We start from the raw sequence: 72,089 nt of genomic DNA, 5'->3' as shown, positions 1-72,089 counted from the left end.
ATTCCCCCTACATCCTTCTATTTCTGATTCTTTGCTTCTCTCAGCAGGATAGTTTCCTTATAGATGTGAGCTGCTGAGAAGTTTCCCAAAATATTAGAGGAAAAGAGAAGAGGGATTAAAAAATGTCCCTCACTGACCCGCCTTCATTACCTTCCCTCTTTCATCCTTTCATGCTACCTGATTTCCATTCTCTGTGCTTGCCAGCGTTCTGAAAGGAGAGGGGTTGCCTAAGGGGCGGCATATTCAGTGCTAAATAGCTTTGCAAATTTTAAGAACTCCTTTATGAAGATATTGAGATACGGATTGTTTCCACCCCACACACACTGACGCATGCTCCAAAGACATCATTTTTTAAAAAGCACTTTTTCAAACAGAATTAGGGTTTTGCCAAGCCAGGTGTTGAGGGAATTAAAAAGGTATTTTAAAGTTTTCAGACTTCACTGGACTTAAAAAAACAAAACAAAACAAAATCTCTGTTCTGCACAGTTTGCATTTACTTGGTCCCTATTTATCAGTACTACCACGGATTTTTTTTAAAGGAAAACTTAGAAGTAGGTAGATGGACTTTGAAACAATCTTTTAAAGAACTTTTACATCTAATGTAGCCATTTACATAAAAGTAAAAAATAAAAATGGAATTGAATCGTAAAGTTATTTAAGTACTGAAGTTAATTTTTTTTCTGTGATGTTATTAGTAAGAAATACCCAAGAAATAGGCAAGACACAAGATAAAGGCACGGAGGGCAATTCAACTGATTACAGTTGTTTCCTATATTGATAAGCAATGGAGCCAAAAAATTCATCTCCCTTCCAGAAAACTTACAACCTATTTAAAATTTATTCCATTTGTGGTTTAGAATGCATATGACTCGTAACCTAAATTCATTGCCCTGGCTGCCCCACCTGGAGATGAAGACCTGACAAGCACGAAGTCAACAGAATAGCTCCAAAATCAACTGGTGAAAATCAAATCCGATAACGAAACCTCACAAGAAGGCAAAAAAAGAAAAAAAAAAAAGAAAAAAAAAGTTATTTGGTGAGATGAGTCACTCCCTCGCCGTCCTCTTTTTACTAAGCTTGTTAATTTAGTGACACCAATCTCAAAATGTAAGCTTCAATATGAATTTCCATTTAAGCTATCCACCCCACCCCAAGCCTGAAAAGGGAGATTACGCTCCTAGAATTAGAATTGTATTCTCTCTGATAAGTTGGAAGGAGTGACCTGATATGTTCTACCTGTTGTATCATTGATTTGGGGCTCACCGTCAAAGCAAGCAAAGCTTAAAACTATGGAACGCAATGGCTTAACTGAGGTGTTCTTACCTGCATCTTAGCGCTTACGTACCGAATTGTACAATCCAAGCCTGGTTCCCTTCTTAGCACGTCTCTACTCATATATCTGGTGTTTAAGATACCAGAATGGTTCGGAATGGTGGTCCTTCAACACGGCAGCAGTCAGAGGACATTTTTCACCACCCTTTCCTTGTTCCTTTTTTTTTTTTTTTTGGTCAGGGGGTAGTGGGGAAAAGCAGTAGGTTCCTCGGAGAGACTATGTTACAACCTGTCATCCCCCAAGTAATCAAGTAATGTAATAAAAGCAAAAGAGTCCTCTGCTCAGTGGGAAGAGTTATATACCTTAAAGCCATCATGGAGATCACACATCATTTAAAACACAAGGTGAGTTACACAAAAGGCTCTTCCCTAGGAAGTTGAGTTTAAAAATGCTTATTTGAGAAGGATGTTAGAGAGAGAAATTTATAAATCCAAATATGGGAAAAGAAATGTTATAGCAGAGATTATCCCTAAACTGTAGAAAGCTGTTCTGGTCCACTTGAAACATTCTGGTTTTTGAAATTTCTTTTTCAATATCAGAGATAAGTATATTATCTTATAAAAATTCGGTGTGATTAGCTTCATGGATGGAATATTTCAAATCTCTAATTTTTTTCTTTTCTTATTTTCCCTTAACTGTCTCTAAATTTTAATGATAGAACAATATTTTAAAGTTCAGATAACTACATTACAGGCAGAGCAAACCTGGTGATCTAGCTAATTTCTCTGCTCTTCCTGGGATCTGGAAATTTCTAAATGAAGGTGAGGTTATTTCCTCTGCTAGAATGATATAATACTCCTCTCAATTGGTTTAGTGGGCATTTACCTCAACGGAAAAGATAAACATCTTAGGATGGAATCTTAAATATGTCTGCCCTGCGGTTTCATATAATCGGGATCTATTTAATATTGTTTCCAAATTGGGTGCTTCAAAACAACTCACCTTTTCAAGAGAAGAAGTCTTTTTTTATTTTTATTTTTATTTTTTTTTTAAAGATTTTATTTATTTATTCGACAGAGATAGAGACAGCCAGCGAGAGAGGGAACACAAGCAGGGGGAGTGGGAGAGGAAGAAGCAGGCTCATAGCGGAGGAGCCTGATGTGGGGCTCGATCCCATAACGCCGGGATCACGCCCTGAGCCGAAGGCAGACGCTTAACGACTGAGCCACCCAGGCGCCCCAAGAAGTCTTTTTTAAAAAAAAAATGATTCACAATATATTTCAGTTGGAATTTCAGTTGGTATTTCTCTTACCAACACATCGCAATATCCATGCCAAATTGCTCCGCTAAATTATACTAGGTCATTATTTCTAGCAGTTTGTAAACACTGGCAGCCCAAACAGGAGGGACTTATCCCATCTTTACGCTAAAATACTTAAAATACTATAACTAAATAAGAACATTTTTTTTTCTTAAAGCTATTTTGGGGGCGCCCGGCTGGCTCAGTAGGTTTTGAGTTCAAGCCGCATGTTGGGTGTAGAGATTACTAAAGAATAAAATCTTAAAAAGAAAAAAAAGCTATTTTGAAAGATAATTCTTATTCAAACTCTAATACTAGAAGTGCACCTCAAGAAAACTTGATATATGAAAAATGCATATATTAAAAGATAAAATTAGGGAGGGACTTTAAGAGTTTGCAGTAATTTCTCCAATGGCATTTAAAATAGTATTTGATTGGGGCCCCTGGGTGGCTCAGTTGGTTGAGTGTCCAACTGTTGATTTCGGCTCAGGTCCTGATCTCCAGGTCGGAAGATGGAGCCCCCGCATCAAGTCCCGCGCACAGCGGGGAGTGCGCTTGGGATTCTCTCCCTCTGCCCCTCCCCGACTCACACACCGCTCTCTAATAAATCTTAAAAATAAAATGGGATTTGATTTACAAACATTTTTCCAGGTACATTGTGTTGGGCATATCAGTGAGGTACTCAAGCTCTGGATTATGGTTCATTGAATTTCATAAATGGTATTTCTTTCCCTTCCTTTTCCCCTTCTTCCACATTACCTACAGCTAAAATTAAGTAAATTCCTTCTTGTATTTACTCTGTCAACAGTGGTAAAACGAAATTTCTCACTGTTATTTTTTACATGAAACAATTATTTTTAAGCTTTAGTGGCAGAACCAAGTTTTATTTGTATAAAAGTAGAATCCCCTCTTTGAAATGCGTAGCATGCCTGTGTATTCATCTATGCAGTTTAGTCATAAATGGTCCAAGTTAGATGAGAGATCTCAGCAAATGCCTTATGTTGTGAACTGTCAACTGTAATAACTTTTTTAAATTTTATAATAATTTTTTATTGTTATGTTAGTCACCATACAGTATATCCTTAGTTTTTGATGTAGTGTTCCATGATTCATTGCTTGTGTATAACACCCAGTGCTCCATGCAATACGTGCCCTCCTTACTACCCATCACCGGTCTATCCCATTCCCTCACCCCCTCCCCTCTGAAGCCCTCAGTTTGTTTCCCAGAGTCCATAGTCTCTCGTGGTTCATTCCCCCTTCTGTTTACCCCCCCTTCATTCTTCCCTTCCTTCTCCTACCGATCTTCCTATTTCTTATGTTCCATAAATGAGTGAAACCATATGATAATTGTCTTTCTCTGCTTGACTTATTTCACTTAGCATTATCTCCTCCAGTCCCGTCCATGTCACTGCAAATGTTGTGAAATCGTTCTTTTTGATGGCTGAGTAATATTCCATTGTATATATGGACCACATCTTCTTAATCCAGTCATCTGTTGAAGGGCATCTCGGTTCCTTCCACAATTTAGCTATTGTGGACAATGCTGCTATGAATTTTTGCCATTCTAATTGGCGTAAGGTGGTATCTCAATGCGGTTTTGATTTGAATTTCCCTGACGGCTAATGATTTTGAACATTTTTTCATGTGTCTGTTAGCCATTTGTAGCTCTTCATTGGAAAAGTGTCTGTTCATATCTTCTGCCCATTTTTTGATTTGATTATTTGTTTCTCGTGTATTGAGTTTGAGAAGTTCTTTGTAGATCTTGGATACCAGTCTTATATGTCGTGTCATTTGCAAATATCTTCTCCCATTCCATGGGCTGCCCCTTAGTTTTTTTGACTGTTTCCTTGGCTATGCAGAAGATTTTTATCTTGATTAAGTCCCACAAGTTCATTTTATCTTTTCTTTCTCTTGCCTTTGGAGATGTGTCATGAAAAAAGTTGCTGTGGCTGATGTCGTAGAGGTTGCTGCCTATGTTCTCCTCTAGGATTTTGATGGATTCCTGTCTCCCATCGAGGTCTTTCATCCATTTGGAGTTTATCTTTGTGTATGGTGTGAGAGAGTGGTCATTCTTTTGTATATAGCTGTCCAATTTTCCCAGCACCATTTATTGAAGAGACTGTAATAACTCTTAAATCATGATATATAGATTTGTTCTGTCTCACAATAAAAACAAACTTCCAAACTCTTAGGGTTAAGATAAAAATCTTAGCTGTACATTATCCAAACATTTACACAATTCCCAAACACTGCATGTCATTTGCAAATACTTATTATCAAAACTATGTAGAATTAGAAATATTAAATTTCTGTAAAGCTAAATTACTACAATTCTTTGCAATTTGTGCCAAACTTTAGTTTCCAATGTGTTTTCTCATATATCATCTCATGTGATCATCAGAGCTCTGGGTGACAACAGTTATTTCCCTAGTGTTGCCGATGAGGAGGCTGAGGCTCAAAGAAGCCAATTAATTTGCCCAAGTTCACAGCTGAAAAGTTCCAGGACAGGACCTGTGCCTTGGGTTTTTTTTTTTCCTTTTTTTATTAAAGATTTTATTTATTTGACAGAGAGAGAGACAGGGAGAGAGGGAACACAAGCGGGGGAGTGGGAAAGGGAGAAGCAGGCTCTCCGCTGAGCGGGGAGCCCGATGTAGGGCTCGATCCCAGGATCCTGGGATCATGACCTGAGCCAAAGGCAGACGCTTAATGACTGAGCCATCCAGGTGTCCCTATGCCTTGGTTTTCTTTCTTTTTTTTTTTTTTTAAAGATTTTATTTATTTATTCGACAGAGATAGAGACAGCCAGCGAGAGAGGGAACACAAGCAGGGGGAGTGGGAGAGGAAGAAGCAGGCTCATAGCGGAGGAGCCTGATGTGGGGCTCGATCCCATAACGCCAGGATCACGCCCTGAGCCGAAGGCAGACGCTTAACCGCTGTGCCACCCAGGCGCCCCGTATGCCTTGGTTTTCTGATTCAAGGCCAAAGGTTATTTGCGTGCTATCTTTAAAATCACCATCCATAGAAGCCTAAATACACACACAGATCCTAAATTCAAAAATGAGAATCATGAGGGCTGTATTTTCAACAAATAAGGACATTCTCCTTCATAATCAACTGTCAAAATCAGGAAAGTGACGTTGATACGTCACTGCCATTTAATCTCAGACCCCATTCAATGACGTCCTTTTAGCAAAAGGATCCAGTCCAGAATCACACGTTGCATTTAGTTTCATGTGGCTTTTGTCTCCTTCAGGCCAGAACAGATTCCCAGTCTTCCCTTGGCTTTCATGACCTCGATACTTTTGAGGGTTACAGGTCGGGGATTTGGCGGAATGTCCCTCAGTTTGATTTGTTTGATGATAGATCCCTCACGATTAGATCCAGGCTAAGGATTCTTGGCAAATATCGTGGGAATGATGCCATGTTCCTCTGTCTGGTGGAGCACAATTTGATTTGTCCCATATTGATGTTAACTTCAATCACCCAAATAAGGTGGTGTCTGCCAGGCTTTCTGCTGTCAAGTTTTTCTTTTTTGTAATTAATTAGTATTTTGTAGGGAGTGTTCTTCTCCTTCTTCTTCTCCTCCTCCTCCTCCTCCTTCTTCTTAAGATTTTATTTATTTATTTGACAGAGAGAGAGACAGTGAGTGAGGGAACACAGGCAGGGGGAGTGGGAGAGGGAGAAGCAGTCTCCTCACTGAGCAGGGAGCCCGATGCGGGGCTTGATCCCAGGACTCCGGGATCATGACCTGAGCCGAAGACAGACACTTAACGACTGAGCCACCCAGGCACCCTGGGAGTGTTCTTCTTCGATTGTGCAACTATCCCCTTCCTCCTCTAAGTTTTACTCATTTATTTTTTATGGATTCCTATTTTGTTCAGTGGACTGTAATCATTAATTCTGATGCTCAAATCACCCCATATTTAGCCAGTGAGAGTCCTGGTAAGCTGTCCCTTTGACATGTCCCCATCATTTAGAACACTTCCTTACTTTCTGGACTAAAATGTTCCAGGATCATCTTGTACTTTCCCTGACACAGCCTTTCCTCCAAGAAGCCCTGGTTCCTTTTAGTGAAGAATGTATTTAGAAACCAAGATTGAGGGGTATGATCATTGCTATTGAGCTGTCACTGATCCCAAGTCCTCTCATTGGGCAGAACAAAAGTGTGTGTGTGCATGTGTGTATTCATGCACACACATACACACACACACACACACCCATAATTGTCGATCTCTACTGTGAAAACTGAGTTCACACCGTTATCTCCAATTCTAACCCAACACTGCAAAGTTCTCTCTAGTTTTCTCCCTTTATAACTCCTTCTAGGACAGTGAGAAACCTGGCTCCCATTATCCTGAATCAGTGTCCCTGAATGTCAGCAATGTTCTATGGCTGCTGCTCTCCTTATCCCACTCAGGTTCTGACCCCTCATGCTGAGATTGTCCCCTGAACGAGTGCCCTTCTCACCTGCTCAGGCTGATGACCCATGTTGGGCAGTCGCCACTACCACTTACGGAGTCCTTCTCGAACATACCTGGGCTCAACCTCTTGCATGGGCCTCCTCTCTGCACGAATACCCCCCACCCGCATTTGGGCTGACACAGAGTGTAGGCTGCTCCTACATAATTCTTTTCTTCACTGTGTATTAGTGACACCCAGCCCTGGGCCATGACAGCTTTTACCCTGCACAGCACCACTTAATGGACTGGGATGATCAAAAGGGGAGAATCATCGAACTTCACATCAAAAACCAGGGATATACTGTATGGTAACTAACATAATATAGTAAAAAATATTATTAAAAAAAAGGGGGAGAGGATCAGTTTACATTCATAGTTATAATTATAGCCTTAAAAAGCCATCATATTTTCTTAAGGGACCATTAACGAGGAAGGAGGTTAGTAGTATAATGGGGTGGGCAGAGCTTGGACAAAGAAAGCATCTTTCAGGGGAGAAACTTAAGGATATTTCTAAACTCCTTTTTCCAACCCACAACCTTTCCTGCTAACTATTCCTTATTTCTTCTTTTAGGCTTTGTCTTAACACAACGAACAAGAATCTAACACATCTGGCACATAGCCCTCAATTTGCTAAATGCTTGAGAATATATCATATTTCATGTCATTCGTCTGGCCTAGTTTCCTTCCATCATAAGTATGACTGATCACGTATTTTCCAAAAGCAAAAAACTTCCCTGCACCAATGCAAAGAACAACCAGACAGGATTGAGAAGACAAGCCCTCAAGTCCTTTCTCAGCAACTACCAAACTAAGTAATCTTACTTAAGTCACTCAGCTTCACTGGCCCTTTCTCCTCATGGGTGTAATACTATAACTGAAGACAAATACTGATCTTCACGGGGTGCTTACTAATGTCAGGCACAGCATTGCATGCCTTATTTTAAGCAATTCTTACATCGATCTTATGGAAGACACACTTTTTTTTTTCTTAAGATTTTATTTTTTTAAGTAATCTCTATACCCCACGCGGGGCTCAAACTCACCTCCCTGAGATCAAGAGCCGCATGCTCCGCTGACTGAGCCAGCCAGGCACCCAAAAGACACACTTTCATGATCCCCGTTTTACAAATGAGACTGCAGCCTAGAGAACTTAATTTGTCCAAGGTTATGCAGCTAGTAAATAGTAGACCCTAGACCTCCACGCCTCAGCTTTTAAACATGATGTCATAATGCATTGAAAACATTTTAAATGGGAGGGGTTACATTAGATAATCTCTAAGGTCATTCCAGTTTAAAAATTCTGATTTTAAGAAATGCTTAAGGGATATTAAAAGAAACAACAACTTTGCATTATAGTAGGCAATGGGCATATAAAGTTGAGATTGGATCTTTGCACAGAAGGCAAAGGAAACAGAGGTGCTGCTGAAAAAGGGGGTATTCAGAGAGGCTTTATGGAGGCAATACCACTTTAGTTCAGTTTTAAAAATAAGAGGTTAGGTAGAAATATGGGTGGCATTGTAGGCAAAGCAACCACCATGTGAGAAGGCAGAGTTGTCAGGAAACAGCACTATGTACTGATATGACTGCAGTGAGAGTCAACAAGGGGAGGGAGAAGGAAAATGACAACATTTTGAGTTATTTATGTATTGTTGAAAATTGAGTCGGAAGAAGAGCGGTTTATCGATTCATAAGATTTCTTTTAAGTACATTATTTTGGACCTTGTTTACTTATTTTTAAAAAGATATATTTATTTGTGAGAGAGAGGGAGAGAGATAGAGGGAGAGACAGAGAGAGGAGAGAACCCCCAAGCCGACTCCCCGTTGAGCGTGGAGCCTGAGATGGGGCTCAATCCCACCACTCAGGAGATCATGACCTGAGCTGAAACCAAGAGTTGGACGCTTAACTGACTGAGCCACCCAGGTGCCCCATGGACCTCATATCCATTTAAAAGACACACATCTAGGGGCACCTGGGTGGTTCAGTGGGTTAAGCATCTGCCTTCGGCTCAGGTTATGATCCGGGGTCCTGGGATCGAGCCCCACATCAGGCTCCCTGCTCAGTGGGGAGTCTGTTATCTCTCCCTCTCTCTCTCAAGTAAACAAAATCTTTTCTTTTAAAGATTTTATTTATTTATTTGAGAGAGAGTGCATAAGCAGGGGGAGGGGCAGAGGCAGAGGGAGAAGCAGACTCCTTGTTGAGCAGGGAGCCAGATGTGGGTATTGATCCCAGGACCCCGGGATCATGACCTGAGCCAAAGGCAGCCGCTTAACTGACTGAGCCACCCAGGGGCCCCAATAAACAAAATCTTAAAACAAAAAGAACACACATCTAGCAATAAAGTTAATGAATTTCTTATTCATACTAGCCCAAATCATACATTATCAAATAACTGCCACCCTGTGGATAAGCCATTCTATTTTTTTTTTAAAGATTTTATTTATTTATTTGACAGAGATTGAGACAGCCAGCGAGAGAGGGAACACAAGCAGGGGGAGTGGGAGAGGAAGAAGCAGGCTTCCTAGCAGAGGAGCCTGATGTGGGGCTCCAATCCCATAACGCCGGGATCACCCCCTGAGCCAAAGGCAGACGCTTAACCGCTGTGCCACCCAGGTGCCCCGGATAAGCCATTCTATTAATCAACATCTCTATAGATTCTTCCTGTAGAAATGACTAAGATTAACCAGGATGGCCAACAGTTCCTCTGACTCATATTTAGAAATTTTAAGATTATGCATACAGAATATATAAAACATATTTACAACGAAAAGAACAGCCAAGTAACTACCATCCAAGAAGTGGAATATTGCTGGCATCTAGAAGTCCTGTGTGTACCTCTCCTGTATCATGAATCATTTCCTTGCTTTTTCTTAGTTTCATTACCTACCCACGTGTCTCTATATGGTATCATTTTGCTTCTTTTAAAAATAACAATGCAAATTACTTTTTGTTTCTTACGATACTGTGAAATTCATCCCAACTGTGTATAAGTCTAGTGTTTTCACTATATTGTGTATCTATAGATACCAGATTCATTTGCTACTGATAGACATTCTAGGTTGTTTCCGGTTTGATGAAAAACACTATTATGGAAATTCCTGGGACAACTGTGGAAAAAACACAAGTTACAGAAAATGTGCATCACCACACTGCTTTCAAAAAAGGTTCTACGAATTCATTTGCCACTGGTAGCATATATGACCTACTACCGCCCCATGTGCTCAGCTACACTGGGTATTATATCTACACATTTTTGCCATTCTCAGTGGATGTTCAGGGGTATTCCTTGTGGTTTTAATTTGAACAGATTTTCACTCACCGATGAGTCTATTTGATGCCCAGATGGAAAAAAGTAAATCTTAATCCCCATATTACACTACATAAAAAATTCTTTCCAGGTGCATGGTAAATCTGATTAGAAAAGTAGACATTATTGTAGACGTTATGCTTCTAGAAGAGTGTGTCCGGAACTTTCTGCAATGGTAGAAATGTTCTGTAATTCTGCACTTTCCTATATGGTAGCCAATAGATAACAGCAGGCTGTTGAGCTCTTCAAATGTCTAGTGCGACTGAGGAAGTGAACTTTACATTTTATTTAACTTTTGATTAAGTTGAACTTTATGACAATTAGATTTCTGTTCATTAATAGATACCATTATGAGAGTGAAAAGGCAAGCAAGGGGGAGAAGTTCTTGCAAACAACTCCTACCCAGAATATATAAAGAACTGGAGGCCTGGGTGGCTCAGCTGGTTAACTGATACTCTTGATTTTGGCTTGGGTTATGATCTCGGGGTTGTGAGATTGAGCCCTGTGTCAGGCTCTGCACGGGGTGTGGAGCCTCCTTGGGATTCTTTCTCCCTCTGCCCCTTCTCTCTCTCCCACTCTAAAAAAAAAAAAAAATCATGTAGGTCATGAAAAAAAGGAGGGCAATAGCCCCAGTTCCTCTAAGATAGGCAAAAGAAACACACTCTTCAAAAGGGAGATATTCAAATGCTAATAAATATATGGCAGCCATAAGGGAACCACAAAACCATGAGATATCATTACACCCAACAGAAGGACAAAACTCGAGACAAAAGGTAAACAATTACCAAGTGTAAGCAAGCACGTGGAGCAACATGAGAATACACTGATGAAGTGTATTTTGGATAACTGATTGACGGTACCTGCTAAAGCTGAACATGCCTCAGCAATTCCATCCCTAGGAAACACCCAACCAAAACATATAAATGTATATGCAAGAAGACAAGGACCAGAACGCTCCTGGAAGTGTATTCATCATAACCCCGAACAGGAAATAACTCAATGTTGACTACAGTAGAATGCATTAAGAACTATAAAATCTAGAGCACAAGAAAAATTAATCTATGGTGTTAAAAGTCAAAGGTGTGTGTGTGGCTCAGTTGGTTAAGTGTTCAGCTCTTGGTTTTGGCTCAGGTCATGATCTCATGGATCATGGGATTGAGCCCCACATCGGCCTCTGTGCTCAGTGCAGTCTGCTTGTCCCTCTCCTTTTGCTCCTCCCCGACTCATGCTCTCTCAAATAAAGTGAAAGGGGAAGGGGTAATAAGGAGGACAGGAAGGGGTGTGAAGAGAGCTTCTGTGGGTCGGGTGATGTTCTTTTTGCACTGGATGTGTTCATTCCGTGTAAACCATTTAAAACACATACTGTGTACTTTTTTAAAAAATGCATGTTATGCTACAATTTTTAGAAGTTTATTAAGAGTGTTCCAATAATTTCCGGCATCCACTTATCACAGGCAGAATCTTGTATCAAAATAGGGCCTTTGTGGCTATAGTGGCAGAAACCCAACTGAAACGTGCTTAAGAAAAAACAGGGAAAGTATCGGTTTAAAATATCTAAAGAAATGTGCGCCCACTAGAGACAGAAAGTCGAAAGCAATCCTCAGGTGTTTGTCCTTCTCCCCCTTCATACCTGCTCTTTTTTGCGGGCTGTATCCTGTCAGGCAGGGAGGCACTCATTCTCCGAGAGGACTCTGGACTTACCTCATCTTTAAAGTCGGCAATGGTAGTGGAAAACATCTAAGTCTGACTTGGCCTCGCCTAAGTCACATGCCTTTCCTGGAGCCTTTTCAACCCCACTGGATTAAGTAGCGAAGGGGTACTTTCTTAAGGGAAAACCAAGGGACTGTTCTCAGAAAAGGGAGAGAATGCCAGAGAGGCAAAGTCATCTATGTATCTGGAGATCAAAGAAAACCCTTAATTTGGAGTTCGTCCCTGAGTTATGTCAAATTTTGTTAATAAAAATAATATATAGCTTTTCCTATCCAAAGCATCCAAGCTGCTTTGTGAAAGTCTCTGAACTATGGGCGGAAAGAAATCGAGTTTTTTTTTTTTTTTTAAGATTTTATTTATTTATTTGACAGAGATAGAGACAGCCAGCGAGAGAGGGAACACAAGCAGGGGGAGTGGGAGAGGAAGAAGCAGGCTCATAGTGGAGGAGCCTGACGTGGGGCTCGATCCCGTAACGCCGGGATCACGCCCTGAGCCGAAGGCAGACGCTTAACTGCTGTGCCACCCAGGCGCCCCAGAAATCGAGTTTCTTATCAGATCTGACTCCTGTCTCTCCCTCCTTGACTGTATCTTACACACTATGGTTAAATTAATCTTTCTAATATATGGCTCTATGTATAACAACTCCAACAAAGGAACCATATTCCCTAGAGGTTGATGATTTTTAGCCTGTCACTCATGCTCTTCCATCATCTCACCTGAACTTCTTCATAGTTACGTTATATGACTCCTCCTGTGCACATGTATTCAGTGCTTTTTAAGTCTTTGTCACGGATCTATTTTATTTTTAAAGATTTTATTTATTTATTTGAGAGAGAGAGCGAGCGTGCACAGAGAGGCAGAGAAAGAAGCAGATTCCCCGCTGAGCACAGAGCCTGACGACGGGGCTTAATCCCAGGACCCTGAGATCATGACCAAGCTGAAGGCAGATACTTAACCGACTGAGCCACCCAGGTGCCCCATCACTTATCTATTTTAAATTATTAGAATACAACTGGTATTTAATGTGTCAGTCAAGAGATAGGGGCATTAGATTTCCTGTTACTTTCCCTTTTTGGCTTTAAAGGTATAATAAAATGATTTATGAATGCTAAATTTGATCCTTAATTTCATGTCTTTTCTAAAAGTCAATATTCTTTTTTTTTTTTAAGAGACAGAACAGGGCAAGGGGCAGAGGAGAGGGAGACTCTTAAGTAGGCTCCACGCCCAGCACAGGAGCCGGACACGGGGCTCGATCTCATGAGCCTGAGATCATAACCTGAGCCGAAATCAAGTCAGACACTTAACCGACTAACACAACTAGCTGCCCCCAAATGTTAAGTTTCTTAAGTATATAAAATAAGACAGGCTCTGAACTAGGCTACCTGAATCTTTAGCTAACTTCACTTAGACTAAATGTCTCTATCTTTTCACTCTTACCTAAACCTGAGTGATATAACCAATTTACTAACTTGATAGGGTTTCAGAATTAAAGTGATTTTCAAAAATTAAAAAATAAAAGAGGAAATGTACGAACACATCACTAATTTTATTTGCATTTAAACCAAATGTGCTGAGCTAGAAAGTTAGACAAGATGTATGATCCATATTTTATACATTAACACAAATTTCAGAACGTAAAGTATAACAGTAGTCTCTATTGTTCAGGTCCACATATTTTTATCTGAATATGGTATTTATAAAATTAACACCTCCTGCAACAAAACCAACATTATTAGGGGAGTTGTTTGAATTATTTTTTAATGGCCATAGTGGAGCCCATTTTCCTCATTAAGTAACTATAGGGATTTAACATTTCTTTAAGTTGCTTGAATACAACCAAGAATGTGGTATTGATAATTAAATATGTATCAATTCACTCAAACATTCAGAATAAAAGGACTTATTTTTTACTTACCCCAAAAAAGAATTTTGAAAATATATTAAAAAATACCCTCCCAACCACTGTTAACACACTCCTGTACGCCTTCACACAGCATGGTCCAGGAGTTACAGTTTTTGTGCTCCCACAGGTCTTTCTATTTGGGCAGTTATCAATCGTCTTCTTTCTCAATGTATGTCTTTGCATGAACGCGGGCCATCTGCCTGGCCAGGTACCTGTCTCTAGCCGACATTACAGTCTCTTCATTGCTTCGCTTTGCAAACTTGTTCCCCACCTCATGCGGACTCTCTTGTTCTTTGCCCATCTCTTGACGAACCTCTGTGAGTCTGTGTTTTGCTCCCAGGGATGTTTCAGAACTGGAGGCTTTCTCTGGGTTTCTTTCTCTGTCCTTTCCCATATTTCTCATTTTACTGGATCTTTCCCGGTCAAGAAACCTATCCTTTGCCCTAGAATTTGGGCTGCTTTCTTTTTTGTCTCGGATTCTTTCGGAAGATTGAACACTTATTTCTCGTTGTTCTCTATCTCTGTACTTCCCACTGTTTTCATGTCTTTCTTTCCTTGCTTTCATGTGCTCTTCCTTCTCTCCTCCTTTCTCACTGTGTCGGTCATGATCATTTCGTTGTCTATCTCTTTCTTGTTCTCTTGGGGAGTATTTTTCCCTGTCTTTCTCCCTTTTCCAATCTCTGTCATTTCTTTCTCTTTGGTCTCTTCCCCTCAGTTTATCTTCGTGTTCATGCCTCTTCCAGTGAGAATCCCTGTGACTGGCCTCTCTGTGCCTATAGGAATCCTTCTTTTCTTTTCGGTAATCACGGTCAGCATAACAGTTCTCCCGATCCCTGGCTTGCCTCTCTTGGTGCCGATCTTCCCTTTTCTCACGAACTCCTGACTTGGACCTTTTTGTGTGGCATTCGGTACCATGCTCTCTTTCTTCGCTAGAAGACCGTGAGTGCGCTTCATTTCTCTGATGCTTGGAGTCACTCTCGGAGGTCTCTGGGACCGTTCTCCTTCTGCAGTTCACTTTATGATCTTCTTCCATTTCATCATCCTCACTGTTAGCATCAAAGTCACTGTCTGCATCTGGGTTTTCCTCTGTTTTCACAACAGTTTGGAGACTGCATTTCTCACGTGGTATTCTGTTCTCTGAACTTACTTCATCAGAATAACCCCTTGATTTCTCTTCTTTTATTGCAGACCTTAAACAAATAATATAACACAAAATGCCACATTATCATCTTAGTAAGCACATGAAGTGTTCATATCATTTTTCTCAATACTTAAACCAATACAACTACTAAATGCAAAAAGCAGCTATTTACCTTGTAAACACCTGTAAACTAGTATTTTCTAACCATTCAGAATATTTTCAGAAAAAGAAGGTAGAAGTGAAATAAAGAAAATTAGCCTTTCTGTATTGGGCCACTAGAACCTTCAGGCACAAGCCTGTGTAAGGTCTTCATTTTTGTTAAGCATGACAAAGAACAATTGGGAGAAGTAAGATACACTCTGGATCTAAGTGTTATTTTCACAACAAGAAGTTCAAGTTGCAGCTCTTTGTTGGGATTCTTATTCTTTTTTTTTTTTTTAATTCAAGAATAGTTCTGGAAATAGCTGAAGATATTTTCACAGCAAAACGGTAGTAAAATCTAATTCTAAATATCACTAAATAATCTCCAATGACTAAAAAGGCACGAGCGTCTTGATATAACTCCTGGCACCTGTCACAACAAGAGAGGAATATGTGAATCCATCTGTTACAATCGATAGCACTGAAAACTGTTTGCATCACCTACATTTTCCCGACTGGTAAGTGTGGCTGATTTACTTACATTAGCTACACATTCATTCTTACCGATCTCATAGTAATCATAACAACAGAACAACTGTGGTTTTCTGGGAACTGCTGGCAGAACTGTCGTGGCTAACGGATTATCTAATAGCTAGGAATTCTATTATTAGACTCTGAGAGAAGTACAACTACTAAATGACATTATGGAGTCTCATGGCTGGCCTCACAACTATTCCAGATGAAATGCTAACAGAAATTCTAATTTACCACTCAAAAATCTCTCTTCAAATATCCTTTCCTAGACTCATAATTTTCCTCAATTTTGTAATCAAACCCAGCATTTGCTGGGAGGGAGGGAAGGTGGAGTATAAATCTAATTCTGTCTCTTCAGCCTTAATTCTACTCTCTCCTTTTCCCTGCAACACGGACTTACATGCTCTCATCTGAATATTCCTGTTCCAAAAAACCATTTACGCAGACACAAGCTTGGGACAAATTCTCCCTTTTACCTTCAGCTATATACTTATGACAGCCATTTCACCATTCCTACAATACCTTACAATTTTATCAAAAAACCCCTCCAATCCTTACCTTCTGTGCCAGTGCTAAGGGACGTACCTACAGAAACGGTAACGTTTGTATCTGTGCCACCTAATACGGTAGCCACCAGCCAAGTGTGGCAACTGAGCACTTGTGATGTGGCTACATATTAGGGAGTGCATTTCTAGCCCCTGATATGTGAATCTTCTGTTTTATAGAGGCCATGTCCTATTTACGAAAATAAACCACTTCTCTTACATACTATTTGAACACACATGTAGGATTACTGCAGAATAGAAATAAGTAACCTGTAGGTTTTTAATCAAGAAAGTGTAAAGCCCTAGCAATTCAATTAGGTCAGGTTTGGCTGACAACACAATATGCAATGCTACAAACCTCTATCTTTCAGAGGGTTAAAATGACCCCACAACCACAGATCACGAACAGAATCTTTCTTCTAATATTCTATACGTCGCGTCTCACCTGGCTTCACGAAAGCTGCATGTAGGTACTTCCTCTTCACCAACTGCTTGATTTAACAGGTGTCTATAAAATCCACTGAGATCTTTCTGCTTGGTTACATCCAAACGTGCTAAGAGAGGGCAAGCAGAAGTGAGAGGAACATATCCAACAGGGCACAACACAGTTCAGTTTTACAGGTGTAGAGAACGTTCACATACACAGTGTATAAACCATTCTCTAGATCTAGCTGGCCAACTACAGCCTGCAAGCCAAATGGGGCCTTCTGTTCTGTAAATAAATTTTTACTGGAACGTAGCCTTGTTCATTTATTATTTAAGGCTGCTTTTGCATTAGAAAGGCAGAACTGAGTAGCTCCAGCAGAGAACATACGGTACACAAAGCCTAAAATATTTACTTTCCTGGTCCTTCACAGAACATTTGCCAACGGGTATTCTATATAAACACACAGTACATGCTTAGAATATTATAGAGCGAGCATTTGCCAATGAAGCTACTTATAAGTATACAATATACTTAGATCTTGAGAAATGACCACTGGTAGGAAGTACTGAGGTAAAGACTAAGACATTCTGTGGCTCCCGCGCATCTTTGTTCTTTCTTGAATTAACGTCATTCTTTTTCTAAATGCCCATCCAGTTCCTTGAGTGATGTTACTCTAGTTTTCTAAACCCAGAAAATATAACAAGGATTTAAATCTTAGTTTAAATTGCTTCTGACAAATATTGTGGTGTTATGACTTGTAATAAAGGTTTTACATTTGAAATTATTTTCTAAGGCAATGACTTGTAATGGCCATAGTTTTAAGCAACAAAATGAGAGATGTGAAAAGTCCAGTAGAAGTAATAGTTACCAGAAGTACAGCTATGTTTTTAGTCATCATCTTTTCTCTGTTTTATAGTATTACAGAATATCGTATGTACACCTCGAATGCATATACATAAATGAGGACCACAACATTATAATCTAGAAGTTCAGGGACAGAGCAAATGGCAAGACCACAGGGCAGAATTCTGCCGCCTGTTTCCTTCTGCCCTCCTCCCTCTCCCAGTTCACCTTCAAGTGCAGCAGCCCTTTTTTCTCTCTCTTCCTCTTCAGCTCTCTCTTGCAGTTTTTTCTTATAGGCAGAAGTCACAAATGCCTCCTTATCATCAAACTCTCCCTTCTCCATTTCTCGTTCTCTCTGTATTTTCTTTTCCATTCTCTTTTCCTGTTCCTTTTTTCTGATCTCAACTGCTTTTAGTAAGTTGTGAATATATTTCGGCTAGAGGAAAAAATAAGATTATTTAGGGAAGAATCAAAGATAAAAATTAAGAATATTGTTTTTATCATGAATTTATTAAGATAAAAAAAGCTAGTCCAAATAGGGGATTGTCGTCCTCTCAAAATTAAATATAAATTTACTAGCAAGCCTGAAACTAAAAATCTTTTCAACAAAAATTTAAGTGTAAAGATTGAAATTATTCAAAATGCTACTTTTTAAAAATTTCAAACTAAGTAATTTTTCCACTGTGTTTTTGCCCTTTTTACAGATATTGTCTCAATACATCAACAGATAAGTGAATCAGAAAGGTTCTCACTAGTTTTTCACATTAGTTGAAATACGATTATTTAAAAGAATAGATGGAGGTGCCTGAGTGGCTCAGTCAGTTAAGTGTCCGACTCTTGATCTCAGCTCAGGTCTTGATCTCGGGGTCGTGAGTTCAAGCCCTGCACTGGGCTCCACATGGAGCTTATTTAAAAAAAAAAATAGCTGTGGGGCGCCTGGGTGGCACAGCGGTTGAGCGCCTGCCTTCGGCTCAGGGCGTGATCCCGGCGTTCTGGGATCAGGCCCCACATCAGGCTCCTCCGCTGTGAGCCTGCTTCTTCCTCTCCCACTCCCCCTGCTTGTGTTCCCTCTCTCACTGGCTGTCTCTATCTCTGTCGAATAAATAAATCTTAAAAAAAAAAAATAGCTGTAATTTTACACCTGTACATACTATAAAATGTAAAGATCTTTAAAAATCAGTCTGTGCTTATGAAAGAAAAAGAATGATAGAAAACCTGAACTTATATCAAGACCCCACTCTCAATTATTTTTTCAAACTAAAAATATGATATGTGCAGACGATTCAGTTACCAGCTTGAAAAGAATAAAGAAATAAGAGGATGATAAAACACAAAAATATGAACAGGAGGAGGAGTTACTAATAAAAAGACTTTCTAAGAAAGAAATTTCAAAAATTTATTTGTGAAGGTGGTAAAACAAAAAATCATAACTTATTGTTTTTATTGTTAGATAGTTCTAAATTAAATCTGTATTACCTGGAACTAGGGGCTCTTCATACTCCAAATACCCTTATAAAAGCTTTTTCTCAGATCACTCCTCATGATGCAGCTCAAAGGGGTACTTGGGTGGCTCATTCAGTTAAGTGTCCAACTCTTGATTTCGGCTAGGGGTTATGATCTCAGGGTAGTGAGGATCAAGCCCCGTGTCAGGCTCCGCACTCAGCGGGGAGTCTGCTTGAGATTCTCTCCCTCTACCCTGCCCCCGCTTGCACATGCACGCTCTCACTCTAAAATAAATAAATAAATCTTTAAAATACAGGCTGAGGTCAGAGAAATTTGAATTTTCAGCTACAAACCTTTCGGTCTTTTCCCAACAGCAATTTGGGATTATTTTCCTCCTTTTTTTTCTGCATTTCATCATAAATACTGTCGTATTCATATACAGTGGCATCTTCTGCAAGGGCCTTCTGGATTTCTAGTTTGGTCTGAAATAAACAAACAAACATGTCTAAAAAATATGAGCCAGCTAAAACATACCATAAAAAGTCTTGGTTAACTTTTTTGAGAGAGGATCATGAATCAGGTTTATATATTACAAAAAATATCAGTCACATTTTAGACTGGAGATATAAACATCGGTCTGGAGCCAGGCTGCCTGGATTTGAATCCTGGCTCTATAACTTATTAGGTACTCTAGGCAAGTTTGTGTAATCTTTCTGTGCCTCGGTTTGCATCTAAAAAAATGAGGATAATAATTGTATCTACCTTCCAAGTTGTATTATCTACTTCATATAGTTCATTCACATACGACTTTTGAAAATAAACAACACACACCTCAAACCAAGATCAGAGTAGAACTTCTGAACTTAGCTTACCAGATATCTACCAAAGAACCTACTGCAAATATTATACCTAACGATGACATTTCACAGCTTTTCCAATGAAACAGGGAGTAAGATAATGTTGCCATCAGCAATTCTGTGCACTTGAAGACCAGATAAAAAGAACAGAAAGAAAAAAAATGTTATCTATTAAAATACCCCATTTCTTAAAAGGAATCTGAATCAGCAAAGTAGTCACACACTCACTCTTCGCAGATGACATGATACTCTACGTGGAAAACCCAAAAGACTGCACCCCAAAACTGTGAGACCTCACACAGGAATTCAGCAAAGTGGCAGGATATGAACTCAATGCAAAGAAATCAGCTGCATTTCTATATTCACTAAAAATGAGACAGAAAAAAGAAAAATTAAGGAATTGATCCCATTTACAACTGCACCAAAAACCATCAGATACCTAGGAATAAATCTAACCAAAGAGGCAAATGATCTGTACTCTGAAAACTATAGAATACTCATGAAAGAAAATGAGGAAGACACAAAGAAATGGAAAAACGTCCCATGCCCATGGACTGGAAGAACAAATGCTGTTAAAATGTCTACACCACCCAAAGCAATCCACACATTCAATGCAACCCCTATCAAAATAACCACCAGCACTTTTCACAGAGCTGGAACACACAATCCTAGAATTTGTATGGAACCAGAAAAGACCCCATATAATAGCCAAAGGAATGTTGAAAAAAGAAAACCAAAGCTGGTGGCATCACAATTCCCGATGCTCTATCACAAAGCTGAAATCATCAAGACAGTATGGTACTGGCACAAAACCAGACACACTGATCAACGGAACACAACAGAGCACCCAGAAACGGACCGTCAGCTCTATGGTTAACTCATCTTCGACAAAGCAGGAAAGAATATCCAATCGAAAAAAAGGCAGTCTCTTCAACAAATGGTGTTGGGAAAACCGGACAGCCACATGCGGAAGAATGAAGCTGGACCATTTCCTTACACCACACACAAAAACAGACACAAAATAAATGAAAGACCTAAATGTGAGACAGGAATCCATCAAAATCCTAGAGGAGAACACAGGCAGCAACCTCTCTGACCTCGGCCACAGCAACTTTTTGCTAGCCACATCTCCAAAGGCAAAAATGAACTACTGGGACTTTATCAAGCTTTTTGCTTTTGCACAGCAAAGGGAACAATCAACAAAACCAACAGGCAACCTACAGAATGGGAGAAGATATTTGCAAATGACATCGCATAAAGGGCTAGTATCCAAAATCTATAAAGAACTTACCAAACTCAACACCCAAATAACAAATAATCCAATCAAGAAATGGGCAGAAGACATGAACAGACATTTCTCCAGAGACAACATACAAATGGCCAACAGACATGAAAAAACGCTCAAGGTCATTCAGCATCAGGGAAATAAAAATCAAATCACAATGAGATACCACCTCACACTGGTCAGAATGGCTAAAATTAACAAGTCAGGAAACGACACGTGTTGGTGAGGATGAGGAGAAAGGGGAAGCCTCTGACCCTGTTGGTGGGAATGCAAGCTGGTGCAGCCACTCTGGAAAACATTACGGGGGTTCCTCAAAAAGCTGAAAATAGAACCAGGCAATTGCACTAGTGGGTATTTACCCCAAAGATACAAATGTAGTGATCCAAAGGGGCACCTGCATCCCAATGTTTATAGCAGCAATGTCCACAATAGCCAAACCATGGAAAGACCCCAGATGTCCACTGACAGATGAATGGATAAAGAAGATAGGGTATATATATACAATGGAGTATTACTTAGCCATCAAAAAAATGAAATCTTGCCATTTGCAACAACATGGATGGAATTAAAGGGTATTATGCTAAGTGAAATAAGTCAATCAGAGAAAGACAATATATGATTTCACTCATATGTGGAATTTAAGAGGCACCTGGGTGGCTCAGTTGGTTAAGCGTCTGCCTTCAGCTCAGGTCATGATCCCAGGGTACTGGGACGGAGCCCCAAGCTGGGCTCCCTGCTCAGCTGGGAGTCTGCTTCTCCCTCTATCCGCCCCCCTCCCACTCGTGCTCTCTCTCTCAACTGATAAAATCTTTTTAAAAATTGTGGAATTTAAGAAACTAAACAGAGAGGCATAGGGGAAGAGAACGAAAATAAAACAAGATGAAATCACAGAGGAAGACAAACCTTAAGAGACCCTTAGTCACAGGAAACAAACAGGGTTGCTGGAGGGGTGGGGAGTGGGGGGAAGGGGTAACAGGATGATGGGCATTAAGGAGGGCGCGTGATGTAATGAGCACTGGGTGTTACATGTAACTGATGAATCAATGAACTCTACCTCTGAAACTAATAACATACTATATGTTAGTTAACTGAATTTAAGTAAAAAAAAAATAATACCTTAAAAAAATAAAATACCCCATGTCTAAGAGTATTGTATCTTAGATTTAGTAAATGCAATCAAGTTAGTATTCTTCATCATAAAAGTTAGTTTTAAAGCAGAAGACAAGAGCTAAATCATTCAAGTGGGGAATAGAGTGAAAAGCAGGAAGTACAGGTGGGAGATCAAAGGGGCAGCAGGCAGGTAAGAGGTACAAGAATAGCTATAGGAGCGGCGCCCGGGTGGCGCAGTCGTTCAGCGTCTGCCTTCGGCTCAGAGCGTGATCCCGGCGCTCTGGGTTCGAGCCCCACATCAGGCTCCTCCACCGGGAGCCTGCTTCTTCCTCTCCCACTCCCCCTGCTTGTGTTCCCTCTCTCACTGGCTGTCTCTCTCTCTGTCAAATAAATAAATATTTATTTAAAAAAAAAGAATAGCTATAGGAGCACTCCTAATATTCAAGCAAACTATGAGAACAAGTCTCACTAATAGAAAAAGTGGTTTTGGACAGCTAGGATTAAGACTAAAACTAGATTTGGGATTTATGCTTTAAAAAGTAGGTAAGAAAAGGCAACACAAAAATGTCAGAAGAACACTAGAAAACAAGATAACTACATGACCTTGGAGAAGTCACCAGATTCTCTGTAACTAATTCTCTCATGGATAATGGTAAAGAAGTTGAATCTTGATGGTCTCTCTAGAATTCTACTGAGCTCTAAAGTTCTAAGCATTTCAGCATTTCTGTTAAAAAAATCATTGTTTAAATTTTTTTGTTTAAATGTTCAATGTTTAAATTTTTGCATTAAATCATTTTGAGACTGTTGAGTTACACGTTATATTCCACTACGAAACAAAGATATTATCTTAACATTACTAAAATACGTAATTCTGTGCCCATTCCCCAGGGTGGCAGTAAACATAGTGGCTAAAAGCATGCACTCTGCAACTATATTGCTTGGGTTGAACTACGAGACTTCATAAAAGTCACATAAATCCTTTTGCCTTCATGTTCTCAACTACAAAGTGAAGACTATAAGAGCATCTACTTATAGAATTAAAGAATTTTTTTTTTAAGATTTTATTTATTTATTTGACAGAGAGAGACAGCCAGCGAGAGAGGGAACACAAGCACGGGGAGTGGGAGAGGAAGAAGCAGGCTCCCGGTGGAGGAGCCTGATGTGGGGCTTGATCCCAGGACCCTGGGATCACGCCCTGAGCCGAAGGCAGACGCTTAACGACTGAGCCACCCAGGCGCCCCTTTAAGAAGTTAATTCTTAAAAAGTGGTTGCCACCTGGGTATTCTATAAGACTGATGAATCACTGACCTCTACCTCCGAAACCAATACTACGTTATATGTTAATTAATTGAATTTAAATAAAAGAAAGTATTTTAAAAAATTAAAAATAAAAATTAGTTTTGTTATGTAGCGTTTCAAATAGAAAAAAGAGCACATACACCCCCCCATGCAATAAAACAGAACTCACACTCAAGAATATGTCACCCAGCTTAAGAACGAGAATATTACAAGTGTCTTCAAAGTTATCTGTGTTCCTCCATGATTCCCTTCGCCTACCACACAGAAGTAAACGATATTCTAAATTTAATGCTTATTTTCTCTTCCTTCCCCCCCCATATATGTATATGGCTCTAAGTAATGTATTCTATGATGTGCTGTTATCAGCTTTATATAAATAGTATCAGCTTCATTTAAAAAAAAGTGGTTGCCAGAGTATCTGGCACATTAGAAAATGTGTAACAAATTTATCCTTATGCAGGATTCCAGGTAGACAGGGGAGAAAGAGATGCCAAAGGTTAAAGAAAACGTGGAGGGGAAAAAATTAAAATAAAGACGAAGGTACTGTGCCATTGTTTAATTTCATGATGTTCTTCAGCAGCTAAATCTAAGATACAATGGTGTAGTAGAAAAATTAGTAAACCTTCAGGCTTAGTTCTGTAATTAGCTGTGTGATCATGAGGGGTAATTTATCCTTTTTAAGTTTCAGATTTCATAATCAAGACTATGGGCAGGTTTGTGAGATTTTTAAAAAGATAATGTATGTACAAAAAAGTGCTTGGAAATATGACCGGGCACTATATAAGGTGCGAGGCAAATCTACTGAAAGTTATCAGATATTCCCCATTCTTAGCAGACAAATTTCAAGTAATTAAAAAATTATGAAACTACTTTGGTGTGAAGAAGACTTTTTTTAAGCAAGTAGGCTCACTAGTAAGAATTATTAAACCATATAATCCACTGTAAGACTACTGTAGAGTCATCTGAAAGCAGAAATGGGTTTAATCTACAACACAGCAAGGAAGAGTTAATTCTTCATTGTGCTTTCTCTTTGAAAATTTATCACAAAAACCTGAAATATATGTAAATCAAGAAACATCTTAAACATTTTCAGAAAAGAAGTGTCAAGATAAAATTATTTCTTTATACACAACTACTCTGCTCAGTCTCAGGACTTAGATACTAGAACTGATACTGAAATACTTCACCACATACATTTAATTCACTCAGCCACCTTACCTGTTTCATTGCCTGCTTCTTAGCAGCTTCCCTCTGGAGGCTTTCACTCACGGAGGTCTATAAAACACAAAAATGCTGTCATTGTTTGCCAATTTAAGATTTCTTTTCCAGTATTCTGGTTGGCAACTAGTTTCTTACTTATACTAAAAACCAGAAAAGTATTATGAAAAAAATATTGTAATTAACATTTTCAAGGTCTTTTACCAAAACCTTAAGAAACAAATGAATTTTACTGTAGATCAAGAGCGTACGTGTAGGAGAAAATAGAAATGGTACAAGAAAAAATGAGGTAACATGGCTTTTTATTCCCAACTTCAGCACTAAGGCACTCAGTCTCTACGGATTTCAATTATTTTGTGTGCACATGTGAATGTGACTGTGTGATACACAATACATGGGTGGGGGAGCACTGGTCCCTTCCAACACATTTAATGACATGACTCCCAGCAACAAAAAGCACATTTAAAAATATTTACTACTGAATATATGGTATATCAAGTTCTTAGTATATGCTTAAGGCTTAGGGGCAGCCAGAACTATCTGGGGTTATAATCTTTCAATAAATATGTACTAAGGCATTGTTCTAGCTCCTGAAGATAGTAGGGAAAATAAGGACAGTCCCTATCCCTCAGAGATAAATGGTCTGAAAGGGAAGATAAGTAACTAAAGAGATCACTGTAATATAGATGTGATAAGCTATATAATAAAGGGATTTAAAAAAAAGGGGGCTGTGGGAGCACAGAATCAAGAAAGCCTTCCTAAAAGAGATACGACATTTGACTTGAATCAAAAAGAATTTAAGAGAAGGCAAGAGGTGTTTAGGAAGTAGTAACTACAAGGGCAAAAGTAAACATTTACAGCTAAGAAAAAAATATATAATTAAACTACTTAAAAAATGTTTTCTCTTAAAAGGTTTTGTAAATATACTAACCAAAACTGAACTGTATATTTTAAAAGGGTGAGTTTTATGTTATGTGAATTTTATCTTAAATTAAGTCTACTGATGCATTTATCTTTTATTGAAAAATATAGTCCTCAGCCCTAGGACTATAGTTCTCTAGCCTATTGACAGGTGCTGCTTTCAGCTGTACAGTATCAGTTGGTGCTTCCTTTGTTTTCCATGGCAACCAACAGAACAAAATAAACCTAATTCTAATTCCCTATGACCACGGAGATAAAGTTAACTCAAAAAGGCCATACAAGTAACAGAACACATACTTAATAAATTAAAAGAAGTGGACAGGCAAAGAACTAAGGACATTTGGTGACAGTAAACTGACTACAACTGGAGGAAAAGATACTAATAACGAAAACAACAATAGCTAACATTTTCGAGCCAGATGCTATGCTAAGTGTATTACTTGTATATTACATTTATTACTCATTTAATACAAATTTCCGTTACGTGATACATCTTTACTCATTAGAATATCAATTTTAAACATTAAAATATAAAATATTCTAATAAGCCTATCTCATGAATTCTTTCCAATCTACTTTTAATGTTTCAGTCTTTCTTTTTTTTTCTTTTTCTTTTTTTTTTTTTTTAAGATTTTATTTATTTATTCGACAGAGAGAGACAGCCAGCGACAGAGGGAACACAAGCAGGGGGAGTGGGAGAGGAAGAAGCAGGCTCCCAGCAGAGGAGCCTGATGTGGGACTCGATCCCGTAACGCCGGGATCACGCCCTGAGCCGAAGGCAGACGATTAACCGCTGTGCCACCCAGGCGCCCCTGTTTCAGTCTTTCTAATCAGCAAAAATTAAGTATCTCTTGATCATTTACTGAGTAATGTCTTAAGGATTGACTAGAAGAGTATAAGTCTCCAAATACTAGACTTTTACTTCTTTTACTTGTTTTTATCATTTTTTCCTATCTCTCCTCCAGTCGGTCACAGTTCAAACTGGTTCCTTCAACTTAAACTACTGAATTTAGGAAAATAAAACACAAAGCTAGTACTTTTTAGACTCATACAACAGAGAATAAGCAGACTGGGAAGGGCCTTTCCAATGTAAAGTATATATGCTGTGGGACATAAGAGGTTTTGTTTCCATGTCTATAGCTGTTTTCTATGTTAATGCCAGGTCCATTTTATAGATACTAATGTTTATGTCTGTCTGTCTGACCTTTGAAAAAATCAGTTATTACAGAGTGATAACATAACAGAGGGAGTACAGTATTTTACAAGTTTTATTCACAGACTTGTATCCCTGGAATTCTAATAGCATCAATGGAAAAAGAGGTAGCTCTGAACCTAAGCTGAACAATTCAAGGAAGATTATCTCCTTCTGAAGCTCATTTGATTCTCAGTCTTCTAACTAAAGGAACTCTGACAATGACTATTAAGGTTTCCACTAAAATGCCAACACACTGAAAATATTTGGGCACCTGGGTGGCTTAATGGGTTAAGTGTCTGCCTTTGGCTCAGGTCATGATCCCAGGGTCCTGGGACAGAGCCCCATCTGGGCTTCCTGCTCAGCGGGGAGCCTGCTTCTTGCTCTCCCTCTGCCCCTCTCCCCGCTCTTGTGCTTGCTGTGTCTCTTGCACACACACTCTCTCAAACAAATAAATAAAATCTCTAAAAATTAAATTGAAAATATTGTAAGTTGAAACTAACCTACCCAACATCATGGCTTTGCCCAAATTACCTTAAACATGTTTAGAACACTCACATTAGCTACAGTTGGGCAAAATCATCTAACGCAAAGCCTACTTCATAATATAGTGCTGAGTATCTAATGTAATTTAGTGATTACTATACTGAAAGTAACAGAATGGTTGTATGGGTACATAATAGTTGTAAGTGTATGGACTGTTCACCCTCGTGATCACATGGCTGACAGAGTGAGCTGTGGTTCACCTGCATCATGACACGAGTACTGCGTATCACTAGCCCAGGAAAAGATCGGAATTCAATATCTGAAATACAATTTCTACTGAATGCATATAACTTCTACACCACTATAAAGCTGAAAAATCCTAAGTCAAACTATTCTAGGTCGGGGACCATCCATGGTTTCTATAAAAAGGAAGGAGGAGGGCCTGGCTAACTCAGTTGGTAGGGGTATCGTGAGTTCAAGCCCTGTGTTGGGGTAGGGCTTACTTAATTAAAAAAAAAAAAAAAGGAAGGATATGTGGGAGAAGACTAAAATGACAAAAACAAGTCTTCCTGCGTAAGTCAAGGAAGACTTCGTCTTCTTGAACTCAGTAAGAGATTCCATATATGCCTTATGAATAAAACAAAACTAAGATATATAATAACCACCAACATATCAGCCTCTAACTTCAGAGTTCCTATATCGCATGGCATAAAAAGGAAGTACAGAATAATGGTCACAAGCGTAGGCTTAGGAATCTGACCGAGATTCAAACTGTTCTTTCTCTTACTAGCTGAGTTATGTTAGGTATGTTATCATCTGTATAATAGTACCTACCTCACAAGGTTCTTTAATCCTCACAAGGATTAAACGAGATAATATATAAAATATAGTTGCTCAGCAAGTATCTGGCTCAAAGAAGTGCTCAATAAGGATTGGCTATCATTTACATTATTACTATGCTGAAGAAATGCTTATATTTACATAAATCAGTTATGGGAAAACAGTCTTACAGTTAAACCAAAGCACTCACCACGAAAGCATACAAACTATGTCTCACTATATATTTAGCAGCATACTTAATAAAATATAAGACTGGTATTTATATAGAGTTGTACAATATGATTCAATTTACATCCACTGAAACAGAAAAATCTATTCTGTTGAATATTTAAAAGGCTATACATGTTTTGTGTGCTAAGATTCCTTAGGTCTTATATTCAGAACACCAATAAACAGGAAAATGGAGGATGCATATATTTGAGTCCATCACTACCCATGGAAACGATGGTATAGCCAAGGAATGGGTTTTCTAGAACTGACAGTGGCTTTACCAGGAACGACTTATAAATGCAAGTACACTCCTGAAAGCATGAGTAGATTAAAAAGAACTCTTCTTTGAAGGAGTCCTCTACTGTGCTGCTATAGGAATAACTGGATGGTGGCACTTGATAGCAAGGAGATGCCAACTGAATGGATATCTGCCTTTAATAACTGCTCTGGTTTAGGGTGGAGCTCTTGTTAAAGTATATTTTCCAAAACTTTGTTTTGAAATAATTATAAATTCACAGGTATCTGTAAAGACATGTACAGGGAGGTCGTTTACCCATCCCCCCCCCCAATATTAACCTCTTGTGTTCACTACAATACAATATCAACACCAGGAAACAGACATTAGTACAAACCACAGAGCTTATTCAGATTTTTACCAGTTATACATGTATACATTTGTGAGAATGTGTGTACAGTTCTACACTATTATGATATGTATGGCTTCATGTAACTACCACCATAATCAAGATAATTTAACTACCATCACCACAACAGTCCTTTGTGCTACCCCTTTATAGCCATATTCACCTTCCTTCCCCCATCCCTAATCCTGTCACCACTAATCTATTCCCAATCTCTATGTTACTTCATGAATGTTAAATAAATGGAATCATTTTGAGATTGGCTTTCTTCACTCAGCATTTTAAAGGAATGTATTTTGTTTAGTACAGATATCACGAAAACACTTTAATCCTTGCCACAAAATATTCTAGCCTACAAATGGCCTGTTAAATAATATAAGGATGAAAGTGAGTGACCTAATCATACAATAGTCATTAACTGATTAGTTTCAAAATTAGCAGGCATGCAATTATTCTTATTTTATGTTTGAAGACCAGTTAGTTCACAGAATGATAAAAGAGAGTATTCATTAATAGTGCCTTCTAATAAAACCACAAATTATCATCAGTTTTAAATGTAGGAAGATAAAAATTACTCCCTGTAAGGGCCTTTATCTTTTTCTTTTTTTTTAGAGAGAATGCAAGAGAGTGAGCTCCACTCTCGCAGGTAAGCAAGGAAGGGCAGAGGGAGGAGAGTGACAGAAAGAGCCTCAAGATCTCAAGTAGGCTCCACACCCAGTGCGGAGCCCTACGAGGAACTTGATCTCACCACCCTGAGATCATGACCTGCGCCAAAACCAATGCTTAACTGACTGAGCCACCCAGGCACCCTGGGCCTTTATCTTAAAGAAAAAATAATTCAAGCTATAAATTGGCTCATATGTAAACATTCCAACCGTCCTAAAAGTGCAAAAACTGCCATTGTACCACACCAATCTTTCAAAATAGGTTTTATAACAAAATCTCAGGGAAATAACCTTTTATAAAACCTGAAGTAATAGTTCCTTGCAAATATTTCAACTTGATTCAACAAACATGTTCTGAGAGCCTACTATGTGTACAGCACTGAAAGTGGGAGAGGAGCCATATTTAATCAACATCTTAATTTTTTATGTCTAATCTAAGAGTTGGTAGGTTTAACTTTAATTTTCAAATAAGAAATGAACATGAAAAAAAGGATGATAAAATGCCAGGTCCATTTTATAGATACTAATAATATATAACAATACTCGCTACACACACACACACGTGGTTATCAAGTATAGGCACCATAAACTGCAAAATTAAGAAAAACACGAGACTGGATCTTCTTAGTCTTTACTACTTCCCCTGGTAGTTTGTTCTGTGTAGATAATAAAATTATTTAACTGGGTGCCTGGGTGGCTCAGTCAGTTAAGTGGCTGCCTTTGGCTCAGGTAATGATCCCAGGGTCCTGGGACTGAGTCCCGCATCAGGCTCCTCACTCAGCGGGGAGCCTGCTTCTCCCTTTCCCTCTGCCCCTCCCCCTACTTGTGTTCTCTCTCTCTCTCCTCTCTCTAATAAATAAATAAAATCTAAAAAAATTATTTAATCAATTTAATGTTTGTTTCATTGGGATGCAGTCAGACAGATATGATCTAATTAAAAGGGAAATGGTTTTTAAAACCTTCACAATTAGTTCAGACAAATGCAAGAGAAACCACAGGATTGTGCATTTCTTACATCACCACGCATGTTTAGATGGGTTGACTCGTGGGCTGTGATAACTGCCAGAAGAGAAACAGCTTTATGTATTACTAGAGCTCCTTCACCAATACACAGAATATAGTTTAATGACACTGGTAAAGAAATAAGATACTGGACTATTAATTTATATTATTGAATCACCTTTCTTCAGTCACAAAAATTTTTTATAAAATTAAACAAAACATTTTTTTAAAAATAAGAAAAAATAAAAGTTCAGAAAAGGGTTCTGAATTTTTTGCAGAAATCAATCTTTTTCCATAACTAAGTCACAAATTTAAAAAAATCACATATAGCCTTCTTTATGAAATAAGATGTTTACCTATCCACTTACCCAAAATAGTTCTCAACTAAAGAAAAAACAGTTCAAGAATCAATCTTTCCTCCAACAGCTTATGGCTATAATTTTCGGTTGTGCTCTGAGAACCTAGAAATGAAAACTTCCTGTTCTTTATTATTCTAACTTAGCAACAGATCATTTCTACAACTCAGCAATCTCCACCATGAGCTTTGTTTGTCCACATTCACATGACTCTTTTGTAAGTACAAAGCCCGTTTAAGAGTTGCAAAAAACACACAAAATTTTTATTATATAAGCTCAGAAAGAAAAAACGGACATGGCTATCAGCAGAAAATTTAGAAAAGAGAAAATATAAATGACCACTAACTGTATGAAAAAAACGTTCAATCTTACCAATAACTAAGGTGATGAAAATGAAAATATTAACTTTTATCATCAATCAAATTGATACAGATTTTTAAAGTTATATCATCCAACACTGGCAAGGTAAGGAGTAAATATATACTTCTACATTGTGAAAGTGTGAAATGGTTCCAATTTGGCAAAATGTATTAAAAGCCTGAAAAAAATATCCATTTCTTTTGAATCAGTAATTCCATTTTCAGGAGTTATTTGTATGGACATAAAAAAAGATATACAAACAGATTTAGGTGCTCTTATAGTCACTGTATTATATAATGGGATATCCATTCACATTAGTGAAAAACTTGAAGCAATCTAACTTTCAACATTAGAAGATCAGTTAAGTAAGTTGTATACCCTTCAACACAAAGCTCTGCAGCCATTTAAAAATCTGTTTCAGGGGCGCCTAGGTGGCTCGGTTGTTAAGCGTCTGCCTTTGGCTCAGGGCGTGATCCCAGAGTGCTGTGATCAAGCCCCACATCGGGCTCCTTGCTCTGCTGGGAGCCTGCTTCTTCCTCTCCCACTCCCCCTGCTTGTGTTCCCTCTCTCGCTGGCTGGCTGTCTCTGTCAAATAAATAAATAAATAAAAATCTTTAAAAAATCTGTTTTCAACAACATTTAATGGTATGGGCAAACTTTAATGCTATACCCATGTCTGTCCATGGTCACTACTCAAGAAGTAGGCCCCCTGCTAATAATCATCCCCTCACATACTATGGCCACACTGCTTCTTGTGTCTTTTACCTTGATTAAAACCTTCCCATGAAGTCCTCTATAACCCCTGCATTCTCATCCTCTTTGATGAACCTTTATTTCCTTGACTGAAACTGGTTCTTCTCCAAAGATACCCTTTCTTTTGAGGCTGCTCACAGCTTACATACTTCACATTAGGAAGACATTGTGTCTCCTCCTGATTCTAGCGTCATACACTGTGGGTAAAAGTAAAACCCCTACACCTTTGAAGTTCATGCCACATGACTGTTACCTTTATCCCTTTTTACTTTCAATTTATGAATCCTTTATTACTATCTCTGGCACCTTGATCTCAGTTTTATTTTCTACTTTATATCACGCCATCATCATCACAGATAATCCATACAACACCCTGACCTGACCTTGTTTTCCTCAGGTCCAGTTATTACGGTTTCCTCTCCACGTAGCCAGCCTATCATTGTCACTCTTGTCATTATCTGTGACTGCCCCAGCTCTGAAACTGTAAATCTGGACAACCAACGCAACAACAAACACTACTTTTCTACCAAATTTCACTGTATAGAAGATGTGTATTATTTCACATCCGTATATTGATAAAATCAGGATACACTTTATAATCAGCAGGCATCATCTAACTGCTGTTGACCAAGAGGCAGTCTTAATAGCTGGGTCTACCTGCGTGTATGTAAATACTAAAACTGTTAGCACCAAAACCTGCAGAATGAATATCATCAAGTGTTGGTGGTATAGCATTTCTTAAAATTGTGCAGTTATGTAGAGATAATTTACTTTGGACTCCCACTTGGGATTACTACTTAACATGCCTAGGTCACTACCTCCAAACACCCTCCTTAATGACCATTAAGCTCGATGTCAGAAAGAATGATAAATCTGGAAAAACACTGTCATCAATGAGTCTGAGTGAAGAAGTCAGTCCAAAAAAGACTGATTGATGATGACTCCTCATATGCATTCCTTGGAAAATCTGAACAAAATGAGAACTCACTATGATTAAGAAAAAAAACAAACAAAAAACTGTGGATTTGAAAAGTTTTAGGGATCCCTTAACTAATTATTTTTATTCATATTTTGCTTTTTAATATATGTATAAGAGTAACCAAAGGTAAAAATTTACATCGTAAGACTAAAAGAACTCTTTCAATATTGTATTGTAAATGTATAATTAGAATTCTAACTCATAAGACTACCATAGTTTAATTGCTAGTTTTCTTAATGATGTATAGACTAACAGTGCAACTTCACAATGTTTCAGATTTCCATAAAATACATAGTAAGCTCTCTTGCTCATTTATTTCCACTATATCTTTTCTTTGATCTTATGGATGCCACTAATCCCTTGATTTTTCTATTTTTTGTTAAGACTCTTAGGGGCACCTGGATGGCTCAGTCGGTTGGGTGTTTGCCTTCGGCTTAGGTCGTGATCCCAGGGTCCAGGAATCGAGCCCTGCACTGGGCTCCCTGCTCCGCGGGGAGCCTGCTTTTCCCTCTCCCACTCCCTCTGCTTGTGCTCATTCTCTCTCCAATAAATGAATAAAAAATGGAATCTTTACAGTAGTGAATCTTCAACTACTCTTGCCAATAATCTAAACTCCCACTGCCCATCTTTTGCACCTATTTGATAAACATGAGTCCTGAATCCATGCAACTACCTGCTGTCTATAGTAAGGCAGCTAAGCACTCCTGGAAAATATTTCTTAGCTTCCAATTGTAACTGGGTTCTAATGGTATTTACCAAATCTCCTCTTTTACTAACCAAGTCTCTCTTTTTTCTCTACCAACTATATTCAGGCCTCCTCTCTTTGTAAACCTCCTACACCCTGTCAACTTTCCCTATACGTGACATTACCACTACCTTTAAAAATTATTATGAAAGGGACACCTGGATGGTTCAGTCAGTTAGGCATCTGCCTTCAGCCCTTAATTTTTCTATTTTTTATTAGAATCTTTGGGGTGCCTGGGTGGCTCAGTTGGTTGGGTGTCTTCCTTCGGCTCAGGTCATGATCTCAGGGTCCTGGGATCGAGTCCTGCACCGGGTTCCTTGCTCAGTGGGGAGCCTGCTTCTCATTCTGCCTGCCGCTTCCCTTGCTTGTGTGCGCTAACAAATAGATAAAATCTTTAACGACATTACTATGAAAAATTATGTACAAAAAGTGTACAAAAAATAACACAGTACTTGTGAATTCATCACTCAGCCTAAGAAATGGAACATTATCAGTAGAGATGAAGTCAATACATATCCTTCCATAAATCTCATCTCCCACCCTTTCCACCCTAAATTTTGTTTATATAATCTCCTTGCTTTTTGTTAGTTTTGCTACATATGTATTGAAGGAGTTCAGGACATGGCCACCCCAAAATATGCTCCTTAGGCATACTGATTATTCTGAACTGAAAACACTTGAAAATTCCCATGTGAAAGGTGCCTTCCTTGTACCAGAAGGAAGAAGCAAACTTATTATTGAAGATGGGGAGCCAAGGCCAACAGAAATCTAAACTCACCTTGTTAAAATAACTACCTTCCTTAGTCTATACATATATTTTAGTTACTTTCCCACAATTTCTACTCTGTTCACCCTAGTCTATAAGCACTTATGTCACTTCTTTGGGTCTTCATTTTTGTGAGGGCTCCCATGTAAATATAAAATGAGCTTTGCCTTTCTCCTGTTAATTTGTCTGATATCAGTCCCAGCCAGAGACTATGACGGTGGAGGCATAGTTACCTTCCTTATAGTATGTCTCTAAATGATGTTAATTTTGCATGATCTGAACTTTTATACATTCTCCCGCTAATGAACATTTATTTGGGTTATTTCCTTCCCCCCTCCCCCAAAGAAAGCAGCTATGAACACTGTCCGTGTGTCCTGATACACATGTATAACCAAACAGGAGAACTGCTACGTTGTAGGATATCTATCTTTAACTTCATTAAATACGGACAAATTGTCCTCCAAAGTGGTCTAACCAATTTACACTCCCACCTACAGTGTATAAATATTTTCCATTAGTCTTGTGAACATTTTATATTGTCCATACTTTTCTGTATTTTTTTTTTAAAGGTTTTATTTATTTGACAGAGAGAGCGAGAGAACATAAGCAGGAGCAGCAGGAGAGGGAGAAGCAGGCTCCCCGCTGAGCAGGGAGCCCGATGAGGGACTCGATGCCAGGACCCTGGGATCACGACCCGAGCCGAAGGCAGACACTCAACCATCTGAGCCACCCAGGCACCCCTTTTCTGTATTTTCTAAATGGTCTAAAGGAACATGTATTTTTTATATAATAGGAGATCACTATAACTTATTAAGTAACCAGAAATTATTCTAATTTAAGTAACAAAAGCAACTTTAAGATCCTACTCAGAACTGAAAGTTAATTATGCTTAGTAATCCTGACCAGCTGTGAAATATAAAGTGCCACCTGCCTTTGTGTGGTCAAAGTTTCTAATTCTACACCTTCAGTCAGTTAGTACTTAATGTTGCTAGTCACTCAAAGCCAACGTTCAAAGAACTGAACAAACCAAACTAATACCTTTATGTAACTAAAGAGCAATTAACACCAACCTAATGGCATTTATTCATTCACTTAAGTATTTACTGAGCATATGCCATGTGCAAGGCACTATTCAAGGTATCGGTCAAACAACAATAAACAAAAACCCTTGCCCTCAATGAACTTACAGGGGAACAAAAACAGAGAAGCAAAATATGTCAGATGTATTCCACTCTATGCAAAAAAAAACAAAGAAAGGTACAGAGACTAAGGAGAAGACTGAATTTAAAATAAGACACTCAAGGAAGGCCTCAATGAGAAGGTGTCATTTGAACCAAGACCTGACAACGGTTAAGAAAACAAGTCACAATATCTGGAGAACAATTTTTCAAGCATAGAGAATAGGCAAGGGCATGGCTAACATGTCCAAGGAAGTGGACATGGATCAGGGTGAACGGAGAAACTTACTACAGGTATGAGAGAAATCATGGTCTGAGAGAGTCAAAGAAATATCTATGGAAGGGGAGATCTAAGCCAAATTTAGAAAGAAAAGTAACACAGGAAAAAAAAGTTGTATTATATAAAGGAAACCCTATAAAGAAATACAATGACATAGGGGCGCCTGGGTGGCTCAGTAGGTTCACCGTCGGACTCCTGATTTTGGCTTGGGTGGTGGTCTCGGGATCATGGGATTGAGCCCCACATAGGGCTTATGCTTGACGCGGTGTCTGCTTGGGATTCTGTCTCTCCCTCTTCCCCTTTCCCCACTTGCGCTCTCTAAATAAATGGAGTCTTAAAAAAAAAAGATATACAAAGACATAAACATGGCAAGAAAGGATGAAGAGATCAATATGATTAAAGCAAATGACTTCTGTATGGGTGCTAAGAACTACAATTGGACCCAGACTACATTATGAAAAATAGAACCCAAAATGTGATGCAAAGACAAAAAAGAACTTTTTACTAACTGAATGAAAAGTCATTTAGAAAAATGATCTGGAATCAATGTAATAGGGGTAACAGGGAATTAGACTAGGGGCACTGAGGTTGTAAGACTACGGCACATGGGATAAACTAGGTGATGCTCCGGAAGAAGCAGAACTCGGACGGAGACGGGCACAGAAGGAATGCAGAACACAGGACCAAACATGGTATTAAAGTTTCTAAGCTAGGAGACTGCAGAAATAGTGATTAGAGGTAGAATCATACATATGTTCTGTATAGATCATTTCATCCAGAGCTGTGTTTTTAGAATGATTACAAACTGAACAAAAAAATTATACTCCTTATCCAAAAGACATAAATGTACGTTTTTGAAATCTTATGACAATAGTTCTCCATTGAGAACTCAATTATACCTCATATACAGAACATGATCCTCATAATTTGACCTCCTTCAAATACTTTATCACATCCTAAGTGGAGAACCTTCTGATTTTTCTACATTTTTCTCTAATATCTAAACATTTGGGTTTTGAAGAATAGGCAAAGAACCTAACAATGTATTCATCTGAAACAGTTCCTTAGGAAGGCAAGTTTTAAATCCATGGAAATATGATAGGCTACTTATTAAAATGATGTGGAAACAACAGTCTGCCTTTTGAAAGAAATATTAAAACTCATTTCTTACCTTACCTCATTCTGTTTAACAAACACCAAAATACATTCCAGACATTATTAAACATTTAAATGTAAACACAAGTTGCAGAACCTTTAAGTTTTATTAAAAAGTAAAATGACAATATAGCCATACGAAGGACTCAGAGCAACCAGGACTCTCATATATCAGTAGTGGAAATGTAAAATGGTGCACCAACTTTGGAAAAGAATTTAGCAGTTTCTTGAAGAGTTAAACATACACCTACCATGCAATCCAGCCATTTCACACCTAAGTATTCATCCAAGAGAAATGAAAGTATAGGTCCATACAAAGACTCGTATACAAACGTTCACAGCCATTTTACTTTTAACAGCCCAAAACTGGAAACAATCCAAATAATCATCAACAGGTGAACAGATCAACTGTGGTATATTTATACGATAGAATACTACTCAGCAAGAAAAGAGTGGACGACTGAAACACACAGTGTGAATTAATCTCAAAGTAATTATGCTGAAAGAAGCCACCCACACCCCTCAACCAAAGTATATACTGCATGATTCCATTTATATAAATTCTTCAAAATGAAAACTATAGTTATAGAAATTAGATCAGCAGTTGCCTGAGTGTTGGAGAGGGGGATGGGAAGGGGCAAGGAGGAACTACAAAGGGACATAAGGAAATTTGGGGGTGTGATAGGTATGTTAATTATCTTTATCATAGTGACAGTTCATGGTATATACTTATGTCAAAATTTAACAAACTGTATACTGTAAATAGATGCATGTATATATCAATTATACCTCAATAAAGCTGTTTTAAAAAGTAAAATAACATCTGGCCATACACAAAAAACTGTAGACTCTTTTTATCTGCGGTGGGTAATTTTAAATAAAAAACTATATAATAATAACAATTTTAAAATAAAATGAGCTGTGGTTATTACAACTGAAAAATTTGGAAGAGGAAGAGAGGATCTGACCCAATGACCCAGTGTTTTAGAGAATCAGTTACAAGAAAGCCTCAACGAATCACCTCAGGGAGAACAAAAGGGCATATTTAGAAACTAAAGCCAGGAGCCAAAAGATGTCAAACCAACTACATATAAGGACAGGTACAGAGCAAATTCAGAGGCAGGAATGTAGTAGCAGAGGCAAATTATTAAGTAACAGATGAACAGAGTGACAGAGACAAGCTAAAGAGCATGGTCCAAGTATACGAAGCAAATCATTCCTGGAATGCACAAAAACACTAAGATATGAGGCTGATTTTAAGAACAGAAAGCAGGGTAGCCCAAATCCGGTGAAGCTGAAGAGAGTGTAGCCAGAAACAGGTCATAGTCAAGTAGACTGCGGAATGAACAAAAGCTGTGCACAAGAAAAGGAGCCCACAGAAAAATTCTTCTCAAAGTAAGGTGGGCTGTTCCATCTGGCTTTTATCTCTGGTTGCTCAAAGAGAAATGTCCTTAATCCCAACAAAACACCCTTAGTACCTTCTGAAATTTTAACTTCTCTCAGAAGTGAAGATATTTTAGTTTTAACCTGAATTATATATAAATTCACTTTCATAAGTATTAAAAAGAGCTCCCTGAAAGCACAGATGTTATCTTATTCAAACTTCTATCAGTAGCACCCAGTATAATGTCTTCTATACATCAGATGCTTAAATAATGATAGTTAAAGGTCTGAACAAGAAAACCATCAAAAAAAATGTGCACTGAAACCTACATTATCCACTTTCTGAATTATCACTTAATATTCCTAGGCCAGTTTCCCTCCATTGCCTAGGACCTCCCATTGTTCCTTTCCCGCTGTCAAGAGAATATGTGATCCCTAAATGGAAAACAACCAGTAAAAGCTTATATTAATAATTAGAAATAATTAGAAAAATTAATTTGTGGCAAAAAAATCTCATACAATCAAAAGCCAAATGTACACAATTTTTAAAATTAGTCATACTCAGCTTACAATTCTTGGTAAGATATTAAGCCATGCTCCCTCCCTTTGAAATTTTTCTACAACTGAGAGGTTGGATATAAGAAACAAACAAACAAACAAACTGTGAAAAATCCCTGGGGAAACAAACACTGGCTTGTCTGGACAGAGGAAGGGAAGAGTAGTAACCCAGAGCTGAACAGTATATGGCACACAAACTGGGGGGCTGGACGATGGAGAGCTTTTCAGAAATGTCTCTCTCCAGTCACCTCATGCAAAAAAAGCAATTGCTCAGAGGTAATGTGAGAGCAGCACTCCAGTTTGGCTGGGGTGGCAACCCCAATCTTTTCTCTGTTTGGGGGTCCTGGGATCAGGTCTGTGTAGGCTCTATGCTCGGTGGGGAGTCTGCTTCTCCCTCTCCCTCTGCCTGCTGCTCCTCCTGCTTACGCTCTCTCATTCTCTCTCTGTCAAATAAATGAATAAAATCTTAATAAATAAAGGTGATTTGAGATTCAATTTTAAAAAGAAACAACTTGAAATTATATAGAAAACAGAGTTAAAATGAAAATATTAAGAAATGGGTGAATGGATTAATGGGTACAGCTGAAAAATGTTTTCGTGAGCTACAATTATTAGGCTAAGAAACACTTCTGAAACATAAGAGAAAGGGATAAAAAAGAATTTTTTAAAGGTACAAAGACATGATAGAGTATTAACTTCGTAAAAACAGAAGATACAGAAGATGTGTAAGTTAAACAGATTCACAGAAATATATGAATAACTGAGAATTTTCTAGAATTAAAAAATGTCAAATTGAACAGCTTGTGAGTACCGAAGAGGATAAATAAAGCACATACATATAAACAACACCTCGATATATACAATGGAATTTAAGAGAATCAAAGACAAAAGAAAATTCTAAAAGTTTCTAACAAGGAAGAGTAGTTCACCTATAAAGGAATAAAACCAAAATGACATCAGGTATCTCATCAGAAACACAAGATTAAAAGTAATCCTTAAAATTACTCTATGGAGTAATTTTAAAATGTTGATAGAATTTTGAACCAAAAAGTTTATATCCAGATAAACTATAATCAAAAGTAAAGATATCTTAAGCACACAAAGTTTTAGAATATTTCCTATATTAAAGGCCCTCTTTGAAAATACTAATTAAAGGAACTATTCCCAACAAGAATGATGTTGTGAGATACATGAAAGTTCAACAAATACAGGGCGCCTGGGTGGCTCACTCAGTTAAGCGTCTGCCCTCAGCTCAGGACATGATCCCAAGGTCCTAGGATTGAGCCCCTGAACCCTGCATCTAGGCTCCCTGTTCAGTGGGGAGCCTGCCTCTCCCTCCCCTGCTCCCCCTGCTTGTGCTCTGTCAAATAAATAAATAAAATCTTTTTTTTTAATAAAATCTTAAAAAAAAGTGGACAAATAATTTAGTAAAACTTAGTATTATCTTCAAAGAGGAATAAAACATGTAACCAAAACAATCCAGAGCCAAAAATCTAGGGAAGTTATGTATGACAGAACTTTGTGGAATAACTAAAGTGTTCTACCTATATCTGTGTTGTCCAATATGGTAGCCATTAGTCACATGTGGCTATGGACAGCATGAATGTGGCTAGTGTGACTGAAGAACTTCTAAATTTTAAGTTTAAAGTTAAAATTCTCTGTAACTAGTGGGTACTGTATCCGACAGCACAGATCTTAGTATGTTTCAAAAAAACTTTACTTAAAAAAAGGCTGCTGGCTCAAAGGCCATAGTTGCCAACATCTCACCTGCTAGGTGATATGAATACAGTGATGACCAATGACCAAAATTCTAACTAAAACAGAGCAAAATGTGTGACTTTCAAACTGAAAAGAAAATTTAATCTATTCAATGGGAAAAGGAAAAAAACCAAGAAATACGATAAATAAAAAAATACAAAATGTGACAAAAAAGTTCTAATACAACATTCCAATACACGTAACTGAGTTAAACTTACTGATCTAAAGAGAGCGTCTTAAGATTGGATTTTTTCTTTTTTCTTTTTTTTTTTTAAGATTTTATTTATTTAACAGAGAGAGAGACAGCCAGCGAGAGAGGGAACGCAAGCAGGGTGAGTGGGAGAGGAAGAAGCAGGCTCCCAGAGGAGGAGCCTGATGTAGGGCTCAGTCCCAGAACGCCGGGATCACGCCCTGAGCCGAAGGCAGACGCTTAATGACTGAGCCACCCAGGCACCCCCTAAGATTGGATTTTTAAAAGATGTAGGAATAGGAGGTCAATAGGGATGGCCTAAATTCAAAAAGGTACAGAAATGCTGAAAATAAATGGCTGGGAAATACAAAGGACAATTGTGAACCAAGACCTTCACAGTAATTAAAAAATTAAACAACAACAACAACAACAACAGAATCGAAGGCAAAAACAAAGGACAAAGTAGGCTACTGGATTATATACGGAAGGAAAAACAGTATTGTATCCTGAACTAAAAAACACAAACGTTTATTGTCTACAATAAATAAAACACCAAGACAATTCAACAGGGGAAAGAACAGTCTTTTCAATAAATGGTGCTGGAACAACCAGATACCCACATGTGAAAGAATGAAGTTGGATACTTACCTCACGCCATAGAGAAAAAACTCAAATGGATCATAACCTAAAAGTAAGCACTAAGACTATAAAACTTAGAAAACACAGGAATAAATCTTTGTGACCATGGGCTACACACTACATGACAAAATTTGTGAGACATACTGAACCAAGAGTACAAGCAACGATTGGAAAAAAAAAGACATAAATTACATTTCAACAGAATTAAAAATAGTTGTGGACATCATCAAGAAAGTGAAAACCCACTGAATGGAAGAAAGTATTTTCAAATCATAGATATGGTAAGGGATTTGTATCCAGAATAAGAAATTCTTACAATTCAACAATGAAAAGACTAAAACCAATTTAAAAATGGACAGAGGACTTGAACACTTGAATAGACATTTCTCCGAAGATATATAAATGGCCAGCAAGCACTTGAGAAAACGCTCAGTATCACCAGTCATCAAAGAAATACAAATCAAAACCACAATGAGATGTCATTTCACACCCACCAGAACGGCTAAAATAAAAAAGAGTAGTGTTGATGAGGTCATGGAGAAACCGGAATCCTTAAATGTTACTGGTGGAACTGCAAAATGGTGCAGCAACTTTGGAAAACTGTCTGGCAGTACCTCAAAAGGTAAACAGAGAGCCACATATAACCGAGCAGTTCCACTCTGAGGTACATACTCAAGAAAACGGAGAACATGTCTATACAAAAACCTGTACAGGAGTGTTCACAGCAGCATTATTCTTACTAACCAAAAAGCGGAAACAATCCAAACGCCCATCAAGGTGAATGGATAACAAAATACGGTGTTCGTATATCCATACAACAGTGTATCATTTGGCCACGAGAAGGAATGAAGTACTGATAAACACTACAACACAGATAAACCCTGGAAGCATTGTGCTGTGTGAAAGAAGCCATGTTTTGTGACTACAAAAGGCCACATATTATATGATTCCACTTACCTGAAATCAAGAATAGGTAAACCCACTGAATAGGAGATAGAAAGTCAATTGGTAGTTTCCAGGGGAGTGACTGGTAATGGGCACAAAGTTTCTTTTTGGGCTAACAAGAACGTTCTAAAATTAGGTAATAATAATGACTGCACAACTCTGTGAATATATTAAAAGCCACTGCATTTTATGGCATGTTTATTTCTTTGCAATAATGTTACAAACACATACATGTACAAAGCAACAACTCTCAATCAACATCAACAACATCAACAATTCTGAAACTAATAGATCAACAGGAAAAGATTCATTATAGAAAATACAAGTAAGTTCAAACTAACAAATATTTAGAGAACTTACGTACTGTGGAAAGTATACATGCTTTTCAAAGACACAAGAAGCATTTGCAAAAACGATGTGCTGGCCACAAAGCAAATATCATATAATACGTTCTTTGGTTCTAACAATAAAACTAGAAACCTGTAACCAAAAAAAAAAAAAAAAAAAAAAGGAACAAAATATTAAAAAAAAAAACAACAACCTCCACCTGTATGTCTAGAAACTCAAAAGCCATAGTTCTAAATCCTCAGGTTAAAGAAGACATTATAAAGGAAGTTACAAGATAATTAGAAAAGTGCAACAACAAAAATAGTACATAACAAAATTTGTGAGACAACTAAAACAATACTTTAAAAAGTCTACAGATTCATATGCTTACATAAGAAAGATTAAAGTTCAACCGAAGTTGAAAAAGTATCTATAAGAATAACTCAAAAAAACAAAGGAAACAAAGATCTGGGCAGAAATCAATCAAACAGAGTTAGAAAACCACAAAATCCATAGATGAATAAAATCAAATGCTAGTTCTTTGAAAAGATTAATAAGACAGAGAAACTTCTGGCAAGATTAATCAAGAAAAGTGAAGAGATACAAGTGATAATAGATGAAAGATTTAAAAGTACTATCATAATACTGTAATATTTAGCTTTACAATATTACGTTACAAAAGATCCTAATATTTATGTTAATAGATCTGAAAATCTAAACAGAATGGATACATTTTCTTAAATTGGTTAAAGAATCTGAACAGAGAGACCAGGGGCCCCTGGTGGCTCAGTCAGTTAAGAATCTGCGTTTGACTCAGGTCACGATCTCCCTGCTCGGCAGGGAATCTGTTTCACTCTCCCTCCCTTTGCCCCTCCCCATCACTCGTTCTCTCTCAAATAAATAAAATCTTAAAAAAAAAAAAATCTGAACAGACCAATAACCACAAAGACATCCTCTCCCAAAGAGCTGTAAACCCTGATAGTTATACAAGCTGAATTCTCCCAAATTTTCAAAGAGCAAATAATCCCCGTTTTCTACAATTTGTTACAGATAACAGAATACAAAGAGAAATACCTAACATGTTTATATGGCTGACATCATTTTGATTTCAAACTAGACAGTAATAAGAAAAGAAGAGAGATGTTTGTGTTTTCTTAGAGTCTGTATTTGTCTACTCGGCATCCACCCACCACAAGGCCAATTATATTAACTGTATTTTCTTATTTTCTGTATTCTTGATGCTCTGGCATTCGTGACCTCGCTGACTAGGGAGAAACTCGCTCTCCTACAGCTCGCCAGTTCCTAAAAGATAGCAAAGGATTAGCCCAGGAATGTATCTTTTCTATGTAACTAACCAACCTAGAGCCCAAACTCTGCATCATCTCCTTCACCTGGCTCTTATACTCCAGAAGGGACTATTCCTCTGCCCTAAGCACTAAGGATCAGGTATCAGCAACTGGAGATCACCTCTACAGCCCAGAGAGCCTGCCAACATTACTCAAACTAGCCAATTCCAAAGTGTTTCCCCTGCCCTGCCTTGCCTTTCCCCTTGTTCTTGCTTTTGTCTCCTGACTAAACCTGGTGCTTCCCATGTCCCTGTATGGAGTGGCACACTCCCTGCTCTTGTTAACAGTGATAATCATTCAATGCACTGACCTCTCCATGTCAATGTCACCACCATAAATTAAAATCTGCAGGCAAATTTTGAGATAGTAACTAAGGCCCATGTCATTTATGAACATAGATGTCTGAAAACCCTAAATGAAAAATTAGTGAATTGAATCTGTTAGTATATTATAAATAGCACATACTGCTCAAAAACAATTTACATAAGAAATTCAAGAACGGTTTAATATTTGAAAATCTATCAATTGTAATCACATTATGGACTACGGGAGAAAATGACTATTTCAATAGATTCAGAAAAGGCATTTGATAGTTTTAATATATATTTATGATTTATTAAAAAATTGCCAGTAAACAATGAACAGAAGGAAAATTCCTTAATTTGATAAAGCCTATATACTAAAAGCTAATACACATCAAACTTAATGGAAAACTTCAGAATCATTCCATTTAAGGTACAGATAAGAAAAAATGCCCATTGAGGCTTTGTTGAACATATTACTGGAGGATGTGGCTACTATAATAAAATGGGGGTGGGAGGTGGGACCAAGGAATAAAGATTAGAAGAGATGAAGCAGATGGTGTAGACAAATTATTATAGTAAATGAGTTTAGAAAGACTGCCAGATACAAGAAATCAACTTACAAAATCAATAGCATTGCTCTGTACCAGAATAGTCAAATGGAAAATAAAGTACCATTCAAAATAGTTGTATGAAATATCTAGGAATTAACTTAAAGATAAGGCAAAGAACATTAATGGGGTGAAAAATCACCTCATAAAAAAGTCTAAATGAATGAAGAACTATACCACATTTATAGGTAGTTCCTTAAAGATTCATCTATAAATCCAAGACAGTTCCAGTACAAATCAGGAAGGTTTTTAGTTTCAAGAAATTTCAAACTTATTCTAAAATGTCTATGTAAGAATAAACATCTAAAAATAATTCAATCAAGTTTAAAGACAAGTATAAAGGGACTCACCCTACTAGATAGTAAGATTTACTACTCAGCCATAATAATAAAAAACTGTATAATTGCCATAGCAACATATAACAATAAACAAGAGAGCTTAGCAGCAGATTCATGGATATATGGGAACTTGGGATGATAAAGATGGCCCATAAATCAGTAGGAAAAGCATGCATTACTTATAGATGGTACTGGGAAACACCTGCGCCATTCTAAGAAAAATAATGTTGGATCCCTACACCTCATAAGATGAACTCAACATGGATTAAAGACCTATATGTAAAAGGTATTACAAATCCAATAGTACCTATCTTGGTAGCTTCAGAGCAGTGAATATCTACTTAGACAAGACCTCTAAAGCACAAACCATATAGGGGGAAATTGATTTGACTACATTTAAAAGAAAATTTATGCTCTATAAAGGACACTACATTATAGTCAACTCTAAGCTTAATAACAAATTAGCTTTCGAATATTGGACTTAAGTTTATATATCTCTTAAGTAACTGTTCAACGAGGTAATTCGGCTTGGCAAGATGACTGTTTAGACCACTTTCAGAAACCTAAGCTCTTTCTAGTTTGTTGTTCCCCTATTTGCTAGGGTATAGAGCAAGTTAGTTCATGGCCTGAAATAACAAACCCATCAATCTTCCAACTTATAACAAGGAAAAACAGAAGTCCACATAAAAAAATTTTCTTTTGAGCTATTGAAGCAGAAGTGCACATAATACTTTGCCTCTATGTGATTGGCAAAATTAGTCACATGGCCTCAATTAGCTAATGATAAAGTTAAAAAACGTAATCTCTAATTTAGCGGCAATGTTCATTAATTTTAAACTGTTATTACAAAAGGAAAGAATAGATTTTGGTGAATTATTAGCAGTATTCACAATAAGGACAACAAAAAAAGTAACAGACTGAAAGATTTTCAATGTCTAAAACCAACAAGGGATTAATAACTAAAATATGTAAGGAACTCTTACAAATCATAAAAGAGACAGGAAATACAATAGAGAAGTGGTCAGTGGATACGAATGAGAAAGTCGCAGAATAAGGAATGCCTAATAAACACATGAAGAGGTAACTCAACTTCATTAATAATCAATGAAGTGCAAAATAAAACAACTAAGAATTGAAAAAATTATAAGGTGTTGATGAGAAAAAGGAGAAACAGTGACCACCAACAGAATAAAATTGAATGTAAACTGGTATAGTTATTCCAGAAAGCAATTTGCCAGCACTTAGTGAAAAATTTATCTATATACTCCCTGATTCAGAAATCTCACTCCTGGATATATCTATCCCCCAAAGGAACTCTGGTGGGACATGTATGAGAACGGTTTTTTTCTTTTTACAGTGTTGTTGTGGTAGGAGGAACGGAGGGTAACTTAAATGTTTATTTCAGAGGGAATACGATCAGATAAAGTTGACATATATTCTGTAGTTAGAATCAACTAGGTATACACATTGCAATGCACTGCTGACTGAAAAAGATCTGTATTTACATATATGAAACATACACACTCAAAACACCACAATATAAAAGGACACATATTCAAGCTTATCTACCAAATCAACGTATGTTTAAAAGGGAACGGGAGAGGGGATTAGGGATGAAGAGGAAAAGTAGTAAAACAGGAAAAGAGCCTTGACAGGCTGATAATGCATTTGTACCTTGAAATGAGGAGTATGACTAACAATTCTCTGTATGTTTGAAAAGTTTACTGCATAGGTAACAGTTCTTTCCATTGCCAAAGATATGTCTCAGTTCTAGAAAGACAAACACACATATAGATATGAAAATGTCATGAGGGGCGCCTGGGTGGCACAGTGGTTAAGCGTCTGCCTTCGGCTCAGGGCGTGATCCCGGCGTTCTGGGATCGAGCCCCACATCGGGCTCCTCCGCTATGAGCCTGCTTCTTCCTCTCCCACTCCCCCTGCTTGTGTTCCCTCTCTCGCTGGCTGTCTCTATCTCTGTCAAATAAATAAATAAAATCTTTAAAAAAAAAAAAAAGAAAATGTCATGAAAGATGCAGTACTGAAATTATCCTCTGTTTTGTACGATAATTCCTCTATGATGAAAAGACAGCAAAAAGTGGGAGAAACATTGGGGCTCCTGGGTAGCGCAGTGGTTAAGCATCTGCCTTCGGCTCAGGGCGTGATCCCAGTGTTCTGGGTTTGAGCCCCACATCAGGCTCCTCCACTAAGAGCCTGCTTCTTCCTCTCCCACTCCCCCTGCTTGTGTTCCCTCTCTCGCTGGCTGTCTCTCTCTGTCAAATAAATAAATAAAATCTTAAAAAAAAAAAAAAGTGGGAGAAACATAAAAAGAGTGTTTAAAGGAGGGTAATTCTGGACTGCTCATAAAAAAAGAGACAGTTCTTTAACACTGTGCAAGATATAGATTTAGGAAAACAAATTCAGAATATGGTTTTAATATTTATGTTGCATCAAAAAGTTGTAGAAAACACAAATTATAAGATTAGTGAAAATATATTTACTAAGTTAATGATCTCTTCCAATTATTGCTTAATTCACCAATAAAAGGAAAACTACATCTTACTCCAGTTAGAAACACAAACTTATTTTCCAAAGGGACATGTTGGTAATACTTAGCACACTTATGATCAACAGTCAAGGTCTTGTAGTCCTCCCCACACAGGCAGGTTTTAATGAAATACACTTGGCAATGTATTTTTTTTTTAAAGACAAGCAACAGTTTGGCACCTAATATATAATCACAATGACCAAGTCAGGTGTGCAGCATGCCCAGGACAGACTTTATTAGAGTTCAGTTATAAATACACAATCTCTTGACATTGAAGATGTAGTTCTTGCAGATAAAGCCCAAAGGCAGGAAATGAATCTTCTCCCAAAAGCTGCTTCTTATCTTCAAAGTAACCTCAAATTATTACTAAACTAATAAAGTAATTTTGTTCCAGAAAGTGATCTGATCTATTTTATTTTCAGCTTTTGATAAATCCAAGAATGAGATGGGGGATTATTGCTTTTTGTCTCACTATACATACTGCAACACAACATGAAAATAAAGGAAAAAAACTTTTAAATGATTTTTATGGTAAAACTGGAATAGACAATAACGAAGCCTGTCAACAGATGAGGAAGATGTGTATGGTTTCGGAAAAATAAAAAGCTAATTTTGTTATTTAACAGCAAATCTGGAAGTAAAGCTTTTACTATCTTCTAATTAGACGCAGTTTTAAAAAATGAGTAAAAAAGGTACAATAAGATTGTACACAATCAAACCAAACATTTAAAAAATACAACTATGGTCATTACTGCCTTCTTTATGGAATTTTTTCTAGTAGAGTGGCCACAACCCAACATGAAGATCAAGATTCTATTAAAAAGCCAGGCTACCAAAATTATGGCTGTCGAACACAACACAGGACGGAGACAGCACAAGAAAATTTCAGATGACTAATAATTAATGATGACTTAGTTTTACTGCACACACCGAAGGTATTAGTTTTACTGTAGCAATCTGGGCACTTTCATGACACTTCCACTCTGCACCTCGCACTGCAGTAGGCATTTACTATCACAGCAACACAGCTACTATTTATGACGCCTCTACTCTGTGCCATACACTTGAGGTATACTCTCTCTAATCCTTAAACTTTCAGCAGACCATATTATAAAATAGAGGAGTTTGTTGTTGTTGTTGTTGTTTTAATGTGGAACTGAAACTGACAGAGAAACAATGTGCTCGGGAGCTTAAGCTAGGAAAACAATGCAAAGCTTCTGGTTTAAGGTGGCAAATGAGTACACGCTGCAGCCTCCTCCTAATCCAAAGCCTCAAGATGACAGGAAGGAAATCCACGGTCCTGCCAGCAAACGAGAAGGGGTACTTTTAATGGACTGGAAACGAGGAAGATAAAAGGCAAGAAACCTAACTGCCCACAGAGACTGAATGCTAGACAAGGTGGGACTGGTTCGTAGCGTGCTACAAATTGTGAGGTAAGGGATAGGAAACAGGAAAAGACAAGACAGATTAACTGCAGTTTTTTTTGCATTAGAAGCAGCAATATGGGTGGATCTCTATATGCTGCCTTTTTTGGAAAAGGCAAATAACGGAGATTTCATTTCTGCCCTTAGTAGGGAAGAGTGAACACAGGAACTTGAGTAAGCCCGGTAAAATTTTAGAATACCAAGGATAAAGAGAAAAATCCTAAAACATCTGATGAAGTTGGGAGTGCAGATTACTTACAAAGAATTAGATTGATACCACACTCTTCTATTTGCAAAGAGTGGATACAAAGGTAAAACAAAGTATGATATTTAAAGTTCTTTAGGAAAATAATTTTGAACTTGGAATTCTATATGTAATCAAACTATCTTTCAAGTATGAGGCAAAATAAAGACAAATGCAGGTCTGCAATGATTCAAAGATTATTACCCAAAGATATACTCTAAAAGAATTACTTGAGAATATACTTATGCAAGTACAAAACAAAGAAGTAGCATGAAGAAACCAACAGCAAAGAAACCAATAAATTCTAAATGATTTTTGCATTAAAAAAAGAGAATCAAAACAAAAATCATGAACGACTTTTAAAAAAATATGAGGTTACTAAAAAAAACAAAGCTTGTGACATGCAAAGCAGGACTGTGGAAACGTTTACAGCCATTAATGAGTTTCTTAGGGAAGAAAAAAGACTTTCAGTCAAAGAATTTAAAAGAGAACAGACTAAGAATAATGAAAGATTACAAGGGGACCCCGGGCTGGCTCAGTCAGTAGAGCATGTGACTCTTGATCTCAGGATTTTAAGTTCAAGCCCCATGCTGGGTGTAGAGGTTACTTAAAAATAAAACTTCAAAAAAAAAAAAAAAAAAAGACTACAAGAAAATAACAAAGAAAAAATTAATATAGTAGAAAACTAAAAGAGTGGATGATCGGTAATCAAAACGCTGATTCTTCCAAAAGGTACGCAAACTTTTGCCAGGTCTGACCAAGAAAAAGGAGAGAAAACAAACTTTAGGAATAAAAATAAGACAGAATTATAAATTCAGAATAGATTATCAGAAAACATTTTAACTATTATTGAAATTCTCTACAAATATGATTTGAATCCCTAGAAAAAAATGAGTGATTACTTAGGAAAATATAAATGGCCAACATTAGCTGAGAAGTAGAAAACTGAACAGATTAAAAAAAAGAAGAAATGAAAATAATCAAGGACAAAATGCACATATATCACTTTGCATTTTAAAGAAAAAAATAAAAAAAAAAATAAAGAAACGTATTTTCTCTGTTAACTATTCTAAGGCAGAGGTTCTTAAATATTTTAGTCTCAGGACCTTTTTAAATACTTTTACAAATTACTGAGGACCCAGAGAGCTTTTGCTTACATGGGTCATCCTACCAATATTTACCATATTAGATCTTAAAACAGAAAATTTTATTATTAATTCACTGAAAAATAACTATACATCCATTCATGCTAACATTCTTATGAAAAATAAATGTACTTTACAAATACATTTCGTAAGAAGAGTGGCAGTGTTTTGGATTTTGGCGCATCTCTTTAACAGAAGACTGCTAGACTCGCAAACTTGCTGGGCTCAATTTGTTGCAATTCATTTGTAATGCAGCCTCTGGAAAACCCCACTGCACACTTGTGAGAAAAACAACAGTAAAAAAGGGCAAATAATGTCTTATTAGTATGAAAATAATCTGACTCTGCAGACCTCATGAAAGCATCTTGGGGATCCCTAGGAGACTCCATATTACAACTAAAAAAGTTCTGGAAAGTGGTGATGTACCTAACATCACACCTATAAATGGTTAAATGGTAAATTTTATGTTACGTGTTTTTGCCACAATAAAAAAAAATAGCAAATAAAACCCAGCTGCACATATAAAAGAATAAATACACCAAGACCAAAAGGGTTTATTCTAGTATTTAAAGAGTGGTTTCACTTTAGAAAAATCTATCAATGTAATTCACCATAGTAATAAATGTTGAAAAAACACGAGATAAAATTCAACCCAAATGCCTAATAAAAATTTTTAGCATTCCAGATTATTGGTCAACTTCTACTAATTTATCCTGTGTTAACAAACATCAGAATCTCATGGCTTACAGCATAAAGCTTTATTTCTTGCTCATGCCACGTGTCCATTACGGATGGCTTGTAGGTCCATACCATCTACATTCCGGGCTGAGGGCAGTCCCTATCTGCAACATGCTGTCCATATGGCAGGGCGGAAAGCAATGGCTAAATCAAGAGATAGCTCTGAAAGCTTCTGCTCAGATATAGCTTATCAGTTTCATTCACATTCCACTGGTTAAACAAGCCTCATGGATAAGCTTATATCAAGGGCAGAAAGTATAATCTCTCACAGGGAGGAGCATCTGATAGGAGAAATCTGTAGAGATGGACCCAGTAGACAGGATCACCCAATAACCGTAAACAAGAAGATTTAGAAATGATACACCTACAAAAGAGGGTAACTTCTCCAATGTGAGAAAGGGGACCTACCATGAACCTAGAGTAAACATAACTATTGCTATATCTCAGCAATAAATACTGAGAAAAATATAACAATAAATTTAAAAGATCCCAACCAAGCATATGGGTTATGAAGTCAACTAACTATGTGATCCTAGGCAAGTTAAACTCTCTGCCCATTTCCTCAACTGTAAAATGAAGATGACAACATCCTATTTCAATGATTCTACAACATATTTTTTCACATTTTAATGTCTTAGAAATTGATGACATCTTAAAAATAATAGCTGTCACCCAGGAGGCAATAATGATGTGCCAAATGAAAACCTTCCATGGACACTTCCTGATAACATCAAGAAAGCATCACTAACAAAGCATCTTAGATTTAACAAAATATGGTAATATTTAGTGTTAACTGTGATGATTACATGAACTAATTCATATAAAAACACTTAGAGCAATGGCTAACAGCAAGTGCTCAATAAATACTATTTTTTCTTATTCTTTGTCCTACTCATTATCAAACCAGATTATAATGCTAGAGTAACTGAAATAAAACTGTACTGGAACAGGATTAGAGAAAGAAATCAATGGAACAGAACAGTCTAGAAAAACAGACCCACCTATTTATGGGAATTTAATATACAATAAATGGGCCATTTTACATCATTGGGAAAGGCGCAGAACAGTAGTTCTCAGTCCTATTATACTCAATACCCTTCTTTTATAGGACCCTTTATATTGAAATGAAACACACAGATAATAAACTTTCTACAGGCAATTTTAAAAAATTATATACATATTCCTTCCTTTTTGTACAGTTTTGGATACACACATATATACATCCATAAAGAACCATAAAGAAAAAAGGGAAGTAAGTTATAATGGAATAATATAAACTGTATTTCTATATGTAAATGCAAAAGCACATTAGAGACAGTATCAAAGTATCATTCTACCATGTAGACTCACTGTAATCACCATTAACGCTACAGGTACAAATGCCGACTACATAACCGGTGACTCAAATACCACAAGTGACAACGGTGACAGTGACCTGATGTTCCCAAACGGTGAACTCTTCGTAGAAGTTCTCCCCTTCCCCTACCCCCAGTAAAGTTCTAAACAAAATAAGATATAACCTTCACTCGATCTACAAGACGGTCAAATCAGGGGAAATTTTAGCATACACTGTGCCATGCAAAAACAATACTTTTTAAAAGTTTTAAAATTTAATTTTATTAAAATTTATTTAATAAAAATAAAATGTACAAAACATATTTTGTGTTTATGTGCAAAAAGAACTTCAGTCTAGCCTCATAAAATTATAAATAGTGTTTCACCTATATAAATGTTCAAAGGGATCTTCCCTACATGGACGGGGTGATGACATGCAGAGTATCTACATTCCCTAGCCCACATCAAAAACTGGTTATCAGTAATACTCTCAAAAGATTCAAAAAGCAAAAGCCACTCCAAAAACTTCCTAATGCCCTTCTGGAAGTAGTGACACCTCCACTGAATACCCTTAGAATAGACTCTTCAAAAAAAATATTCTGGACAAATGGATACCCACTTTGTTGAAAACTAATAGCCCCATCTACTCAAAATATTCCTAAGACACTGGAAGACAGAGCTATGTAATTTCATATGGTAAAAACCGTGTCTCAACATAACTTCTACTTGTGTTTCTTTTCCAACTAGTAAACAGGATGGACTCTTTGAAGTCTGTCTTATCTCTGCCAGTCCCCCAACTAACCCTTATTTCTGTTGCTTCTGAAATCCATTCTCTCAAACTTTTAAAATTCCATTATAAACAACATATCTCTCAAAGGGAGTACATTATAATGTTTAAAAGCATGGACTCTGGAATCAGGCAGATCTTCTGGATTCAAACACCTTATTATTACCTAAGTACTCTGTGTGATATAGACCAATTTACTTCTTAACACCTTAGCTGTACAATCTCTTCTTTTCCTTTAGCTTCTTCCCTTCCAGCTTAAACATGCGTAAATCATCTCTATCCTAAGAAAACAACAAAAGGGAAAATTCCACCAACTCTACCATTATTCTTTCAAGTTATCATCTCCATCTCTTCTCTCTCTTTCCTGTCAAATTCCTTCAAAATAAGACCACGAATTAAATCAAATGAGTTAATGGTCAGATAATAAAACAATAAAAGGGATGGAAAGAGAGACGCAAAGCTAAGAAAACCTACTGAGGACTGAAACAATTACTAGAGATAATCAGTAAATTAGAAACAGCAAAAAACAGAAAAGAAGTAACTGAAATACTCACAAGGGTTTAAGATAGTAATGGTTAATTCAGAGAAAAGAAGACAAAAACTGAGTAATTTCCCCAAATATCTGTTTAACTCTCTTATCCTACCTGGCTTTACTTTTTCTTGATCCTTGTCACCTTCTAAATTAACATGTAATTTATTTATCTGTTAGATTAACTGTTTATCACCTCTCTTCCACCCACTAGAACGGAAGCTCCACAAGGGCCATGGCTTTGTTTTGTTTCACTGGCACGAAACAGGAATCACTAAATATTTGTTGAGTGAAATAGTGAATAAATGCGCAACGATATGAAAGACAAAGATGATCCTCCAAAAAGAACTTAGCAAGTGGATCGGAAAAAGTATTCCGGTCCAATGACAGTAAACTTCTGTGAGCTGAAGAAAAAGTCAGATATTTAGAAAAAAAGCAACAATTCATTCCAGGAAAAAATAATTCAAAATAATTTGCACCAAAACACACTGAACTTAAAGAATAAAGAGAAAATACCCACTAGTCATCCAAGCCAATAGAAAAGTCATATAGAAGAAAGACTTAAAAAAACAAAAATAGTACTGTACTTCCTCACAAGAACATTCCATCATCAGGGAAAATGACTAATGTCTACAAGGTTTTGAAATAAATTGTTATTCTAGAAACAGTATACCCATTCAAATAGATATTTAGGTGATAAAAGCAATAAGCAATTATTCCTTAATAATTAAGAACTTAGGAAACAATGCCCCTATGAGCACATGCTGAAAAACTACTGAACAATGAAATCAAGCCAAAGACCTCAGAAATGGAAAGCACTGGTAAAAAGACTACAGAGTGTACCAAGTCAGATTAAAAAACAAATCAAATATTCTAGGAATACTTAACTTCAAAAAACTAAAGAAATAATAAAAAATAAATTCACGTTAATAGATGCTAAGATGATTAAAATTTAATACTCATTTATAATAAAAATTCTTAGTAAACTAGAAACAGTACCAAAAACTTACAGCTCAAATATCACATTTAATTATAAAACTTTATAAGCAACTCCCATTAAAGTCAGATGTGTAACAAGAATGTTTCTATCATCGTTTTCTATTTAGCACTATACTGTAGTTTCCATGGAATACAATAACATGCACACACATAATCACAGAAGAATAAGAGATTATCAGTGAAAGGAACTAAAAAGAGACAAACTCAAAAGAAATCATCAAGCTATGAGATCTATATAGGAACTAGAATTAAATCAACAAAAAAACCAGAAGCATTCATAGGTACTAGTAATAATAACTCACAAAAAATTCCCTTACACAATAGCAACAAGGGCTCTAAGGTACCTAGATAAACCTAATAGAAGATGTGTGTGACCTTAATCGAAGAAATTTTCTAATTGTACTACAGGATATATAAAATACCTGAACAAATAGATATGCCATCTTCATAAACGAAAAAACTAAAATATCAAAATATCAATTCTCTTCTAAGCTAACCTATAAAACCAATGCAAGTCCAATCAAAATTCCCAGCTTTTTCAACATGTACCTGAAGGTAATACTAAAATTCACTTACATGGCCTAAGGCGATTATTTATTTATTTTTATTTGAGAGAGAGAGAGAGAGAGAGACCCGATGCCATGCCAGGCTCATTCCAGGACTCTGAGATCACAACCCTAGCTGAAGGCAGATGCTCAACCAGCTGAGCCACCCAGGCGCCCCAACCTAAGGCAATTTTAAAGAATCAAATAGGGCAGGATAGTGGAAAAGAGGATGAAGAGAATAGCAAGACAATGCATGACTTTGCAGGTCATAAATAAGGATTCTGGTCTCCATCCTAAGAGCAATGGGAAGTCAATAGTGATTTTAAAACCAGTAAGATGATTTTGTGTGAAGCATGCAAAAATGTATCGGAGAGGCTTAAAAGATAACCTGGGAAGTCACTGAAAATGGCAGAGTATGGACCAAGAAAACTTCTCGTTTTAACACTGGCAAAAAATGTCACAATCAGTTTTTTCAGAACTCTGGAAATTAACTAATGGCTTCAAGGAGTCTAGGGAGCATTTATTCAAGAACAGCTGAATCTCAGTAAGAACTCTGTGACATTTTAACTTTCCCTATTTCCATCATCCCCTCCCTAGTGCCATGGTAGCCTAAAAACAACAGCCCACAATCATGGCAGAAACCAGCAGTCTAGCAGCCACTAGAGAAGGCAGAATGGGGTTAGAGATCTTTCAAAACCCCTATCCCAGAGAATTATTACTGGACCTGTCTGGTGGTTCCCTGAAGACACACCACTCACAGGCCTGCCTTTATTTGACTTGACAGAGCGCCAAGGTAAAAGAGCCTTTTCCCTGGGGGTGTCTGTCAAAAACAATCACAGACAACTGCTGAACTTCAGGGCTGCCTGAGGCAGTGCGTAACAGTTTTAACAGTTGGGGAAAACAATAGGCTAACCAAAAGCTTAAAAAGAAGAGTTGAGAAATAAGATGTTCTATAGGGCGCATTGAAATCTCCCCCATATTCTGGGGGATCATGAAGTCCACATGCATACAAAGACATCTGTGCCTGATCAGGAAAGACCTTAGAACGTCCTAAACTCTCACAACTGACCCTGAAGCTCTGCAGAAGCAAGTGAAGGCTAAGGTAAAGTTGTAAAATACCTGATGGTATACTGTAGATACACACAACATGCATACAGAGCCCCTTGGCTGACTGGAGACTTACTAATTACAAGTATTTAAAGAAATCTGTCAAATCATTAGCTAACCACTAAGCTAACCAAGCAATGACTTCAGTGGCCACACGCAACAAAAAATGTTATATAAACTTTAAGAATTAGTTCAGAAAAGTCACTACATAGAAAACAAAAACAAAAAACAGTAAAAAACAAACAAACCAACAAACCAATAAACCTTGGAAAGAGGAAAGGCTCTGGTTTCCAGAGCTGCCACACTGTAATGTTTTAAACTTTCAGTTCCCAACCAAAAAGTAAGAGACATGCAAAGAAACAAGAAAGTATGATCCATACACAGAATGCGTTCAAAGAATTGAAGGAAACCACATCTAAAGAACTAAAGTATGAGAACAATGTTTCATCAAATAGAGAATACCAATAAAGAGACAGAAATTATAAAACAAAACAAAAAACTGTGAAGTTGGAAGACACAATAATGCTTAATATTTCAGACCAAAGAAGATTTTTAAAAAGTTGCCTATGTGCCAACATAAGAAAATTTGGCTAAAAATGCATAGATTTAAACATAGATCCACAAATCAATTTTACACATCTACAAGGACTCATGATTAATACCATCATTTCCTTCCTAAAAAAGATAAAAAATTCCTACTTCATCTCATCTTCATCATCTGCGTTCTCTCAGCTACTTCTCTAATGTTCCCATCCTACTGGAAGATTAAATAAGAACAGAAAATTCTCAGGGCACCTGGCTGGCTCAGTCCGTAGAGCATGTGACTCGATCTAGGGACTCTTGATAAAAGCACATATTAGGGGTAGAGCTGACTTAAAAAATAAATAAGAATAGAATCCTCTTGTCCTCTCTCCCACTGCTAATAGAATTCGATCATTTAGTGCTATCTTCTTCTCTCCTCTTGCATTTTTTTATAAAGATTTTATTTACTTATTTGAGAGAGAGAGAGACAGAGACAGCAACAGAGATAGCGAGACAGAGCACAAGTGGGGAGGAGAGGGAGAAGCAGGCTCCCAACACGGGGCTCAATCCCAGGACTCTGGGCTCATGACCTGAAGCAAAGGCAGATGCTTAACTGACTGAGCCACCCAGGCGCCCCGTCCTCTTGCATTTTCTTATGTTTCTGTTTCACTCGTGGACAGCAAGTCTAGGGGTGTATTTTTAGCAAAACTTCACAATTACTTTAAAACCCTCACTGCCTATACTGCTGCTGGATATATTCAGTACCATGAATTTACCAGGAATTCATTTTAGACTGAGAAAAGTGTAAAAAATTCTTAAGTCATCATTAAAATGATGTAAATTTTCTGCCATTTCCATACATAATATGCTTTGTCGTGTTTACATAAAACTGTCATTTTAACCATAACAGACTATATCCAGAGAAACAAAATTACATAACTGATGAAAAACCACAAGTGAAACTTGTATTGGTTCAGATGTACTATTATGTTGAGATAGATTAATATTTTAACTCTTGCTCACCATTAGCAAACCAAACCGGCTTTCAACTAAAATAAGATTAGTTTCTTCATTAGGAAAAACAGACCTATGAAGACTACTTTTCTAGAAAATGCTTTTAAGGGGCGCCTGGGTGGCACAGCGGGTGGGCGTCTGCCTTCGGCTCAGGGCGTGATCCCGGCGTTATGGGATCGAGCCCCACATCAGGCTCCTCCGCTGTGAGCCTGCTTCTTCCTCTCCCACTCCCCCTGCCTGTGTTCCCTTTCTCGCTGGCTGTCTCTATCTCTGTCGAATAAATAAATAAAATCTTTAAAAAAAAAAAAAGAAAATGCTTTTAAAAGACTGGAATTAAAGTGGAGAAAGATCAAAAAATAATGAAAACACTGAAAGTTTATCATGTAACCCAGTTACTTTTTACTAATGTTTCTAACTTCAAGAATATACAATCATGGATATCTCTTTTTGAGCACTCATTTTCTTCTATTCTTTGAAATTACAATACTAACATATATAATTTTTTCAAAAATAAAAAACCACATGCCGTCATCCAAAAAAATAACAGGTTTCATTCAGTTTTCTTTTTTTTTTTAAAGGATTTTATTTATTTATTTGAGAGAGACAGAGACAGAGCACGAGCAGAGGGGGAAGAGGCAGAGGGAGAAGGTGAAGGAGACTCCCTGCCAAGCAGGGAGCCTGATGATGCAGGGCTTTATCCCAGGACCCGGAGATCATGAACTGAGCTGAAGGCAGAGCCTTCACCAACTGAGCCACCCAAGTGCCCCTCATTTATTTTTCTATTTAGACATGCACGTATAGCTTTGTAGAACCATACATATTCAATTTTGTATTCTGCTTATTTCACTTTATTTCATGTTTTTAAGTAGTTCCAATACTCGCTGTCTCATTATGCCTTCTATCAGATGAAATGTGTTATTTCCTTTTATATTTTAACATGACTTAAAATCTAAGTATCTTATGGGAAATACTTATATTCATCATTAATTTTTCTTAAATATTTTTTCAATTATAAAACTATTGTGGAAATTTTGGAAAATACATAAAAATATAAAAAGCAACCATTCATCAGTACACTGCACAAAGACAACTACCATTAATATTCTGAAATGCTTTACTTTCTTTTTTCCTTTGATTTTATTTACAACAATTTTGTATATACATCGCACCACACTTAGCCATACTTTTACTGTAGAAAGCTAGACTGGTTCTAAGTTTTTGCTATCATAAACAAAAGATTTTTGAATACCTATAAATCTTAAATAGAAATTTGTGATCATTTCTTCAAGAGAGAATTTTAGAAGGGAAAATACAGGCAGTTTGTCTTTGATTGATACACGTAACTTTTAAAGGATTGATACAAATTGCAAAACTGCTTTCCAAAAAGGGGCATCAATTTACACTAACACAAGCGTGAGCGCCCATTTCATCACAACTTTGCCATTATCATTTTCTAAAAGTATTTGCTGTTATAGTAAAAAATGGCAGCTCACTGTTGTCCTAATTTACATTTCTTAAATATACTATGATGAAATATCTTTTTTTTTTTTTAAGATTTTATTTATTTATTCGACAGATAGAAACAGCCAGCGAGAGAGGGAACACAAGCAGGGGGAGTGGGAGAGGAAGAAGCAGGCTCATAGCGGAGGAGCCTGATGTGGGGCTCGATCCCATAATGCCGGGATCACGCCCTCAGCCGAAGGCAGACGCTTAACCGCTGTGCCACCCAGGCGCCCCAACTATGATGAAATATCTTTAATGTTTATCACATATTTCTATTTCTTCTATATTTCTATAAATGTGTTTTCCTCATTTTTCGGGAGTATTAGTGTTTTTATAAATGCTTTACATCTTATAAAAATGAATGCTTAACCAATGAGAGGACTATACCACGGCTTCTGAGAGACTCAAAGTGCAATTTATTGCTATCATCCACCATTTTCTGATATTTTTGATACATTTATGAAAAACTAAATTAATAAACATTTGCTATCTAGTTTAACTCAATACTTCTGTGAAGAGATCAAAGAGTTCTGTATCTTTATCCAACCTGAAAATTGTTGCTTTTGGATAAAGATACAAAACCGCAACAACTTTCAGGTTGTATTGATCGTACTTCTTCATGGCATTATGAATACTGTGCAAAATAGGATCCAAGAATATTGTCTAGAAATAAGCATTTCAATTGCCAAGATTAAAAGGAAAAGTCACTGTGCTCTGCAAAATGAGCAAGCATTTAGTAGTGAGAACTATCTAAAAGGAAGTTTTTTGTTTAACCTGTCATGCAACATCTATGTTAGTCACTGACCATCTTCTAACATTTGTGAAACACTACCGGTTATCACAAGTACTTTCTGAGAACTGTGTAGACCAGGGGTCAGCAAGTTACAGCCAAATCCAGCCACTTCTTTTTGTAAATGAAGTTTTATTAGAATACATTAATTAGTCACGCTCATTCATTTACATATTATCTAATGGCTGCTTTCACACCACAAGAGCAAAGTTCCATAGTTGGCCTGCAAAGTCCACACATCTACTACCTGGCTCTTTACAACACAGACAGCTAAAACATCCGAGTAAATCACTGTACTCGTAGTACGTGTATAAACATAGATATCCAGATCCTAGCTCGCAGCGCGCATACTCTAGTACAGTGACAAGACTTGTATGCAAATAACTTACAACACAAGGTATAAAAAGCTAAGCGCTAAGAAAAGGAAAGTGACAGAGAAAGGATGAGACTGCTTCCACCGGGGAACATGAAGGAAGCAGCTTTTGCAATGGGTTCCGAAGGACAGGGAGACTTCCAGTGTGATGAAAAGCAGAGTTGCAAGAAACTACACTCCGCATAGAAAAGCAAGTTGGGAAAAAAAATGCTAATAAGCATTCTGAAGCCAAAGCATAGTAAAGGCTTTCAATGTCAGGACTAGCAGTTTAGATTTTAAATATAATTAGGTTCAGAAGCAAGCGAGTTACAAGTGAACAGAACCATGCTTTAAAAAAATATCAATCTGTCAACAGTATTTCAAATTAATTTAAGGAGACAGGTGATAAGAAAACTAGTTACAAAGCTATGAAAATAAAATAACCTAAAAGTGGTGACAATGAGACTGGAAGAGGATACACTGGAAAAAATGGAATAAACACATTACTATCATAGCAAACCCACTCAAACACTTAATATGATCAGACAGCAGCATTTGGATATAATATAAACCTCATACTATAGGGTAAAAACTCCCATCTCCTCTACCTTTGAACAAACTATTTCTGATTAGTTCTGATAAATTTTAAAAGAGAAACTATTTAAATACCACTTTCCCACTTTTAAGCTTACTCTGAATATAAGCACGTATTAAAATTGAATTCATTTGCTAGGGCCCCATCTGCTGGACCACTGGAAGGAAAGTCTGATCTTAAATTTGGGTTCTTAAATGCTTCTGAATTGCTGTAAATAACAATGGATTTGCTTTGCAGCAACTCTTCTCCAGGTATATAATGCCCTCTTTAGGAAGAGAACCATAAAGTATCTTTCTCTATATTTTCCAAAGCACCAATAATTTTATTGTTGCTTAAATTGTTGATTAATTTTTAAGTAAGAGATTTTGTATCCAAACCTTAAATATTTAAATATACTTAACTAAGAAATTTACTTCTCGGTATGAAAATAAGCTGTAATTCATCAGACTGATCTTTTTATTGGTAAGATCTTACACTAAAAAAGTTTTATATTTGTTCATTAAGAACCAAGCAGCTTACTTGTCAGTTGGCTTCTGGCTGAGTTCTACCAATGGAAAACAAAGATGATATACTGGAAGGTGGGAGAAAGGAAAAAAACAAAGTAGTCCTCCCTGCCTTTTTCTCTACCTACCTAAGACATTAATCTCCCCAGTGGCTTCAGCTTCTTCCGGAAGACTCTAGTTCCCAGGTAACCCCAGCCCTTGGCCTCTAGGACCTATACCCTACCTGTATCCCTCCATTTATCATTACTTGCTCTTACTACCGCTGATCTCTGGGTTGCTTCACCATCCTCTTTTTGGCTTCTTAAGTCTTCTCTTACTTATGCAGCCAATTCTCTGCATTAAAGTCCCTCTATGTAAAAGAAGGAGAGAAGAAGGGAAGGAGGGAAGGAGGGAGGGAGAGACAGAAGGAAGAAAGAGCAAATGGCCTAGCCCTAGCTTTTCTGGCTCTTGTGTATTCACTGTCCACCAGCCTCACTTCACAAGGAAAAGAAAGAGCAATAACGTGCATAAACTTTCTAGATCACTTGTGTACACCCGTTCTTCTCAAATATTTCGCTTTGTATTACATGGTATGCCAGGATGTGAAACTACAGAATAAGCATGTCCATGGTAGGTGATTTAAAAAATACATATATTTGTATTTTATTTATTTATTTATTTATTTATTTTTTTTTTAAAGATTTTATTTATTTATGTGACAGAGAGACAGCCAGCGAGAGAGGGAACACAGCAGGGGGAGTGGGAGAGGAAGAAGCAGGCTCATAGCGGAAGAGCCCGATGTGGGACTCGATCCCAGCACGCCGGGATCACGCCCTGAGCCGAAGGCAGACGCTTTAACGACTGCGCTACCCAGGCGCCCCCATATATTTGTATTTTAAAACAAATGACAAGGGTGCTGACAGTTCAATGGAGAATAGTCTTCAACAAATGATGTTGGGACAACTGGATATCCCTATGCAAATAATAAAGTAGGACCCCTACCTCATACCCTATTCAAAAATTAACTCAAAATGGATCATAGACCTTAATTTAAGAGGTAAAGCTACAATACAGGTGTCAATCTTTGTGCCACAGGACTAAGCAGTGGTTTTCTTAGGTAAGACACCAAAGCATAGAAACCTATGAAAAAAATATATTGGACTTTCTCAAAACTGAACTTTTGTGCTTCAAAGGATACTGTCAAGAAAGTGAAAAGAACCCACAGAATGAGAGAAAATATTTACAAATTATATCTAACAAGGGACTTGTATCTAGAATATATAAAGAAATTTTACAATTCGTAAAAGGACAAATAATCCAATTTAAAAAGATAAATGATATGAATAAACATTTCTCCAAAGATGATACATAAATGGCCAAAATCACTGGCCATCAGGGAAATGCAAATCAAAATCGTAATGTGATAGTTGTTTGGGGCAGAATGGAGGGAAGCAGACTGCATCTCTAGCCAATTTCTTCAACAGAAGGAAAGGAAAAAACAAAGAAGTATCAAATATGTTCAGTTACCTACCTATGCCATTATAAAATTAGTAGAAACTGAAAGAGAAGCTATCTTTCTGCCAGAACAAAGGAAGTACCACATTAACAGATTCAAAGGTCTTTCAGAAATACAGAAAATGACTCAAGTATTAGATAAGCATACATTTGGGGTTGTTTCTGCCATAAGCTGTGTATTTCACAGGAAAATACTGTTTTGGCTGCTAAAACAGAAAATATTCATATTAGATATTATTGTAGTACTATCAATGGTAACTTAAAGCACTACCATAATTATAACCGAGCAATTACATTTAGCAATTAATAGCCACAAAAGTAGCCTTAGAAGAAACTACTTCACTAAAAAAAATTCATAGGCAACTGGTGACATCTTAATAGCTCATTTTCAGGGATCTTTACACTAACAATTTTGTCACATCAGTATTAGCTGTCTAAAACAACTTTGTATAAATGCTTAGAAATAACTGAAATTCACAACTTTAAAAAAATCTTATTACCCATGTATCACTTACGAAGAAAAAAAAAATCAGAGAAGTCGTTCTTTAAATATTCCTTTTGATAATTCCATAAATTATAGTGTACTCCAGAAACACGGTAATGACAAATAACTAAGGCAAGCAAAGACATCAAATTCACAAGTTCAACTTTAAAAATTGTATTTCTAACAACGCAACAGAAAAACACAGGTTCCCTTACCTCATCATCATCATCAGAATCATTCCCAAACACTGATGGTTTTTGCAAAACAGGGTGCAACTGCTGTGCTTTCTTTGGCAAAATAAGCCCATACCTGCGGTTTTTTTTTTCGAAATAGAAATTACACCATTATATTTAAATGTTAAAAAATAATACATCCACTACCTCTTCCAGATGAAGCTACCAAGTCAGAACATGTCATATAGCTTATGAACACATAACATTTTTTCTGCTTTTCGGTGATCTCAAAATTCTAATGTGCATTAAGATTGTATAAGTATTACTTTTAAGCAATTATTTGCAGGCAAGGGCCAAATTCAAATACCATTTTCATCAAAGAAGAGAAGTAACTGAAGACTTCAGAAATGTTTTAGATGGTGAAATAATAATAGTAATGTTTTAAAAAGAACATGCTAGTGGAAAGCTCAGTTTATGCCCACTAAATATTAGAAAACACTGCATTATCCGTGTGGTCCAACAAGAAAATAGCTAGTTTTTTGTTTTGGTTTTTTTTTTCCCCTACTGGATACTTACATAATTTTAAATAAGTTATTGGATAATGTCACCCACGAAAATTTTTTAGAAGATTACATTAACTGAGAAACCCAAGTAGCCGTGGGACAAACGCCCATTACACTCAACTGAGCTCATCTGCTCTGTCTTGGAGCATCTCAGAGAACCATCCCATCAGATCCAACTCATTTAGATTCTCGCGTTTTGGTCTTTAAAATGCCGAGATCACGGGAAATGAGGATTACACATTAAGGGTAAAACTTCCAAGAACACACATTTGTCTCTCTTGCGGCAATGTATACCAAAGTTCCCTATTATGCCTACCCTTTTCTGTGGCTTCTCAGCACAACATTCCTAAAACAAGAAGGGAGGGCGGGAATCAGGACTTGAGCAGCAAGGAGAACAAGGCCCTCTAAGGAAGCCAGGAATTTCTCTCTTCTCATTGCCCATGAAAGCATCCAACCAGGGAGAAACTCAAGCGCGGGGTAGGAAGCAAGACTGAGGGGCCTCAGACCGAGCTTTTGGAAAATAGAAAAGTCTCGCTCTCTGCCCCTCAGCCTAACTTCCTTTATTTCCTCACAAGTTTCTCCCTCAAACTTCGGGCTTCCATCCTGGAAAATGTGTGGGGGAGGGGAATATGTTCCTCAGGATTTCTCGCTTTTCCCCGTCTCTATCCCTGACGACACAAGCCCCTTCACTTCCAGCGCACTTCTACTCCTCGGCCAAAGACAAAGTCGCCGTGATTTTCCATTCCCAGCCTGACCCTAACTCCCGGATCACTCACTGCCTGCCCGGAATCGCCATCTTGCTCCCGTCTCCGCTGAACGTGGCCGACGCCGACGTGACGCTGACGCACACGCCGACGTCGTCACGTAAACTCTCGCGCGGATTTGGGAGGCCTGGAACACTTGTAGCGGCTGAGTCACCTTTTTGAGTTGCTTACGCGTTGTAGGGGATCGGGTCCTACGGCTTTCGGCTTTGTTTGGAAACCAACTGGCTGTCTCGAAATTAATGGGAAGAAAAGAATGGCAAAATTCTAGGCCACTAGTTCCCAAAGTGTGAAGCTCATCCCGGGAATTCGTTAAAAATGCAAATTCTCTGGTCCTTTCCCAGACCTACTGCATCTGAAACTCCGGGATGGGGCCCAGCAATCTGAATTTTAACGAACCCTCCAGGTAACTCTGATAACACTCAAGTTTGAAAAACACTACCCTAAGGCTATCGATTTTTTTTTCCCCGCTGAGCTTTTCCGTGTGAATATACATAGCTCAAGGTAACTTGGTAGAAAATGAAAACCTATACATTAATACTGGACCTACGCTCGTTGGACGCAATGATTAATATCGTGGTAATACTGAGTATAGAAATAAAAATCATATGATCTATGTATATTTTTAAGTCTAGTCACATTCCGTCTGTTTATTCTCTAGCACTTGGCCCATTCCAAACTAGGCTTACAGCAGCCAAAGATACCTTTTCAATTACTGACAGAAGAATGTTAAAATCTCCAACCGTAATTGTGGATCTATTTCTCCTTTTAGTTGTCAGTTTTGTTTCTCGTATTTTGAAGTTCTGTTATTAGGTATATAAACATTTAGGATGTTAGGTCCTCTTGCATAGATCTCTAGAAGAAATAGTAAGAAATGACTCTTACTTCTCTTAATGTACTTCATCTGATATTAATACAGCCAGGTTCGATTGTTAGTTAACATAGGATATCTTTTTCCATCCTTTTACTTTTAACCTATTTTAATCTATTTGTGTCTTTATATTCAAAGTGGATCTCATGTTGATAGTATATATTTAGGTCTTGCTTTTTTTGTCTAATATGACAGTTTCTTTTATTAGGGTATTTAGAACATTTTCATTAAAGTGATTAGGAGTATGTTGCAGTTTTTCTATTTTCCCATCTGTTCTGTGTTCTCTAACCCTCCCTTTTTCTACCCTCTTTTGGATTAATAAGAAATTTTTATGATTCAGCTTAAGATTTTTATGATGCAATCTTTTTGTTGGCTTATTAGCCATACTTATTTTTTTAAAGTGTTGCTTTGGGGTTTCTCATATATATCTTTAATTTATCTCAGTCCGTCTTCAAGTAAGAATATACCTCTTTATATTTAGTTAAAAAACTTTACAAAAATATACTTCCATTTCCCTCTCTTAGACTTTGTGTTATTATTGTCACACATTTTACTTCTACCTATGTTATAAACACATAATAAATTGGTATTTTTGCTTTAAGCAATTTTCAAGAACATTTTTTAAAAAAAATATTATGTTTACCCACATATTTACCATTTCTGTGTGGGTTAGATTTCTATCTAGCACAGCCATTTTTTTTTAAGGGGGGGGGGAGCAGAGGATGGGGAAGCGAGACAATCTTAGGTAGGCTCCATATCCAGTGCAGTGGAGCCCATTGCGGGTTCGATATCACGACCCTGGATCGTGACCTGAGCCAAAATCAAGAGTCAGATGCTTAACCGACTGAGCCACCCAGGTGCCCCCAGCCATTCTTTTTCAAACAGCTTTATTGGGATATAACTCACATACCACGCAATCCACCAATGTAACGTGTATAATTCAGTGGTTTTTAATACATTCAGAGAGTTGTACCACTATCACCACAATCAATTTTAGAATACTTTTAATGCCCAAGAAAGCAAGCATATATCCATCAGTCATTTTACTCCAGACCCTTTGACCCTAGGTAACCAGTAATCTACTTCTGTCTCTTTGGACTTGTAGTTCTATCTGTTTTTGCTCCATGTACTTTGAAACTCTGTTATTAGATGTATAAGTATTTAAGACTGTTATGACTTCCTAATTAATTGAGACCTATTTTTCATTATGAAATGACCTTCTTTATCATGGTAATATTTTTTGCTCTGAAATCTATGTTGTGTGCTATTATTATGGTCACTCCAGGCACTCTTTTGACATTAACTCCAGGAAAAGTGAAAAGATGTTCAGAAAAAGAAAATAATTGTAATTTACTACATGGCTAAGCCCTAGGTAGCATACATAATCATGGAAATGCAAACGCGGAACACCAATGTATTCTAATTTAAATTACGATGTAATGTATTGAAAAGAGTGAAGGAACGGGAGGTGTTTATGTGTTTGTGTGTGTGCGGACACACGTACTGGGGAAGAAACTAAATCTTTGTAATGCAAACTGGGAGGCTAACAAATACTGGTTAAATCAGGGAAAAAAGTGTAGCCACACAGCATGTTATTTTACACTATGGAGGTACATGTCAAAACGAAAGCCAAAATAGGGGCTGGGAAACTATTTATGCCAAGGGTCAGATAGTAAATATTTAGGTTTTATGGGTCTTAGGGTCTTTTTTTTTTTTTTAAGATTTTATTTATTTATTTGACAGAGACAGAGACAGCCAGCGAGAGAGGGAACACAAGCAGGGGCAGTGGGAGAGGAAGAAGCAGGCTCATAGCGGAAGAGCCTGATGTGGGGCTCGATCCCAGAACGCCGGGATCATGCCCTGTTCTGGGATCACGCCCTGAGCCGAAGGCAGATGCTTAACCACTGTGCCACCCAGGCGCCCCTGGGTCTTAGGGTCTTAGTAGCTGTGGCAGCTACTCAACTATGCCCTTGTAGTGTGAAAGCATTCATAAACAATTGGGCATGGCTTTTCTTTTCTTTTCTTTCTTTCTTTCTTTCTTTCTTTCTTTCTTTCTTTCTTTCTTTCTTTCTTTCTTTCTTTCAGTAAACTCTGTGCCACATGTGGGGCTTGAACTCAGGACCCTGAGAACAAGAGTCACTTGCTCCACCGACTGAGCCAGCCAAACACCCCTGGGCATGGCTTTTCTAATAAAACTTTATCGTAACAGGCAACTGGCCAGATTTAGCCCATGGGCTCTGTATTAATTCCTGAGCTAAAGGAATTGAAAATAGCTGACTCAGAAGTAAGAAAAATAGGGGTGAGGAGGGACTGAGAAATGCTCTGGTCTTAAAAGACCTTGTATAACAGGATGACTCTTTAAACTATATGATATTTTCTTAAAATAAAAAAGAATCAATAAAGGGTAAAAATAAAGCCCCCCTGCCAAGACTGTCTGCCTCTTGCTTAAAGAGACTGAATGCAGAATTAGTTACACAAAATTACCCAGCTCAAGATGCTATATATAACATGAGCTTTTGAACTGGTGTATTGAATCCTGTATTCTCCCATTGCCTTTGGGATGTCATAGTGAAGCAGTTGTGAGATTTTCTGAAAGGTAGAAGGCTGATTTCTCAGATGCAGTGTTTCCGAGAATTCGAGTTCTTCAATCACTTGCCAGAGTTTGCAGCAATGGTGGTATCTGCAGCAGTGAATCAGAGACACAGAGAAGCCTCCTAACATTTTGAACCCAAGTTTGGGAACTTTAATTGAAGATGCTGAAAGGACAGAAGCAGGGTAAGCCAATAAAAGATGGTATCATCGCTACCATACTCCTGACTGTTGCACAGCAGAGAATTCTGACTATCTTAGACTTTCAGAAATAAGACCCCAGGAACAGAGCAGTTGACTAGAATTGGACCCAAGGCAACTGTAGGGTCCTCAGCGCCCAAGCTAATGGATCTTCCATTTAATCTTTTGACATTAATGTTCCTTATGTTACTTCCTTACTCTTTCAGCCTCTTCTGCTTTTTGTACCCTCTCTGCCTTTTTATGCATTCTTGTCCCAAACCAACTACCCATTCTCTAAACTTTTTCTCTGCCAACAATTTCTGCTAACTTGTACTGTCTGGATGGCAGTTTGCTTAAATTGTTTAAGGCCGCATGACACTTTTGGCCTCTCTCAATACTTACTATCCTTCTAGACACTGCTCCTATTGCTGTTTCCCAGTTTGGTTTATCCATGTTTTGGTTACTTTCAATATCAGGCCATTTCACACATTGGTCTTCCTTTGGCAAGGGGTCAACCCTAATTCAGAAAGCTGTGGCTGGAGAGTCAGGGTCACATAGAACAAAGTATGACCACCAAGAGGTACCTTACTAGTTGTGGTCTGTGGGCAAGACAGTCTAAGCCCAGGCAGTTGATTGAGGAAAGGTAAAATAGAGTTAGTGACTAGGAGACGGAACACCCTCGGAGGATAATTACCATGCCTAAGGACAAAGAAATAGGCAATATTTAATTAATTGATATTATCTATTGAGAGAGGTCTTTATAATAAAGTCATATGGGGAGAGTAAGAACACAGAGTTGATGCGGAGTGGGGTTAGGTGGGAGTGGCATTACATAAACCTCACATGAGAAGAATGAAAATTCCCTAAATTACCTGCAAAGATCTTCTGAGTTAGTGGATTGGGATGTCTGTCTAAGTTAAGGGTAGCTGGGAGCTTAATCATATTTAGATTAAGAGGGAATGGGCAGTCATAAGAAACCACATATTGTATGATTGCGTTTATATAAAATGTCTAGAGTAGGCAAATCCATAGAGAAAGGAAAATGAGTCGTTGCCTAGGGCTTGGGTGGGGGAAAATGGAGAGTGACTACCAATGGGTATGGGGTTTCTTATGGGTGTGATGAAAATGTTCTAAAATTGATTTTGAAATGGTTGCAAATTCCGTGAATATACTAAAAACCATTGCATTGTACACATTAAGTGGCTGCATTAAATGGTATGTAAGTCATATTCAACAAAGCTGTTAAAAGAGCCAACAGGAACTTTTCTAAGATTCCAGTATCATTGTCCTGAAAACAAATGTTGTTCCTAGACCATAGAAAGCCCTAATTAAAAAGGAAACTGGTCTGGGCAGACAGTCTCTCCTTTGCTGCCCTGGCTGCTGCTCCCTTGCGGTATATTTAATAAATTTCTATCTCCTTTCTCCTGCCTTGCTGCACCACAGGCCTCCACCCAGTCTGGACACCCTGCATTTTGTGGCCTATATGGAGAACCTCTGCGAGACCGAGTCTTCCCAGAGTCTCTTGGAATTTCTCGGGACTTTCCCTCAGTGGACCGACTGTAGTACTCCTTGGGGGAACTGACAACCTTGGCCGAGGTTACTCCTCAGTGAGGATCTGAAGCCCTGGGGGGAACCCACCAGACTGTCCTTGCTGAAAGGGTGAGGGATTTCCCCTCTGGCCTTTGGGAGGGATCCTTTCCTCCCTCTCCTTTCTCTTTCCGGCCCTTCTGCAGTCAAACCCTAGTGCTCCTCAGACAACTGAAGATCTCTGGCCAAGACAGCTCCTCAGTGTGGTCTAAAGGTCTGAGGGCAGACGGGTCGGACTGCGTGTGCCTGTGAGGGCCAAGAACCCCTTTCCTCTCCCCTCCCACTCCAACCCCGAGGTCTCTGTTCCTAATGTGCGCGCAGTGCACTGGGCAGTGGAAGCTCATTTAAGGCAAATCCGCACACATTATGGCCCGGGTTGGGACCCTTGCCTGATGCTGGCTGACTCAGCCGCTTTGCTCCCCCCCCGCCCCCCCGCCCCCCCTTTTTCCTTTGTCTCCTTGGATCCAACTGCCGTCCTGATCTATAGGCAAAATACATTCCTACATGTCTGAGTGAGTCCAACAATTATGTACACAAATGGTGATTCCACAAGGATTCCAGCCCATGCCATTGCAGGGTCCCCTCCCCCTAAATCCCATGGACTAAGCCACCAGAGAATGTCACTCAAATCTCCTGTCAGCACAATTTAATACCATGCTCTGGTCTATAACTGCATAGAACCCCTGATGGCCCCACGAGTTTAGGGACAACATGTCTCCCCTCGTCCAATATGAAGCAGCTACTGAAGATGAGTTCTCCGTTCAAATGCCAAAGATTTGTCACTGTTGATCTGTCGGGGGGAATGTTGAGGCTGCTCGTAACAACTGGCTTGAGCAGTGGAAACCTGAGAAAAGCAAAAGGGCCCACAGTGACCACTGGGCTAAATGCAAACAGGCTCATTAAGCGACCCACCTCAAGATAGCCATAAGCCCTAGCTGACCAATGGGGTACTTAAACCGGACACAGTCACCAAAGAGAGAAAATTCCGCA

The 72,089-nt window shown here is 37.8% G+C and overlaps 2 protein-coding genes and 1 pseudogene across 5 annotated transcripts in view; 2 read left to right on the top strand and 1 right to left on the bottom strand.

Moving 5' to 3' along the window:
- Positions 1-4,557, top strand: part of SLC6A4 (solute carrier family 6 member 4) — a 38,609-nt gene extending 34,052 nt beyond the window's left edge. The window contains exon 13 of one of the 2 annotated variants that reach the window (XM_040641093.1): positions 4,497-4,557. In XM_040641093.1, coding sequence (XP_040497027.1) covers positions 4,497-4,526 — 30 coding nt within the window. In that variant the 3' untranslated portion in view covers positions 4,527-4,557. Of the gene's footprint in view, positions 1-857; positions 1,463-4,496 lie in introns of those variants that run through there. The other variant, XM_040641095.1, reaches the window with a different exon arrangement.
- A 9,018-nt stretch (positions 4,558-13,575) lies between these two features.
- NSRP1 (nuclear speckle splicing regulatory protein 1) lies at positions 13,576-65,971 on the bottom strand. 3 transcript variants are annotated; one of them, XM_008695319.2, is made up of 8 exons: positions 65,888-65,927; positions 65,428-65,457; positions 64,591-64,684; positions 24,795-24,851; positions 19,379-19,507; positions 17,811-18,018; positions 16,758-16,866; positions 13,576-15,141 (listed from the first exon to the last, which is right to left on the bottom strand). In XM_008695319.2, the coding sequence occupies exons 1-8, from the start codon at positions 65,905-65,907 to the stop codon at positions 14,100-14,102; spliced, it is 1,689 nt and encodes a 562-aa protein (XP_008693541.1). In that variant the 5' UTR covers positions 65,908-65,927; the 3' UTR covers positions 13,576-14,099. The 3 variants fall into 3 exon arrangements, with proteins under 3 accessions (XP_008693541.1, XP_008693540.1, XP_008693539.1); XM_008695318.2 differs by lacking the exon at positions 65,428-65,457 and having other exon boundaries at positions 65,888-65,971; XM_008695317.2 differs by lacking the exon at positions 65,888-65,927 and having other exon boundaries at positions 65,428-65,874.
- Positions 33,149-33,228, top strand: LOC121105133 (annotated as a pseudogene).
- Positions 65,972-72,089: the final 6,118 nt, after the last annotated feature.

This window comes from Ursus maritimus, unplaced genomic scaffold, assembly GCF_017311325.1.
Source record: "Ursus maritimus isolate PB19 unplaced genomic scaffold, ASM1731132v1 scaffold_24, whole genome shotgun sequence".
Classification (NCBI taxonomy): Eukaryota; Metazoa; Chordata; class Mammalia; order Carnivora; family Ursidae; genus Ursus; species Ursus maritimus.
Note: the sequence above shows the minus strand (reverse complement) of the source record. Positions and strands in the feature narration are given on the sequence as shown.

Excerpts from the sequence above, each read along its gene's own strand:
- NSRP1 (XM_008695317.2), bottom strand. The coding sequence starts at position 65,561 with ATGCTTTCATGGGCAATGAGAAGAGAGAAATTCCTGGCTTCCTTAGAG. Across the intron at positions 16,867-17,810 it reads AAGGGCTGCTGCACTTGAAG|CACGTTTGGATGTAACCAAG; the intron begins GTGAACTGGGAG and ends GCCCTCTCTTAG. Across the intron at positions 15,142-16,757 it reads TGCAGCTTTCGTGAAGCCAG|GTCTGCAATAAAAGAAGAGA; the intron begins GTGAGACGCGAC and ends TATTTGTTTAAG.